The 69,573-nt window shown below is 36.9% G+C and overlaps 8 protein-coding genes across 18 annotated transcripts in view; 4 read left to right on the forward strand and 4 right to left on the reverse strand.

Annotated features, from left to right (window-relative positions):
- The first annotated feature begins 2,712 nt into the window (after window positions 1-2,712).
- On the forward strand, window positions 2,713-10,030 carry porcnl (porcupine O-acyltransferase like). Its single transcript, XM_059503747.1, has 13 exons — window positions 2,713-2,968; window positions 4,164-4,337; window positions 4,576-4,768; window positions 4,895-4,938; window positions 5,050-5,231; window positions 5,775-5,905; window positions 6,019-6,144; window positions 6,231-6,331; window positions 6,429-6,505; window positions 8,758-8,821; window positions 9,048-9,133; window positions 9,276-9,386; window positions 9,525-10,030. The coding sequence occupies exons 2-13, from the start codon at window positions 4,202-4,204 to the stop codon at window positions 9,621-9,623; spliced, it is 1,350 nt and encodes a 449-aa protein (XP_059359730.1). The 5' UTR covers window positions 2,713-2,968; window positions 4,164-4,201; the 3' UTR covers window positions 9,624-10,030.
- A 528-nt stretch (window positions 10,031-10,558) lies between these two features.
- On the forward strand, window positions 10,559-27,857 carry csde1 (cold shock domain containing E1, RNA-binding). Of its 6 annotated transcripts, none has more exons than XM_059503748.1 (22): window positions 10,559-10,765; window positions 12,731-13,493; window positions 17,775-17,948; window positions 18,630-18,828; window positions 19,244-19,410; window positions 21,281-21,367; window positions 21,570-21,667; window positions 21,762-21,843; window positions 22,169-22,297; window positions 22,684-22,809; window positions 22,919-23,134; window positions 23,225-23,365; window positions 23,619-23,786; window positions 24,603-24,617; window positions 25,319-25,426; window positions 25,535-25,710; window positions 25,797-25,909; window positions 25,985-26,104; window positions 26,246-26,424; window positions 26,504-26,667; window positions 26,790-26,922; window positions 27,099-27,857. In XM_059503748.1, the coding sequence occupies exons 3-22, from the start codon at window positions 17,805-17,807 to the stop codon at window positions 27,144-27,146; spliced, it is 2,613 nt and encodes an 870-aa protein (XP_059359731.1). In that variant the 5' UTR covers window positions 10,559-10,765; window positions 12,731-13,493; window positions 17,775-17,804; the 3' UTR covers window positions 27,147-27,857. The 6 variants fall into 6 exon arrangements, with proteins under 6 accessions (XP_059359731.1, XP_059359734.1, XP_059359732.1 ...); XM_059503751.1 differs by having other exon boundaries at window positions 10,560-10,765; window positions 19,244-19,353; XM_059503749.1 differs by lacking the exon at window positions 24,603-24,617 and having other exon boundaries at window positions 10,560-10,765.
- A 714-nt stretch (window positions 27,858-28,571) lies between these two features.
- Window positions 28,572-31,089, reverse strand: rassf11 (Ras association domain family member 11). Its single transcript, XM_059503754.1, has 3 exons — window positions 30,994-31,089; window positions 30,574-30,677; window positions 28,572-30,014 (listed from the first exon to the last, which is right to left on the reverse strand). The coding sequence occupies exons 2-3, from the start codon at window positions 30,674-30,676 to the stop codon at window positions 28,696-28,698; spliced, it is 1,422 nt and encodes a 473-aa protein (XP_059359737.1). The 5' UTR covers window position 30,677; window positions 30,994-31,089; the 3' UTR covers window positions 28,572-28,695.
- A 2,358-nt stretch (window positions 31,090-33,447) lies between these two features.
- apex2 (APEX nuclease (apurinic/apyrimidinic endonuclease) 2) lies at window positions 33,448-37,921 on the forward strand. 2 transcript variants are annotated; one of them, XM_059503755.1, is made up of 6 exons: window positions 33,448-33,661; window positions 33,768-33,851; window positions 34,020-34,200; window positions 34,277-34,420; window positions 34,496-34,565; window positions 36,725-37,921. In XM_059503755.1, exons 1-6 carry the CDS (start codon window positions 33,547-33,549, stop codon window positions 37,811-37,813), a joined length of 1,683 nt encoding a protein of 560 aa, XP_059359738.1. In that variant the 5' UTR covers window positions 33,448-33,546; the 3' UTR covers window positions 37,814-37,921. The 2 variants fall into 2 exon arrangements, with proteins under 2 accessions (XP_059359738.1, XP_059359739.1); XM_059503756.1 differs by having other exon boundaries at window positions 33,652-33,661; window positions 33,768-33,882.
- Window positions 37,922-38,876: 955 nt separating this feature from the next.
- On the forward strand, window positions 38,877-43,585 carry lrif1 (ligand dependent nuclear receptor interacting factor 1). Its single transcript, XM_059503757.1, has 4 exons — window positions 38,877-39,030; window positions 39,760-41,434; window positions 41,536-41,766; window positions 42,418-43,585. The coding sequence occupies exons 1-4, from the start codon at window positions 39,020-39,022 to the stop codon at window positions 43,261-43,263; spliced, it is 2,763 nt and encodes a 920-aa protein (XP_059359740.1). The 5' UTR covers window positions 38,877-39,019; the 3' UTR covers window positions 43,264-43,585.
- Window positions 43,586-45,172: 1,587 nt separating this feature from the next.
- On the reverse strand, window positions 45,173-51,065 carry LOC132097814 (tumor necrosis factor receptor superfamily member 14-like). Of its 2 annotated transcripts, none has more exons than XM_059503760.1 (7): window positions 50,954-51,065; window positions 50,668-50,753; window positions 49,740-49,865; window positions 49,488-49,643; window positions 49,307-49,391; window positions 49,069-49,232; window positions 45,173-45,559 (listed from the first exon to the last, which is right to left on the reverse strand). In XM_059503760.1, the coding sequence occupies exons 2-6, from the start codon at window positions 50,684-50,686 to the stop codon at window positions 49,088-49,090; spliced, it is 531 nt and encodes a 176-aa protein (XP_059359743.1). In that variant the 5' UTR covers window positions 50,687-50,753; window positions 50,954-51,065; the 3' UTR covers window positions 45,173-45,559; window positions 49,069-49,087. The 2 variants fall into 2 exon arrangements, with proteins under 2 accessions (XP_059359743.1, XP_059359741.1); XM_059503758.1 differs by having other exon boundaries at window positions 50,664-50,753; window positions 50,954-51,059.
- A 6,855-nt stretch (window positions 51,066-57,920) lies between these two features.
- Window positions 57,921-59,833, reverse strand: LOC132097192 (tumor necrosis factor receptor superfamily member 14-like). Of its 3 annotated transcripts, none has more exons than XM_059502822.1 (6): window positions 59,575-59,833; window positions 59,349-59,438; window positions 58,808-58,933; window positions 58,506-58,661; window positions 58,301-58,385; window positions 57,928-58,212 (listed from the first exon to the last, which is right to left on the reverse strand). In XM_059502822.1, exons 1-6 carry the CDS (start codon window positions 59,618-59,620, stop codon window positions 57,951-57,953), a joined length of 765 nt encoding a protein of 254 aa, XP_059358805.1. In that variant the 5' UTR covers window positions 59,621-59,833; the 3' UTR covers window positions 57,928-57,950. The 3 variants fall into 3 exon arrangements, with proteins under 3 accessions (XP_059358806.1, XP_059358805.1, XP_059358807.1); XM_059502824.1 differs by having other exon boundaries at window positions 58,101-58,212; window positions 58,297-58,385; XM_059502823.1 differs by lacking the exon at window positions 59,349-59,438 and having other exon boundaries at window positions 57,921-58,212.
- A 9,125-nt stretch (window positions 59,834-68,958) lies between these two features.
- Window positions 68,959-69,573, reverse strand: part of LOC132097815 (tumor necrosis factor receptor superfamily member 14-like) — a 4,404-nt gene continuing 3,789 nt past the window's right edge. For both annotated transcript variants that reach the window (XM_059503762.1, XM_059503761.1), the window contains exon 8: window positions 68,959-69,206. In XM_059503762.1, coding sequence (XP_059359745.1) covers window positions 69,146-69,206 — 61 coding nt within the window. In that variant the 3' untranslated portion in view covers window positions 68,959-69,145. The remainder of the gene's footprint in view (window positions 69,207-69,573) is intronic.

Consider the following 69,573-nt stretch of genomic DNA (forward strand, 5'->3'; position numbering starts at 1 on the left):
ATTCAAACAGCTAATAAAATCATCACAATAATCCACAAGTTATCCACAGGATTCCAGTCCATCAATTAACATCTTGTGAAGTGAAAAGTTGCATGTTTGTAATAAATTCAACAAGATATTTTTAAAGGGTTTGTTTACCCAAAAATAAAAATTCTGTCATTAATTACTCACTGTCATTTTAGAGAGTAGCTCAGAGCGTAACCATTTACCATTGTTTACATTCAACATACACTTACACACACACTTACTCTCCAAAATGGCAGAAAATGGTAATGTGGGGAGAAGAATGTTATTATTGTTTATTTTGCGCACGAAAAAAATATTCTCATAGCTTCCTAAAATTACAGTTGAATCCCTGATGTCATATGGACTATTTTACCAATGTCCTTGCTATGTTTCCGTGTGTTGATCGTGGTAATATCCTTACTGTCTATGGGAAAGTCAGAGAGCGCTCAGATTCCATCAAAAATATCTTAATTTGTGTTCCGAAGATGAACAAAGATCGTACAGGTTTGGAACGACATGAGGGTGAGTAATGACAGAATTTTTATTTTGGGGTGGACTATCCCTTTAAATTCTAACTTTTACCTCTGGTTAAAATACCATTATTATTAATGGTATTCTGATGCCATTTTATCATAATATTGCTTCATCTAGTGAAAAAATAGTCTCAACTGTATCCGAAGAGAAATATGCACAGATCAGTATCTTATAAGTAAAAAAAAAAAAAAAACATACTGTGTTGTTTTATAAAGTCCAGAACTAAAAAAAAGTAACAAATACAAGTGGAAATGTAAGTGGGAACATGTTTCCACATTAAAATAATAAGACGTCTAGTTAATAAGGTTTTAAAGGCCAAAGCCTTTTGCAGTGAGAAGTGGGACATCCAGCGCACAGCAGCTGTAACTACACTTTCTCGGCTGGAGGGCATAGCTGGTGTCTAATTGCTTCATCATTTTGTGCAATGAGAAATGTATCTTCGCTTGATTTGACTGCTCTTTCTGATTGTTTGTTTATTGAAAGAATAATACATAGATTATGGGGCGTTGCTCATTTCTCATCAGCCTTTATGGAGAGATGTTATTTTCTGAGGAGAGTGAAATGCACCTTATACCGTCTTCTTCTCATTGTTCCAGTGCATTCTACCGTGATCACCATCTGAATTCCCTTGGTTTGTTCACATATGACTTAATCAACTAGCCTATTATTTGATCCCTACGTCACTTGCACCCATCTTATTTTCATCCAGATCAAATTGTCATGAATCTTTGCATTTTATGACGTTGCTTTCAACTGACAGTGCAGTCACATGACATTTACAAAAAGGTTTCCAGCAGGGAATGAGAGACAGCGGTCTCGTATATAGGAACTAAATTTAGACTGAGCTTGTCCAGTGTCATAAATTACCATGGAAACAAGTGTCTCACAGTGAGAGACACAGTACAACCCGAAATCAAGCGTAGCAGGAGACACACCGCCCCAAAACAACATCCAGACCATGAAAATGCTTTTAATTGTGTGAGGGTAATTAATTTATCAAAGCTAGTGCTCGATGAAAAGATTCAAAAGAATTACATGGTGCGTGACTCAACAAGCATATTATTCTATTTAGTGCCTGCAGTGTATATATATATATATATATTTTTTTTTTTTTCATTTTATAATGTGTTTATGTGTGTATCTATGTGGCCTTTTTACTTTCATTGTGCGAATGAATAATTTTCAGATCGACTTTTAGAAAATAACCCACCAAAATCTATTTTTAGTGATACTAATAATAAATGTAGCCAATAAATAAATATGGTAATACATAGGCTACGTGCTCTTTTTTGTATACCACGTGAGCCAGTTGTTGCTATGGTTACATCCTCAGGAACGCGAACTGCGAACGCGATTTCTGTTTGCAAGTACCTATTTATTGCTTACGTGAAATACCAGTTCAGACTGATGTAACTTTGAAACAAACGGAACTGAAAATGTATAAAGGCCTACTTATGTGTGAACAGTATGTGTACCCCAACCTCCACCTTTATGTTTTGAATACCTTTAGATGGGGGTATGTTTTTGGAGGTCAACTTTATATATATTGAACACAGTGACCTTTTGTGACTGCAACAGTAAAATATAATGTAATAATATAATAAGCAGTCTCATGCATGTTACTTTAGGCTATACGGTATTATTATATTGACATGACTGTGATTACCACAAAAAAATAAAATAAAGGAATACAAAAATTCTATAATACAAACTAAAACAACTAAAACTTATTTAAATCGTTGTAGTACAAATATATGTTGATATTGGAATGTAAGTTTATGGGATAGAATTTAAAAATTGAAAAGCATTCTTTTTGATGTACTAGGTGTTTGGAACCACTGCTAACGTAAAAGGGGACTCCAAACCTCAGGCCTGTATTGCGAGATAGCCCCAGCCTCCCCGATTTATGATACATAAACTGACTTTCTCCAATAGGCAAAACAATAAACAATCCAATTCCAGATAATAAATTAAATCTGACTCATTTCATCATGCCGAGGAAAACAGGGTGGAAAAAGATAAAAGAAGATGCGCAATTGGAATCAAGACCTGCAAATGACTTTTGAATGGGTTTGATCATAAATGAAAAAGGATAACATACAAGGGACTGTCTGCATTGGATTCGTATTGAATGCATAATCAGTGCATTCCCATCATAAATCACAGGCACTCCAGCACCTCCAGCGGCTCTGCGGAGGAAGTGAACACAGCACGCTGGAGTCAAGTTTGGTTGAACTCCGGGTTCATTTACACAACAGCGGTTGCGTTTCTCCATTGACGAGTCTTACAGATGTTTATGCTTGTGCTAAGGGAATGGAAAGGACACCTGGATGAGCAGGTCAGGACGACACATTTCACTGGAAAAAGTCTGATCCTACTTCCGGGTGTGCGGTTGTAGCGCAGGATCCTTGTGTGCTCCTGGAGATCGGTAAGAATCGCGTGAAGTGAAGCAGTGAGCTCTTTCTTCGTAATCTAGCAATCTAGTTGAGTTGGAACAGCTCTTGGAACTCGTTCTCAAATTCGTGAATCTTGAAGTTGAATATTTGTTATTTTGCACGCCACGATGCAATAGCTACATAGCCAGAAACAGCAACAAAACACCATTTAGATGATAAACGATAAAACTTGTTGAAACGAGCTGCCCTTAAATCAGGTGTTATGTAGTAGAGGTAAAGCTCGTCTCGTGCTCATATCATGGAGCAGCATTTTATACCCTCTGTTTGGGAATGAAGGGCCAGTTATATGACCCGGTTTTCATGCAGTACTCAGGAGAATATCATTCCAGAATGCTCTGTCCCAGCAATAACATGTAGCATATAGACTGAACACCAAGGTTTTGTAAGAAGATTTCCCCCCTGCCTGCCTAGTCGGGCCAGTAGTTCAATATTTACTTTCACTGACAATAGTTTCTTTTCTTTTTTTATGTGCCAAAATTGCTTTTTTTTTTTATTTAATTTTTTTTTTTTACCTACCTCAGAAGCTAAATAATAAAAACACTACAAATAATAAAAAATAATTCTATAAATTTTAACATTATTTTTATAATAATAGTAAATATATACAATATTCAATAAGTAAATTAATGAATCACATAAGTAATATTAATGATTATATGACATATGTATTCATAAACACAATTGTGCTGGAAAATCAAAGTATTAAGTGACTGGTTTGACATTTTTAACCAATGCAAACCAATGCCAGCATTTTTAGTGATCCCACCACAAAAGTCGATAAATCTAATTTTTGCAAAGCTTTTATCTGCCAGAATTTAAGATTTTTTAAATTAAGTATTTTATGCAAACAGAGGCTGCATATATTATTTGATCAAACAACACTAATATATATTTTAAAATAACACCATTTTAATAATTTATTATCAAAAAAATGTCTAAATCTTAAATCTACTCATTTACAACAAAAATCTTATGTATTCTTCGCAAGGCATATATATATATTTTTTTAACAAATATGAGATTTTGTGATTAGGCAGCACTGGCAGATTAGCTTCAGTGACATTTCCATTGACTGGCCAGAAATAGTCTCACAGATTATTGTTGAGTCCTGTGATAAACCTATCCAATAATCATGCAATAAAATAATGCTTTGTTATTCCTCTCTAGATCCTGTCTGTTTGTAGCAGCAATCCAGTGAGATTCGGATGGATTCCTTCGGGCATGTGGAGTTCCTGCAGGCTCTAGCAGAGGGCTGTGTGCTGCCCACTGCCCAGCAGGGTTTAGAGCAGGTCTGGCTGCTTCTGCTCATCTGCCTGCTGTGTCGGGTCATCTGTAGACTAGGTGAGTCTATCATGCACAACACAAACCCCCAAACACCTGTTTAACTGACACAGTCTTCCCACAAAGGATGGGAACATAGCCCAGATGGTTCTTTTATGGCTAACATCAATGCTTTTTGTCATGTGTACTGTAGCGAAAATCTTCACACTTGCTCTTGATATATCCAACTCATGTTGGTGAATGGGTCCATCTGTTGAGTCCTGATGTGGCAGGCTAATGCTGTCTCTCTTTCTGACAGGGGTCTCATGTCATGTTAAGCACCTGAGCTCGCTGGTGTGCGGGCTGTACGTGTTGTACGTGTTCTTTGAGCTGCACATGATGTGGGTGATTATCCTGTGCCTCCTTTGCTACCTCATCCTGCTTCTCAGCATAAACTCCAGCAGCCGAGGAGTCTTCCTTTCTGTTGTCATCCTCATTTACATGCTGATGGGGTCTGTCATCCACTTCTAAGGCCATCCACTAAGGCCTAATGAACATAGAAAACTGGTTCAAATTGGAAAAACTCATTAGGATGCACAATCACAAGCGGTCACATATTTTGTTCATTTTTATTGCAGGGAGCTACATATGATAGATGCAGAGACCTGGCATAAGATGAGAGGTGTGTTTTTAATTATTTTGTCTTTGAAATAAAGTATGTCACATAATGTTCATCAAATGACACTCATCGTTGAGTCACATGTCCCATACGGACTGTTTCGGTTGTGTCCAGGCTCTCAGATGGTGGTGGCCATGAAGGCCATCTCTCTGGCTTTTGACCTCGATCGAGGCGATGTGTCCTCTTTTCCCTCCCCCCTGGAGTTCATGGGATACCTCTGCTTTGCGGGAACTGTTATCTTTGGGCCATGGATCAGTTTTGCCCACTACACAGATGCAATTAATGGACGCAAAATGGTAAAATACGAGTTTTATTGTCTTAACTTTTGCATTTATTATAAATTATTCTTTTTTTAATGTTTTTTTTTCCACTTCTGTGCTCTTTTTGAATATATTATGTAAACATTTTATTCATATGTACAATTTTTTTATATGCACTGGCATGTTTTTGGTCAGTACTTTTTTTTTACATTAATGCTTTAATTCAGCAAGAATTCATTAAATAATTTAAAGATGACAGTAAATATATTTAGATAACAAAAATATATTTGAAATGTTTGGGGTGCTATATAATTTAAATTGTAGTTAGTTACCCTCTGTGTCAAAAAAACACATCGCGCTTTTTTCAATCCTTACTGTTTCAAAGCAGTCTTTAGAAAGTGTCTTTATAAGCATGTGCAGATACTGACATTAAAATAAATTGAATTTATGTTTCATGCTAAATGTTAAATGGGAAAAATAATTGATTTCTTTTAAGAGAAGATAATCTTGATTTGTTCTGAGCATGTTTCCATCAGCAGAGAGCTTGCTATACAGTAACTATTCTACTATCTCCTGCAGAGCATTGGCTGGTATGGAAAGATTGCTCTGTGCTTTCTGAGGAGTCAGATGTGCCTGGTTATTTCCAACTGTATTGCTCCTTATCTCTTTCCATACTTCATTCCCATCTACGGTGACGGACTTCCACGTAGGTGAGCTGCTCTTCCTCCATTGGGATTACATATCCAGAAGAAATGAAATGACTAGCTTGAATGTATATTTCATTTTGTGTTTAATATTGTTTTTATTGGCCTTTTGTCCTCAGGTGGCTTCACGCTTATGAAAATGCGGTGTCCTTCCACTTCAGCAATTATTTTGTCAGCTACTTGAGTGAAACAACCACTGTGATGGCTGGAGCTGGATTCTCTGAACACAAAGACCACATCAAATGGTACATACTCATGCCTTTTCTCTTTTGTTGTTAAATAACAGCATTGTTGAGACCTACTGTGATGAGGTTTTTTTTTTCATTCAAAGGGATATTACAGTAGCTAAACCAATGAATGTGGAATTGCCGAGGTCTATGGTGGAAGTTGTTACCTCTTGGAACCTGCCCATGTCTAAGTGGCTTAACGCATGTATGTATGTATATTGATTAACGGTTTGTGATATATTATTGATGCATATATATGTTCTGCATTCATATAAATGTTCCCTGTACATTTTAACATACAGACGTCTTTAAAAGTGCACTCAAACTTGGCACTTTTCCCGCCATCCTGGTGACCTACACTGCCAGTGCGTTGTTACATGTAAGTATAATTGCCAGCTCTGTGGTTATTAACATTTTAGGAAGGTTTGTTGGCACAGAATCAGGTTCCATCTGTTTAAACAGATTTGAGTTTGTGTAAGGGTAAAAACACCTGATCCAGAAAACAGTTTGCCTGTAACATGACAGCTCGGATAAAGATGGTTTCTTATCTCAGAACACCATGACCCAGATTTAAACGGCTGTCTACAGCTGGTGTAGCTAGATAATTCAATCACAGCTGCCTACCTGGGCAGCTTATGCCTTGTCACTTTAGTAAGCTGTTGTAGCTGTGCTTGTTAGGTTCTAACTGTAAGTGTGTAGCTTAGATAAAATCATTCATGCTGTATTACCAGTTTGACCTTTTTATTTATTTATATATTTTTTTTAGGCATAGAAGTATATCAGAATTAGTGTCTGGAAGTATTTTTATGTATCCATGTGTCAACATGTCCATGTTAGGGTGAGCTGTGGTTGTTTAGTCAGTCAAAAACATACGGTGAATGGGAATCTGTTTGGGTTCACTCACATGTCTGGAGAGGGTGGGTTTAGGAGAAAGGATGTGTGGTTGTATGAATGGGTGCTATTTTGCATTTGCTATTTTTTCCAATTAGTGCGTAAATATATAGTACACCGCAGAATGGTAATCTACCACTGAACCAAGACACACATCAGTGACAGATGCCGAATTCAAGGTATTGTAGTTGAGTAGAGACCTCTGCTGGTTAATGTAGGACATTGAGTCTAAATTCATACAACCTAGTATTTTTTTATGTAAATGTTTTTTTAAGAGATCTTATGTACACCAAGGCTGCATTTATTTGATCAAAAATACAGTAAAACTAATATTGTGAAATTACTGTTTTATATTTTAATATATATATATATATATATATACAGTACAGACCAAAAGTTTGGAAACATTACTATTTTTAATGTTTTTGAAAGAAGTTTTTTTCTGCTCATCAAGCCTGCATTTATTTGATCAAAAATACAGAAAAGAAATGTAATATTGTGATATATTATTACAATTTAAAATAATTGTTTTTAAATTTATTATACTTTAAATTATCATTTATTTCTGTTGTGCAAAGCTGAATTTTTAGGATCATTATCACACGATCCTTTAGAAATCATTCTAATATGATGATTCATTATCAAAGTTGGAAACAGTTCTAATGCTTAATATTTTTTCAGAACATGTGATACTTTTTTAGGATACTTTGATGAATAAAAAGTAAAAAAAAAAAAGAAAAAAGAAGCTATGTTTTTAAAATAGAAATATTTTGTTATAACAATATACACTACTGGTCAGTAATTTGGGGTCAGTAATTTTTTTTTCTTTCTTTTTTTAAATAAAATCAATACTTTTATTCAGCAAGGATGTGTTAAATTGATAAAACGTGATAGTAAAGAAAATATATTATTAGAATATGTATTATTAGAATTTGTTTTTTAAATAAATGCAGTTCTTTTAACCTTTTATTCATCAAATATATTAGACAGCAGAACTGTTCCCGACACTCATAATAAATCAGAATATAAGAATGATTTCTAAATGATCATGTGATAGACTTCATGTGACACTGAAGGCTGGAGTAATGATACTGAAAATTCTGCTTTGCATCACAGGAATAAATTATTTTTTTTTAAGTATATTCAACTAGAAAACTATTATTTTAGGTTGTAATAATATTTCACAATATTACTGTTTTTTTTCTGTATTTTTGATCAAATAAAAGCAGGCTTGATGAGCAGAAGAAACCTCTTTCAAAAACATTAAAAATAGTAATGTTTCCAAACATTTGGTCTGTACTGTGTATATATATATATATATATATATATATATATATATATATATATATGTATATATATATGTGTGTGTATATGTATGTGTGTGTATATGTATGTATGTTGAAAATGTAATTAATTTTTGTGATGGCAAAGTATCAGTGTCGCATTATTATTCTAATATGCTTATTTGGTGCTCAAGAAACATTTCTTTTTATTATCAGTGTTGAAAACAACTACGATATGTTTTTCAGGATTCTTTAATGAATAGAAAGTTTAAAAGAACAACATTTATTTGAAATGGAAATTTGTGTATTATTATAAATGTGTTTACAGTCACTTTTCAGCGATTTAATGATTCCTCGCTGAATAAAAGTTTTGATTTACTGACTACTACTTACTGACCTTAAAGCCTTGAATGGTAGTATATTTGCTTTTATTAATTAATGATGCATTGTTTGGCAGGGTCTCAGCTTTCATCTGGGAGCCGTGCTGTTGTCTTTGGGATTCATCACTTATGTTGAACATGGTAAACAGTCATTTAGTTTATACATGCATGCTTGCCATCAATAAAAATAAAACTGATTTAATAGAATTTGGATTCATTGGATTAAAAAAAAGGGAAAATATATTATTTAATACTAATGCATACGGTCATCATGGCACACATTTCAGTAGGTAGTAAATTCTAACATCTATAATAGATGTCACATCACTAGCCTTGCCACAAATACTGTCTTTGTTTCCTCTTGCAGTTCTGAGAAAGCGGTTGGCAGCTATTTTCAGTGCTTGTATACTGTCAAAGCGTTGCCCAAAAGACTGCCATCACCAAAATAAGAAGGTGATCTGTCTAGCACTGAAGAATCAGCTATATTCATGATAAAAAATGTTTTGGTTTGTGCAGTATAAGATCTGTAATTCACAGATTTTCACTGAAATTAGTTATATTTTTATATTGAGATGTCTTTTTCCCCCTCTTGTAGACGCTGTGGGTGCATGGTGTTAACGTGTTCTTCAGTGCATTGTCAATATTCCATCTGACATATCTGGGATCTCTGTTTGACTCTGAAATGGACAACATGCATGCTGAGGAAGTGAGCGTTTTCATATGAATATGCAATTTAAACATATATACAGTTTTATTGTAATATAAATAGTCAGCTACTTCTAAAAATATATTCAATTCAATTAGTTAGAATTGCTTTATCACACAGTATTTTGTTTCCACACAGGGTTACATGGCCAGTCACACCATTCAAATGTGGTCAGAGCTAAACTGGGCAAGCCATTGGGTGATGTTTGGCTGTTTCGTGTTTTATTGGCTCATTTAAGGAGAATACTATAGTACTGAGCAATCAAAAGGACCATTCACTGAACATGAAAGATGGTGGATTCTTACCATAGACTGCATTTTTCAACAGTCAGTGTTACATCCAAACCTCTGTCCCTCAGCTGGAAAAGACTGTCATGGAAAGTGCCTTATGGTTCATGTTGTTACAAGAATCATATTCTCATAATATGATCATACTTATTCTTTTTATTTTTTATTAGGATTAGGAACAATTTTGGATTAAACAAAAGAAAAAATATCAATGTGCAGAGTACATTGTGTTATTTGCATCTCTCTTTTTTGTTCTTTCTGTACAGCTTGATATACAGTAGAAAGATAGTCTCTTTCAATGTGACCATGTTATTGTCACTTTTATAAAACCTGTTTTGAACCTGTAAACATGTTTCATGTTTTTGTCAAAAGCTGTTGATTAGGTTTGACAATAATATTTATTATTTTCAAATAAAGTTGCCACCAAGACTATATTTCATGAATTATAGGTAAGCGCATTACTCAAGGGGCACAGATTATACTTTGTAACTTTGTTCTCTATTTTGATATTAGATGGGCACTTTTATCAAAAGACATTTATTACTTATGGTGGTCAGTCATGTGGTAATCCCAAATACCATATTTTGATAAATGTACAGGTATTGTGGATAACCATGGTTTTACCGGGTCTCATAAGTATAAAAAGTACCATGTAGGCCTACTAACAAGGTACATGTAAGAAAAATAGTATAAGTGCAGCATCTGAAATACAGAGGACAGTTACAGCAATGGTTGCCAACCACGTTCCTGGAGGCCCCCCCAACACTGCATGTTTTCTGTCACCTTAATCAAACACACCTGATTCAGATCATCAGCTCAGTAGTAGATACTCCAAGACCTGAATTGGGCGTGTCAGACAAAGGAGAGATGCAAAATGTGCAGTGTCGGGGGGCCTCCAGGAACGAGGTTGGGAACCACTGCTTTATAGAGTAATGTAAATGAGTTTCTTAACTGATACCTCTGACCCAGTGGCGTGTCCCCCAATGTTCACACGATACTGTTACAATATCGCGAGAGTTCGCATCGCTCCTCACTACGTAATGTGCCGTGCTGCTTATGGCGGCGCTGGTGACCGTGCTGAAAGCTGTTGGGGTGAGTTTTTCTTTTATATTTATTAAATCTTGTGATTCCACATAACTCTTACACGGCTATATGAAGGTTTAAGCCTCCGAAGTTTACGTTTATACTACTCTCCCTGTGTCTTCCTGCTTGTTTTTGAACAGTTAACGTTAACGGTTTATAGGGTGGGGGCAGTGTTTCCTCTGCGTGTGCTCTAGCGGTTTAGCATGTTAGCCAGCCCTTAAAGCACTGTTACCGGCGTAGAGTCTTTTTACACAATAAACAACTTACTTATTAGTCTGACACATCCTTCATGGAAGATCTTTTGTAAAGGTCACTTAAGAAATGAAGCTCCTGGTCGAGGCTCCAACGCGGTAGCGGCGGCCCAACGTGACGCGACGGCCGCCGCTGTGTGCCTTTGTTGTCGGGCTGAGTGATTTATTTAAAGCCCTGCTAGATCAACGTCTATCCCTGTTTTCTCAGGACAGGAAAATAATTTACTTGCTTTCCAAACTAGTTCTTACTAAAACCAGTTTTCCTATGTTCATAATAACCTGGAACTATCACGGAATTTGGAAGTTGTGGTAATTTTGCACGCCTGGAAAAGTACGTTATTTAAAAAAAATCAAAAGTAATTTTATAGTGAATATAATTTTCAACTTAAACACCGCTACAGAATTTTTTTCTCTCACAAAAGAAATAGCTTTTTGTAAAAGCAATTTTGGTATATATAAAAAAAGTTTCCTACGAAAGCCATTTCCACGGTTTTCCAGTTGAAATTGAACAACTGGTGAACATACTTTGGTCAAAACGGTAACGTTAGTTTTCTCTAATTTGGATTTGAAACGCCTTGTCTATTTTTTATTTTTTTTTTATCTTTCCGGTAACGTTACGTTTTCTAATATGCTCGAGAGTAGCATGTGTCTGGGTTGTCTTGTCTGAAAGGGCATTGCTCGTGATTTTGTCTCTGGATGAGCTCCAGATGGATCCACTGCCAGCTGTTGCTCAAGCGCTAACATTAATTTCGTCACTTAGTTTCATGTCCTTATTTTGTCATTTATGTATGCTGTAGAAATTTACAGTTAAGCTTTTTAACAAATCGTTACTAATGAACGAAGAACAGTGGTCTTAATATACTTTGCGTTTGTGATTTGTATATTTGAGCACCACGCGCTGTAGGCGGGAGCAGATTACTTTATTTTATTTTTCCACAGATTTTCTTGTTCCGTTATGGTATATTTAAATACCATTTTCAATTGGGTAGTTTAGCCAAAGATTAAAATTCCATTCCACTTTCATGGCAGTTTGTATTTCATTTTTTGTGAATTAATTCATTTACGGTGAGCATTAAGACCTTTATTCTGTAAAAAAAAAAACTTTGGTATTCGGTTGGTAATTCCAAACCTAGATTTACTACCTTTCATAAAACATACTATTGTCATAAATGTAATTCACGTGGAACAAATGCAATGAAATTGGCTGGTTAGTAAGAGAATGTCTCCATCCGTTTTAAGTCGGTTCTTGGTCCATCAGAGCAAGTAAGGAACTGGCCTATATATCAAGCTTTTTTCCCCCCTCCCATCTCATGCTTAATAGCCTGAAGGGAACTGAATGATTGGCATTGCAGTTGTTGACTGCTTGAATTGAATATTCCATAAATACTCCGCCAACTGCTGGTTCACACTGAGACTTGTTGATCCTCTTGTGGGTATTCAGTCAGCTGCTCATCTGTACACGAGGCTGCTGAGGACACTTTATTTTTAGGCCTGTGTATCAACAGGAGATTAACATGGAGTTTTAACCCACAATAAATGAAAGTGGTTAATGGGATTAACTCGTATATTGGTGGGTGAGTGTGTTGGGGGTGGGGGGGGGGGGTGTAATTAGTGTAATAAACTGGACCTGAAATAGTTAAATATACTCTTTTGATGAAGTAAATGCATTTAATGTGTAACTTATCTGTGTGATCTAATATCCTTTTCCCCCCCCTCCCAACAGTATGAAGTGAAACCGAATTGATTTTTGTACCATCTGAAACCTACTTCAAGTTCAGATCATCGATCAGTCAGAAGAAACTCCAAGGAAAAAGAAAACCTAACGAACATCCCCAAAACGACCCAGCGGTACAACAACTCTGAAGACCAAGACGAAGAACTGCACTGCTACAGACAAGAAAAACTAAAGCAACACGACTCAACCAAATGAGCAAACCAAAGATTTAAGAAACAGAACCAGGCCGCAACGAGCGTAGCAACCAACCATCAACGTTAACAGCGAAGGCGAGACCTGATCTGAGACAAGAAGTTTGTGCCTACTCAACAGCTTTGAAAAAGCACAAGTCCCAACGCTGCACCAAGCCCTCCTCATCCTCCCCGCACCTTGTCCTCCTCCGGGGTGCGGAGAGGGCTGCTGTCTGCTAGTCTTTTCAGTTTTGACCTTTTCTTTCTGTCAGTTGCAGACTGAATCCCTCCCTGATCTTTTTCCCCCTCCGTTCCCCCGGTCTTTCTCTTGTATTTTTGTTCACTATTTTTCAAAAGCAGTGTTTGTACACCTGCACTTGCCTTTTTATTTGAACATTTTAATTTTTAGTATTTTTGCTTTTTTGTCCTTTATTTTGCAACTTTTTGTAATTAGAACGTGTGCCAGAGAGGCAAACCTTACAAGTGTGTGTGCGTGTGCACTTGTGTGAGCCAAGTCTGAAGCATCAATTAAGTGATTGATTGGTCCAAATCATTAAAGCCTTCCAAGACAACAGTACAAGGTAAGCCATGCCAGACACTGTCCCCACTTTTTTTTTTTTCTTAATTTAACGAATAATCCTGATTTGTCTGGCGTGTTGTTCATTTATAATATGCAGTGTGACAAAACAGGCCGGTTGTCCATGCTGTTTATTGCGCAGTTTCTTAATTTAAAGCTAAAAAGTCTGAATTTGGTGTTGCTCTGTTCCAAAAACTAGTGAGCCACCTTCTAAAAGAGCATCCTAACTGAAATGGAATGAGTTTAGCCTTAGCATCTTGTGATGTTAGATAGCAGTGCTAATATGTAAAATATATAAATAAAACTGAAATATTAGAGAAAATTTAACCAAAAAAGTTAAATTATGTATTGTAACTGCCATTTCTCTCTCTTGGACTAATATTTAAATTTTTCTCTTGTCTGTTACATGTGATTCATTATAATACTGCATTTGTAGTCCGCTCGGAAGGTTTTGGAGCAAAGATCATTCATATTATCATGCTCAGTATAACTGAGTTAAAGTTAAGAACAAATTGAATTAAAGGGATGGGTCACCCAAAACTTAGAATTATTCACCCTCATATCGCTCCAAACCGATAAGACTTGTCATCTTTAATGCACAGAACATGCAATAAACTAGAGAAATCCTTTTTTTTTTTTTTTTTTTTTTTATATCATCAGTGGATGGACAAAAGGATGTAAGAATAAATATTTGTTTTCCTAAAATTATTAAAAGTCCTATGGATTTGGAATGACAAGTGAGTAAAATACAATTTGGTGTGAACTATCCCTTTAAATTTTTAAATTCTGGTAAATGTACTGTAGTTTTTTTTCCTCCCTCATATTTTCTTGTTTGTTGTATTCAAAATGTGAACATAGATATCTAGCACCGCTTTAATTCACTCATCGTTTCCTGAAGTACAGAACTTTAATTTGATGTAGCAGAATGAAAATTTAACTTGATCCATCTTGTGACCTCATGACAGGGAATTGTACTGAGAGAAAGGGAAAGGGGTCATAGTGACATAAGCCTGCTGAGTAGAATTTAGTAGTCCTTGATTTTTTTTTTTTTTTTTTTTTTTGTGCAGATGAGGCACACTTGCATGTTGTCTATAGTAGGGATGGGTATCATTTACATTTTATCTATACCGATACTGTTATTGATACTATTTGGTGCAAAAAAATAAGTTGTTAAATTTTTTTTTATAATTTTTATAAGTTTTTATTACTGATGAACTTTAGCAACTGCATTAATGTTATTCAGTCAAGAGCAGGGGGTTATTTTTCTCTCTTGTTTTTTTTTTTTTATTAACATTTAAAGGAATAGTTCACACAAAAAGTTGTCATTTACTCCCTCAAGATGATTTAAACATGAATGAGTTTCTTCTGTTGAACATAAGTTATTTTGAAGATTGTGGGGAAACTAAACAGTAGCTGGTCCCCAGTGACTTCATTTTTTATTTTTTCCCCCCTACTATCAAAGTCAGTAGGGACCAGCAACTGTTTGCTTAGACACTTTCTTCAGAATATATAATTTGGTGTTCAGCACAATAATACATACAAATGAATGCATGTTTGGAACAACATGACTGAGTAAATAATGACAATTTAAATTTTTGGGTGAACTATCCCTTTAATGACAAGCTGCAGTATGTTTAGTAACGTCCCTTTAAGAGATGCACGCATCATTTCTCTCTTGCTTATTAACTTTCACTTTATACATTATTAAATTATTTTATATGTAAACCTTGTGTTGTTGACAGTATTAGCACAATCAGACGATATTTAATAGAACTAAATAATCGGGTGCTGGCTGAATGACATTTTAGTGTATGGACACTTTGGATGGACGCACTCTGAATAAGCACATATTAGAACAGCACACGAATACAACGTTTCACCGACAAGACCTTAAAGCACATGCAAATGTATTTTTGTGATTGCAAAAAGGTGCAGTGTCTCATAAGTGTAACTCTACCACTGAGTTGGAGCTAGAGCCGCGAGACATAATACAGCGCATTGCTTGAGTTATATGTTATGTTTTGTTAGTAATTGTTTAATTATATTACTTGTTGCCTCCTTCGTTCACTATTACACTACTGCATATATTGCATCTGACACTGGTGTCATTAGTTTTCTAACGAGAGCCCAGAAAGTATTTTGAAAGTCTCACTCTTGCCACGATTACTGACTGCATGCACACATACAGCACATGTACATGGATACACATGTACATCGAGTCACATATTTCAGTGAAAGGAAATTACAAGCAGCAGCTTCTAATTCATCGATAACATTGAAGTTTCCAGAGATAAAACAATGCAAGTATCAATAACAATATCCTTTGTCATGAAGCTTATCAGTACTCCGGTATTGACCCAATTACGTACCTGTCCAAAAAAATACCGGTTCTTGGTACCCATCCCTAGCCTGTAGGGTCCTGACCCCAACACACCCCACAGCCCTCGACTGACCTTACTGTGCTGCTTTTTTCACTGGCTGTTCTTGTTGCCTCTCCCTCAGTTTTTCACCACCCCTTCCCTCCTTTCTTCACCTTTGCAGAAATCCTGAGGTGTTTTGTTGGGTGTGTAACCAAAAGGAGAGGGGAGAGGGAAGGGAGGAGCTGCAACACAACGGCTGACTTAAAAATAAAATCTTTACTCGGAACACTGCTTTATCCGATCAATCCCAAGTGTAGTAGATTTGGCCACTGTGTACGGGAGAATTATGGGTAGTCCCTGGAAAGGTTTTGTCGAGTTTACCTTGCCGGCGTCACCACCTGCAGCGTTCGTTAGTGCTGACCTGAACAGCACCTCACCTGTCGGGCTCAGCCTGTCACCCTACGACCGATCTGTAAGTTCCCTGCCATCTGTTCTCCACCCCACTGTCCCCCACTCTCCTGAACTCCACTCGTTCATTAAACACCCACTGTCGCCCCTCTCTGCGCTGTTCCTTTACTCAATCATCATAATCACCAGGCTTAGAGGCTGGCCTCGATCACTTGCCATAGAGACGCGCAGCAACGAGAAGCAAGAGCAGTGATACTCCTCTATAATAGTTAAGCGTAGATTTGTTTCAGTCAGCTGCTGTTGAACCATGTGTGATTGGCTGTAAATGGATATTAGACTTTGTTGTTGTTGTCTGGTGCTGAGTGAATCGAAGCATTTATGGGTGTGTAAAGGCCTAGTGGTCGAGGCTGGTCAGAGTCTGTGTCATCTAACCATTTGATGTTACCAAATAGTCTAGCAGTGCTATTCCCAGCCGCTTCATCAAACTAACCCATTCTGATTTCCCTTGAGCATGCCTCCTAGCAAGGGTGGGGAATTAGAGTAAAAGGAATAGTTCACCAAAAAAAAAACCTGTGGAACAAAGATCCTTTTTTTTTTTTTTGGGTTCAGGCATTGTCGTCTTGTTTTTCTCAAAGTAAATGTTAGGTTTGGAATGACCATTAGAATGAGTAAACCAAGACAGTACTTAAATTTTTGAGTGAACTATGCTTAAAGGCCTGTTCACTCTGTGTTGTAATAAAATTATTTGATTCTCAGATGATTGTTTGCAAATGAAGTATTCCAGTCATTCACATGCTTTAATTCAAAATACAAAACAATTATTCCAACCCATCATTTAAATGTAAGATTCAACTTGAATGGAGCAGTGAAAGTTTAATGATCTGATGCACTGAAATTGGAATGTACCATAGTGTAAAGATAATATTGGTGAACTGTAGAAAAAGTACAGCTGTTGTATGGATATGATCATCTGTTGGTTGAGTATATTGACTCTCCCATGTGTCGGTTACTTGAATCGTTCTTTGGATGCTTTATTCAAAAATGCAAGCATGCTTGCCATATCACTACATTTAGACTTACTTTGCCAGACTTGTTTGTTGCTTCTATGGCTGCAAGTGTTCCTGTAAATTAGCTGCCAGTTCTGGACTTTTGACCCAAAGGCAGACATCTGATTGGTTTAGGGTTTTCATCCTTTCTATTGTTAAGATTTCTTTCTGCAAGCTCTTCTTTTGGTTTTCAAATGACGAATTCCCAGCTTCTTGCTAGCAATAACTAGAACATTATTTAAACTTTTTTTTTTTTCTTTTTTTAAATATACAACCATATGTAGATCTATCATCATAGTGATGTAATGACCTCTTGGACATGTTTCATTTGTTGCAGTCAGGGTTTTTTTTTTACAGAATTTAACTTCTCAGGGTTGTTTTTGATGCCATCTCTTGGTTCTTTCTGTTTGGTGATCTTTTTATTTAGGTAGTGTTTTTATTTTAAATATCCACTCCCCTTATTGCCTTCAGTGTCCTTCCACCCCTTACCTTCACCTGAAGATGGAGGCCTCTGATACCCCTGTTGCTGCCCCTACCCCTTCCACCTCAAGCCAACCAATCCCCCGCTCCGCTTCAGTCTCATGCCATGTTTCTCGTGCATCAGGGGGCAAAAAGCAAAAGCGGACCCCCTTATATCAGCGATCCGTAAGTGGGCATGATGGGACAGTCTGTGACTGCTTGATGTCCTCACTAACAAAGAATACCTGACCCTGTAACCGCATGCTTTAAGTTTAGGAGTTGTAAAGCTTTTGGCTTTGCAGGGTTTTTTGAGTCAATAAAATGTTTTAGATTATCTAACTTTTGAACACATGCTTGCCAACTTTTCACGTACTGTTCACTTAATTTATGGGTGACGTTCTACACAAAGACCTAGTTCTAACCTTTGATTGTGGTGACAATTGTTTACATGTATACTCTAATATATAACTAAGTCAGTGTGAAGTGGATTAAAAGCATGAACTTTAATTTTACTTTCTAGGTTTAATATGAAACTGATGGTACGTGCATTTGTATGTTCTTGGGTATTGTGCAGATTTATCCTGGTCATTTGGATCTACTTGATCAGGCATCCAGTTTAAGCAGACCAAAGGGAGAGGAGAAACTTAAACATGTCACTGCAAATTACTGGGACAATTTTCCCTGCTTTAAATTGTTCTTTTTTTGTAGTTGCAGATACTTGCAGCATTTAAAATCCAATTTCATCCCATTTTACCATTTCCACACTTGTGTTCTGATCTGTTGTGAAGCAGTCGGATGTGTGGAGAATGCTAGAGGTTGAAAACGGAGTAAGTGCACTTTTAACTCCTATGTCTTATTTTCCCATAGATGAGTTTTGACCCCAGTCTGCTGCATAATAATGGCCATGGTGGCTTTGCCAATGGAACAAGCATGGGAATTCGTGAGACGGGAGTAGTTGAAAAGCTGCTAGCATCATATGGCTTCATACAATGCTCTGAGAGACAGGCCCGCCTCTTCTTCCACTGCTCTCAGTACAACGGCAACCTGCAGGAGCTAAAGATTGGAGGTATGAGCCAAATGGGGTGGGGGAAATAGCAGGAACTAGGCCTGAATGGTGTAAATAAAATTACATATTTAGCCTTTTTGATAACCTTTTTGGTCAAGCTTTATTAACAACAAATCCTCAGTAGCCATTGTTTGCTACTGAATGCTAAGACTCTTATCTCTATTTTAACCAGCTCATACTTTTTTTTTTATATATAGTTTTGCTTCTTTAGGGCTGCTTATAGCTGAGATACAAAAATTATTAAAATTACAGAGTACAAATAGCCAATAGAAACATTACAATAATGGCCAGACCTAATAGGAACCTTGATGTTGGAAAAAAAAATACATGCAGTAAATATTAAGTGTGTTGCTATTAACATGTATCTTAATGCAGGAACTGACTTCCATGTTTTGTCTATTCCGCCATTTTTCAGATGATGTGGAGTTTGAGGTGTCGTCTGATAGACGCACTGGCAAACCAGTTGCGGTGAAGCTGGTAAAAATCAAGGCAGAAATGTTGCCAGAAGAGCGAATTTCTGGGCAGGTGGGGCCTGACTTGCACGCCTCTCCTTTAACTGTGCTGCATGGTTTTATTCATCCAGTTAAGGAACACATTTTACTTTCATGTTTTATTGTCCTTGTCCCATTAATGTCCATCATTGTTGGAGTTTCAAGCTCATATTTAATCCATATTTACCTGGAAAATGCATAAATCACTGGTTTCTGTTATCAAGAGTTACAAAGCAATCCTATTAAATGACCTGATGTTAATGCTTTTTTTTTAATGTGGATTCACAATGAGCTTGATTGTCTTTGTTTTGTGGTCTTGTTGGGGGAACTTTTCATCTTCATTTAAAGGGGTCATATGACGTTGCTAAAGAGAACTTTGTGTATTTGGTATAATGCAATGTTTATGCAGTTTAAAGTTAAAAAAACAAAACATTTTCCACTTACTTGTACATTATTGTCGTAAGCGAGGTGTACTATGATTGGCCAGCTATCCAGTGCATTGTGATTGGCTGAATACCTCAAGCATATGACGGAAATGTTTGCGCCTGTGACTGTGACAATGTCTCCCGGCACGGCAAGACAAAACCCATTACAAACAAAACCTGTACTTTACGCATTGCGTTTCATATTGAGCCACATAAACTTAAAACGGTGTCTGCATTTGTGATCGGAGAAACGACAAACAACCAGCGCTATTTTGCTGAAAACTCTCGTTTGAATCCTCAGTGGGAAATTCTTTAAATATAAAAACATGTACTTCCAGACCAAGTGAGAAGTGCCAGACTTTACTTGCAAAGTTTGAACTGCCCCACTTTATAGAACAACCTTTGAGGACAGACCCATTGTAGGCTACTCTGCAGGTTCAGGAAACAGTTCTCCATATAATGTCACACTGTTGACTAGCATTTGGAATGGCCGGTGGACATGAGTTCGGCACTGAAAGCTGATCGGATGTTACATGGAGCAAAGTTGATGCATTTCATCAGCGTCCAGCACAGATCAGCTCTAGACTTGATGAAATGGATGTGGTCCCCTTTTGGAAGGCCAAACAAAGTAGTTTCACTTTCATAACGAAACGCATAGCATCTCCACAACATGGTGGTGGCAGCGGCTACAACAATACTACATTGATAATAAAATTTAAGTAAAATTTATTTGTATAGCACATTTCACAGATAAAAATCACAAAGTGCTTCACAACAATAGGTAGAATACACAACACTTATAAATACATTACAGCACATAATCAAAATAAACAGAAGTACACATAAGGCCACCCTACAGTCTAGTTAAAAAAGCCTCTTTAAAAAGAAGAGTTTTCAACTGGGTTTTAAAATTTTCCACCCAATCCAAGCAGCGTATGGAAGGAGGCAAAGCGCTCCACAACCGAGGTGCCACAACTTGAAACGAATGGTCCCCTCTAGTTTTAAAATGTAAGGGGGGTAACTTGGATTTGAGACTTTAGTCTTTGCAACTTTACAGATCTTCTTTATGCACCAAGAGCTTGTAACGAAAAATGTAAATGCTTCATATGACCCCTTTAATATACAGTTATGAGAGAAACAAATCTTGATTTGTTCTCAATATGAAGTCTGTCTTTCATGTACTTAAATATTCATTTTTTGAGTGGTTTCTTGAACTCAGATGTACAAGTCAAATATGATTGTTTCTTTTTTTTATTATCATTATTATTGGTCAGCAACCAGTGGGTAGCACACAAAGCATATTACAAATCAGAATAACCACAATAATCTAAACAAACGTAATAAAACCATCTATAATAAAAAAAATTATGAACATTTCTTTTAATTATTTTTCTTATCTGTCTTTAGTTCAGAACATGTTGCTCATCTGTGTTCAAGGACATTCTCTTTAGCATTTAAACATGGTTAGTTGATCTTGTCTCTCACCAATGCAGCATCTAACCCCATCTTGTCTATTTGCACATCCCCTTTTTTCAGGTAGTGTCAGCTATCCCTTCTCACTTGGACGGGAAGTCCGCACCTGGCCAAGTGCCCACAGGCAGTGTGTGTTATGAGAGGAATGGAGTGAGTGTCTCTTGTTTTTATTTGCAGTCTATAAACTTTAGACATTTGCTCGTCTTGTTTACCTTTTTGAGACTATTTTGGGATGGATACAGCTTAGCAAATTAAAATAAAGCTGAATGAATAACAGTTCATAAACTTGTCTTTATGCTGATGATGCCAATTGTTGTTTCTGAATGTGTTTGTGGTTTGAATCTTCTCACAGGAAGTGTTTTATTTGACCTACACCCCTGAGGATATTGAAGGCAATGTCAATTTAGATACTGGAGATAAAGTCAGTTTTTATATGGAGACCAACAAGCAGTAAGATTTAATATCTGATTGAAATGGGTATAATTTCAAAAGAGGAACTATGTTTTTGTTTTTTGGATGTTGAAATGGTTTATCTTTGTTTCAGTACTGGTGCTGTTAGTGCTCACAACATTGTATTGGTAAAGAAGAAACAGTCAAGATGTCAGGGAGTTGTTTGTGCTACCAAGGTAAGGATCTTATTCAAAGATGACTTTGTAGTAGCTGCTGGTATTTTTTTTTTTTTTCTTTTTTTTTTTTCTTTGTAGACACTATACTAAGGAATAGGGATCTCCTGCCCTCTGGTTTGGAGAGGAATAGCAAAAGACTTCTCATATCTCAACATTCTGCTAGAATAGTCAATAAGTTTTTGTGTTTTTAGCTACAGATCACATTCATAATGTTTGTTTTTCAAATTTTTGAATTTAAGAAGAGTGGCAATTTTTTTTTTTTCCCCAAATATATTTTCAAATATATTATTTTGCCTTTTTCAAATCTATAATTGTGTTCTTGCAGGAGGCCTTTGGATTCATTGAACGAGGGGATGTTGTGAAAGAGATCTTCTTCCACTACAGTGAGTTTAAAGGAGATCTGGAGGCTCTACAAGCTGGAGATGATGTGGAATTCACCATTAAAGAAAGAAATGTGAGCAATAGATAATGTCTTTTAAAAAACTATACATTTGTATTTATGTTCTATTGGTCAGTAACTAATACTCACTGATAGATATGATAGTATACTATAGATAGATACTATATAGATAGTGTTCCTGTAGCTCAACTGGTAGAGCATTGCGTTAAAAAGCAAGCAAGCGCAAGGTTGGGGGTTCGATTCCCCTGGAACACATGATAGGTAAAAATTGATAGCCTGAATGCACTGTAAGTCGCTTTGGATAAAAGCGTCTGCTAAATGCATAAATTTAATTTTAATTTAATATGAAAGATTTCACTATCAAACAGTGAAATTACTATTCATGAAATGCATTGTATTTTCAAACTGCTTTTTAAGTTGTTTCTGTCTGTATGTCATAGGGCAAGGAAGTGGCCACAGATGTGAGACTGTTGCCTCAGGGCACTGTTATATTTGAGGACATCAGTATTGAGACTTTCGAGGGCACTGTCACCAAGGTTATTCCCAAGGTCCCCACCAAGAATCAGGTTTGTAAATCAGCTCTTGTCATTAGACTTCCCAGACTCTGTCAGTTAAATTACAATATAGATTCTGCTTGCATGTTAAATCGAATAAGAATCCATCTGTCCCTCTCAGAACGACCCGCTGCCGGGGCGAATCAGTGCCAGAATTAATTTCACTGACAAAGAGCTGCTATTCGGGGAGAAGGACACCAAGTCCAAAGTGACGCTGCTGGAGGGTGACCATGTCCAATTCAATATATCCACCGACCGTCGAGACAAACTGGAGAGAGCGACAAACATCGACATCCTCCCTGGCACTTTCCATTTCACAAAGGAGAGTCGTGAAATGGTGAGACTGTAGAGCTATGTCCTTGTGGTTACTAGCAAGGCTGTTTTACTCTTTACTAATGTTGGCTTTGTCTCTTGTCTTCATGTGTAGGGTGTGATAGCTGCCATGCGTGATGGTTTTGGATTCATCAAATGTGTGGACCGTGATGCCCGAATGTTCTTCCATTTCAGCGAAGTTCTGGAAGAGAGCCAATTGCACATTTCTGATGAAGTGGAATTCACTGTTGTCCCTGTGAGTTCCCAGATATCACCAGACCTGAACCACTTTTGTGTTCCTGTTTTTTTTTTTTGTTTTTTGTTTTTTTTGTGATGAACTGTTTCAGACTGTTCATCATCCGTTAGTCATCCAGTTCATTGGATATAAGAATCAGCTGTTGAAAAACCCACATTGGTCCACTGCTTAAACTGTACGCAAAGCAGAAGCATATGTACATCGTAATTATGGTCTTACATGGAATAGCTTTAAAACATATTTCCTCTCTCAGGACATGTTGTCAGCCCAAAGGAACCATGCCGTGAGGATCAAAAAGCTGCCCAAGGGCACAGTGTCGTTCCACACTCAATCTGAGCTGCGTTTTGTGGGTGTGGTGGAGAAAGAAGCTGTGCCTGCTACCACCACCAAGAGCTCCAGCCCCAGCAAGGGCAAAGAGAAGGTGGACTACATCTTGACTTCCTGAATCTACACTACATTTCAAATGTTTGGGGCTGGCGAGGTGGTTTTGAAAAGTTTATGCTCCCCAAAGCTGCATTTATTTGATCCAAAACTCAGTAAACGTAATCTTGTTAAAGGTCAATAGAACAGCTTTTATTTGAAATATAATTAATTTTATTGCCATTTTAATTAAATTAGTGTCTTTGCTGAATAAAGAAAATCATAATGACCCCAGACTTTTGAAAGGTGGTGTATATGCTGTTATTATGCATTTATTTTTAAGAGTCCTTGAAGTACACATCTGTGGAGACTTTGTTGTACTATCAGTCATTATTATAAAGAGGGACTTTAAAAATGGAGTTTAGTATTTTTTGTTTTTTTTATTCTGGTTTCAAAATGTTTATATCCCGCATCTGTTTGTCTCCCTCTTAATTGACGCAAGCACAAAATACAGTAGCAGGCTTTGAGGTGCTATAAAATGCTACTATCTTTTGTCTGACCTTCTTTTTTTGTTGTTCCTTTTTATTTATTTCTTTATTTGAACCATGCTCGTCTTCATTAGAAAAAAGACAAGGTAGGCTGCTGTTTTCTGCATGCTGCCTTTCCTTCACAGTGTAGACCGGTAGAACTTCTGACAACATTAACTTATTGGAAGCAAATTGTTAAAGTACCCAGGATGAGATTTTACTTACTGTAATTGAGTAGTATAGTAGTAATTTTAATTTTCTATTTGATTCACCTCCTATTCAAACATTTTATGACTGTTTAAATTAAGTCATGGATGTGTCTAATCCTCCTTATTTCTCTTTGTTTTAAGGGTAAAGTTGAAAAGGTCAGTTTGATCTGTATGTTCATGACTGTTTGTTTGGTTATGAGGTCTGTTGGCATGAGCTGAGAATGATTTAACCACATTAAATCATACAGACATGTTAACCTCATAACCATACCAACTCAGCCAAGCTGTGCCACTCGGTGTGTGCATTCTTGTATGAGGGGTATAACAGTTCAGTTTCTGTCACTCACACGGTTAATTATTTTTTTTAAATGGGAACCACACATTTTAACCATGGCACAAATGTGTACTAAACAGTGGGTGACAAACTGTATGAGAGCAGTTTTACCCCTTGTGTTAGTGTGTGCATGATGGCTAAATATTGTGAAGCATTAGATGTTTGAGTTTCTTTATTTACTCATTGTGTGAATACACATTTCCCCCTTGCTTTGCGTCTTTTTGGATGTTTATTCTGTAAGGCAAAACTAAGTTTAAAAAAAAAATCTATGGCTGCTGAGATCCAGAGACACAGTCTGATGTGATAAAACTGGCCTTCAGCTCTGACACCAATTAAAAAAAACTAGGGCTAATTTCTGTACTTAATCTTGAAGGTGCACCGTTTTTTTTTTTTTTTTTTGTCAAGAAGGTTTTTGAGTGTTCATCTCATGAGTCTATACGAGTATGAGTGCATCTCAGTTCTGTATTTGTTAAATGTTGTTGGTTCTTATGTGAATGTATGTATGTGTTTGTGTCGTCACCAGGAAGCAGAGGAAGGCTTGATTGCGTATGAAGAAAGTGGAGTGAAGAACACGCTTCCCTACTATATTAAGGACCTAGAGGGAGGTGCTTACCCTCAGGTTGGAGACAAGGTACTTGCTACTTGCTCATGCTGAATATTTCCTTGAACTAAAGGTTTTTTTTTTTTTCTTCTTCAACTTTATTATTTGTTGTAAAGTAAACCCTCATGTCTCCACTAGGTGGAGTTCTCCATCAGTGAGGTGAAACGCACCGGACAGCAAAGCGCAGTGTCCCTCAAGATCCTAAATCGTGCTGTAGGCACCAAGAGGCTTCAGGGATACATAGCAACACTGAAGGATAACTTTGGCTTCATAGAAACCTCCAATCATGACCAGGAGATATTTTTCCACTACAGGTAATTAAAGTTTCTCCTTGATGACTTTGCCTCAGTTTGTTTTTTTCTTGTAGTGTGATTTGTTGTTTAATCTGAATTGTGTGCAGTGAGGTGTGTGGGGATGTGGATAATATGGACCTGGGAGATACAGTGGAGTACACACTATCCAAGGGCAAAGGAAACAAAATCAGTGCTGAAAAGGTCACCAAAGTTGCAGCTGGTATGTTGAGACTTTTTTTTTTTATTGGTTTGGCATTGATGTTTCACGCAAATAACACAACTCTGTGTCTGTCAGTGAATGATCTAGGGGAAGATGTGAGTAATACAGTGTTCCTGGGGAAAGTGGTTCGGCCTATACGCAGTGTGGACCCTTCTCAGACTGATTATCAAGGCCTTATTGAGCTCACAGAGGAAGGTGAGTGTCACAAGCTCTTGTTACTTTTGTGTGTGTGTGATACTTTTAAAATCCATCTAGAGCATTTCATTAGAAAGTTAGAAACTGTGAACTCCCCTCATTTTAAGTCAACTACTGTTATCTGCTCAAACATTTCACTAGAAGCCAGCAAGGATCAGAGTTATCCTTTCGGCATCGTTGGTATGGCCAATAAAGGTGACTGTCTGCAGAAGGGTGAGATGGTGAAGTTTCAGTTGTGTACAGTGGCCCAGACAGGACAAAAGATGGCCTGCAATATTGTGCCTCAGCGTAGAGCCCTGGTGGAGTGCGTCAAAGATCAGGTAAACTTACTGATACAAGAAAGTTATTACCTTAAGACACTGGCTAAAAGTATCTAATTTACGTCTCTATACCCCCCAGTTTGGTTTCATCACATACGAAGTTGGAGAGAGCAAGAAGCTGTTTTTCCATGTGAAGGAGGTTCAGGATGGTCTGGAGCTCCAGGCCGGTGATGAAGTGGAGTTTTCAGTTATCCTGAACCAACGCACAGGCAAATGCAGTGCCTGCAATGTTCGCAGAGTCAGGTGAGACTGTTGGGTGTGAATCAGATTCGCGTGCAATATTAGGATATTATTGAGCTGTTAAATATTGTATGTATATTGGCTCTTTCATTAATCTAACCAGATTTGTTTTTTTAATTACACAGTGAGGGTCCAAAACCAGTAGCAACACCTCGACCTGACAGACTGGTCAATCGCTTGAAGAGCATCACTCTTGATGACACCAACGCCCCTCGTCTCGTTATTATCAGACAGCCTCGTGGCCCAGACAATTCAAAGGTAAAATAAAGTGCATTTTACCATTTCTTGATTGAGTCTAAATCAAAAACTAATTTTTTGCTAATTTTTAGAACATTGGTAAACGCATTATTGCTTCCAATACTGCAGATCAGTATGCTTTAAGATATGAAACTTGCCTAAAACAATTGAGACATTGAACTGTTTCGTTCCTACAGGGCTTCAATGTAGAGAGGAAACCCCGCCAACCTGGTGTTACTGACTGAGTACTGTTCACCCTTCTCCTCCTCACTATGGAAGAAACATCTTGAAGAAAAGCAATCAGACAGGACAGAGGAGGGGATTTGTGTGTCTGTTTAGTTCACTCTCATTTTCTCTCTCACCCATAAACACAATTCACAGAGTAACAAACACATCGAGACTTGAAAATTAGCACACACAATTCCCTTACTTTGTCACAGGATCCCTTCCAAAAAAAAATCCTCATCTCATTGTCTTCATTGTATGTGTGACGTTTTTGTGTGGTTGTAATTTGAGCAAAGCCCCTCGTGTTGTTGGAGCGTGTGTTTGGTATGCATCACATGTAAACTTGTAAGGTTATGCAGAGGACATGAGGGGGATTAAGGGGTTTGTAGTTCTCACATCTTTAGATTGAGATGTGGACACTGTTTGACCCGTTTTTCGTTTTGGCTGAAATTGAAATGCCAGGAATTCTGCACCTGCTGCTGTGTGAGTTATTGTTTTAGAGTAGCTTTGCCTGTCAGTATTTTGACCTCCTTTATATATTCTTTATTCTTCCTGTATCACTTGAATTCTTCCCATGTTGAGTTTCTCACCCAGATGAAATCGAGATCTTGCTGGACTCTTTCTGCTGAGAAATAAAATGACTAAGGTTCTTTTCACTCATGTTTTCCATACCAATTCCATAGGTTTTAATATGGATCTGAAAACTTAATAAACTTTCTCTCTGCTCAGAACCAGTTTGCGTATGGTTTTTGATGTGTAAATTACTATTTTAGATTTTCAAATCACATTGGCTTGTTCTTTTAAAAGAGCCTTTATTTTAATTCCTGTTTTGATTTCATAAGCTCAATCTGTTTATGGGCAAGTGCAGAATTCCTAATGGCATATTGTAGCCTGCGGTCCTTCTGATATAGCTCTTTTTTTCTTGCACATGTACTTTTCTTTTCCCCCTTGCATTCTACTTAATGTCTGCTAATGAATAAATTAAAAAGGTGCCTAAAAACAAAACATCAAAAAAAAAAAAAAAAATTCTCTCCTCAAACAGCCACCAAAATTTAAGAGCAATTGTTAGGGTGCCCCCCCCCCCACACACATGAAGAGAATACAGGTGTGCACACCCCCCCCCCCTTACCCGTGGGTTGAAATATACTATGTAATGTGTGCTTTTACTTGGGTGGACTTTTTGAAAAATTGAATAAAACCAATTTATGCAGGACATGAGAAATGGGGGAAGTGTAATAAGCAAAATTTCAAAACGTGCAAAGAAATTTGATTACATGGATCGAGGCTATTTGCAGTGATTCTTCTGACAAATGGAGCTACAATTGTCATGAATATTCTCTGGAACACCCTGGGTTTGTGTTGAACCTTAAGGTTCTATATACTTTTGTTAATGGTCTTGAATGAAACAATTGAAATAATAAACATTTTATGAGAATCAAAGGTGTATTATGTTTATTTTTTTATAAGCAACACACTGTACAGAACCTTTAAACATTGTGCCTTTGCGCTCTTTTAAATGAGGTATCCATGAATCCTAACCAAAACAGGAGTTAAGATGTTTCAGAGTGCTTAAACTCTGGTGCTTCCCAACTGTATGGTGATTTCAGAGCGGTGAACTCTCTCATGTTTTGTCACTGATGTTGGATTCTGGATCTGAGACCATCGCGTCCACCATTCCCTCAGTTCGTCTGGTCCACTTAGTGGAGGATTTGATATTTGGTTTGCTGAAACAAGCACATATGGGAATTTGGACTCCAGAGTTGTCACCACCCTTTGTGTTCCAGCATCTCCACATGATCCGTCTGTGGAGATCTGTATTTCTTTGACGCTTGTTTGGGCAGGTTTATTCCTATCTGCTTGGATATTTTCTCCAGTGACGTCTTCATGACCTGTTTGCTGCTGAAAGTTTCTCAAGTCCATCACTTGCCGTTTCTGTTTGTACTCTTCCAGCTTAGCTTTGCAATCAGCAGCTTCCTCTTTTATCTGAAGGAACTGCTTCTGAAGGTCTCTCTCAAAGACTTCCTCTGCCTTGAGCTCATTGAGCCAGAACTTGAGCTGCTCCTCTTCTTCCAACTGGAGCTCGAAAAGCTCCCTGCTAGCTTGCTGCTGCTCTAGCTCAAGGATCAACTGGTCTGTTGACTCAATTTTGTGCTTTAGTTCTTGCAGACTGGCCTGTTGTTGGACAACTAGTCTTCTTAACTCTACAATTTCCTCACTCTCGGTCTCTAGATGGATTGTTTGGACCACTGGATTTAAGGTTTTTAGGTCCTCCTCAGTGTCTTTCTGTTCCTCTTCCTCTCGTCTCTCACATGCAGCAGTCTCATCAGTGCATCTCCCACGGTTCCCAAGGCAATTGATCAAAGGCTGATGTTGTGCAACTCTATTTTTGTCTTTTTTGTCTCTTGGCTCCGGTGTCCCAGAGGTCAGGGAACTTTTGGTTGTGTTATCTGAGTGCCCATTTCCTTTTTTGTGCTCCTTGTCTTTCCCCTTATCTCGTCCTGATTGCTGCTTCCCGCCTCTGCCCAAGTTTTCCAGCCAACCCCATGCTTCCTCCATTAGCGTTAGAGACTTCCGCTTGGGTCTCTTCGGTTCCTCGGGTGGTGGCTCGGAGTGGAGGCAGAGGCATGACAGTGGTGGGAGGCTCTGGCGGTGTAGGGCGATTGCCCCGCTGCCTCTTTGCGCTCTCCCTGTCCCTTCCGCTCGCCTCATTTGGGCTTTGGACTGGTTTGTTTCTTCCTCAAGGGATTGACCGATATGCTTCAAAGTGAGCTGCACCTCCTTAGCTTGCTCACCATATTTTTCCAAGGACTCCAAGAGACGTTCTTTCGGAGTCACATTACGTTCAAATTCTTTGAATTTTTCTCTCAGAGTGTATCGGCCAGTGCGACCTAAGAGAGAACAATATTAAAAGTTATATTTTTGGAACAAACACAGATGCTTTTATCCAAAACAACTTACAGTTGATGAATCAATTCATCTTGAGGAGGAAATATAACACAAGTAGAGCTAGCAATACAAACTTTCAAACATTGTCCAGAATAGTATAATCTAGAATAAGCTACTTCTTTAATATTGATTTGGCTGTTTTTGGAGAGTCAGAACATTAATTTTTAATCTAAACATTAACTGTAACCATTTTACCCTTCTTTCATTCCAAAATTGTCCTCTGTGGAACTGTTTTTGTCCATATAATGGAAGCACTGTTGTCCAAAACAACATGGACTTTAATGGTTTGGACTAAAATATCTTCTGATATGTTCCATAGAATAAATAAAAGTTGTACAGGTTTGGGACAATTTTTTTTTTTTTGGGTGAACTGTCCCTTTAAGAGCATTTGACCTTATGAATATTCAGTATTTTCAGCAAATTCTTGCAGACAAATTGTATGATTTATTCATGTTCATGTTTTTGACAGTTGTTTCATGAAATAATAAGACATTAACTTACCAAGTGCCCGTGCCAAAGCGATAACCACCTCCTGACATGTTGTTTTGTCAGTGACTCCACAAACTATGCGCTGGACTCCTTCGACATACACCTTTACTTCCATTCTAAAAGAAAAATAAGTCAGATGTGCGTTTCTTCTGTCTAGATCTTTCTGTAAGCCTAAAATGTCACATTCTCGAAAAAATGTCAATCCAATAAAATGACTTGTTCACTCCATAATAAATATTCACTCCCAAGTTGTATTCACTCAGTAACAAACTACTGATCACTGGTTTATGTAGAAAAAACGAATATAACCATTAAGCAAGCCAATGTTGTAATATAGCATTTTGAATATAAACAGAATAAATAAATTATATACAATCATACGAGGTTGTATAGATGGTTGAATTCATAAAATGTGATTCTGATGTACTGTACCTGTCTCGATGTTCAGAAAATTGATGCGTAGTAAAATCCTGGCACTTAGATAAGAGGCAGTTCGGTATATGTTGTCCTGGTGTACATGGAAAAGTCTTCTTGTCATCCTTGACTTAGCTGAACAAGTACAAACCCTTCCCTTCAGTAAACATTCAGATCAAGACGGATAACAGTCTTCGGTTGTAGATGTTGGTATGTGTGTTTGTCTGCAGTCCCTAGACATTTTTTTTTTTGGGATGCTAATTATTTAGAATTTGAGTAAACATGTTAACATTTGACTCATACTGGGGCAAAAACAGGTCTTCGGTTACTAAACATACTGTATATTTTCTTGCAATCTATTCTATATCTTAAAAAAACTTATTTCCTTGCCGTCAAATGTTTAAGAAAACATGAGCACAGGCAGTTAAATAATTAATATACTATATGAGCTACTATTTATTTAAAATAACTAAAGGCACCATGAACTGACCAATGATTTATATATATATATACAACCCGAATTCCGGAAAAGTTGGGACGTTTTTTACATTTTAATAAAATGAAACTAAAAGACTTTCAAATCACATGAGCCAATATTTTATTCACAATAGAACATAGATAACATAGCAAATGTTTAAACTGAGAAAGTTTACAATTTTATGCACAAAATGAGCTCATTTCAATTTTGATTTCTGCTACAGGTCTCAAAATAGTTGGGACGGGGCATGTTTACCATGGTGTAGCATCTCCTTTTCTTTTCAAAACAGTTTGAAGACGTCTGGGCATTGAGGCTATGAGTTGCTGGAGTTTTGCTGTTGGAATTTGGTCCCATTCTTGCCTTATATAGATTTCCAGCTGCTGAAGAGTTCGTGCTCGTCTTTGACGTATTTTTCGTTTAATGATGCGCCAAATGTTCTCTATAGGTGAAAGATCTGGACTGCAGGCAGGCCAGGTTAGCACCCGGACTCTTCTACGACGAAGCCATGCTGTTGTTATAGCTGCAGTATGTGGTTTTGCATTGTCCTGCTGAAATAAACAAGGCCTTCCCTGAAATAGACGTTGTTTGGAGGGAAGCATATGTTGCTCTAAAACCTTTATATACCTTTCAGCATTCACAGAGCCTTCCAAAACATGCAAGCTGCCCATACCGTATGCACTTATGCACCCCATACCATCAGAGATGCTGGCTTTTGAACTGAACGCTGATAACATGCTGGAAGGTCTCCCTCCTCTTTAGCCCGGAGGACACGGCGTCCGTGATTTCCAACAAGAATGTCAAATTTGAAACTTTGAAATAGTCCATTTTAAATGAGCCTTGGCCCACAGGACATGACGGCGCTTCTGGACCATGTTCACATATGGCTTCCTTTTTGCATGATAGAGCTTTAGTTGGCATCTGCTGATGGCACGGCGGATTGTGTTTACCAACAGTGGTTTCTGAAAGTATTCCTGGGCCCATTTAGTAATGTCATTGACACAATCATACCGATGAGTGATGCAGTGTCGTCTGAGAGCCCGAAGACCACGGGCATCCAATAAAGGTCTCCGGCCTTGTCCCTTACGCACAGAGATTTCTCCAGTTTCTCTGAATCTTTTGATGATGTTATGCACTGTAGATGATGAGATTTGCAAAGCCTTTGCAATTTGACGTTGAGGAACATTGTTTTTAAAGTTTTCCACAATTTTTTTACGCAGTCTTTCACAGATTGGAGAGCCTCTGCCCATCTTTACTTCTGAGAGACTCTGCTTCTCTAAGACAAAGCTTTTATAGCTTATCATGTTACAGACCTGATATCAATTAACTTAATTAATCACTAGATGTTCTCCCAGCTGAATCTTTTCAAAACTGCTTGCTTTTTTAGCCATTTGTTGCCCCCGTGCCAACTTTTTTGAGACCTGTAGCAGGCATTAAATTTTAAATGAGCTAATTAAGTGGATAAAAGTGTAAAATTTCTCAGTTTAAACATTTGCTACGTTATCTATGTTCTATTGTGATTAAAATATTGGCTCATGTGATTTGAAATTCCTTTAGTTTTCATTTTATTAAAATTTAAAAAATGTCCCAACTTTTCCGGAATTCGGGTTGTATATATATATAGAAAAAATTATGCAACTAAATGTAATCCATTTTAAAGGTATTTTAATTTATCCAAAATTTCAGAAACATGAGAGATTAGAAAAAATGGGAATGAGTTATAACTCTAATAAAAATGTGTGTATTTTAAAATTTCTACAGGAATGTATTATGGTTCTCAAATGTACTTGTGGCTTCTGTATATTTGTTTCTTTTAAAAGTGGTTCTGTACAACAACAACAACAACAACAACAACAAAAAAACACCTTAATCTTTCAAATGTATTATACAAGATACTAAAATGCATAGTAAAAACTACATACTGGTTGCAGGGCCATAGTCTATTAACATTTAGACCAATAGTATTTTGTATAAATGCAGGTGTGAAGACTTTTATTTTGAAAACCGTTGAGACGGACAAAAAGAAAGGTCAGAAACGTTACTTCACACATGCATTCAGCTTGAATTTTCCGACATTGTGTGAAGTGTGTACAACCATGAAGATTGTAACATGGAATATAAACGGCATACGAACGTTTAAAAATGGCATCAAGAAAATTTTGGATTCATTCGATGCCGATATAATCTGCGTCCAAGAGACTAAAGTTACCCGTAAGTTACGTGTTTTAAAGAAACGCGGGACTTTGAATCGGTAGATAAAACACATGTGCCCTTTTTTTTTTACAATTTAATAACTCATCAGCATACTTTTTTTCAGGTGACCTGTTGGATGAGAAGACAGCAATTGTTGATGGCTACAATTCATACTTTAGTTTTAGCCGAGCACGAAGTGGATACTCGGGTAAAGCAGCCTACAGAACCATTTAACGACCGTGAAGTGACTTTAAATATAAACTGGAATGTTCTTAACACCGGATTCATGTCCATATTTTTACAATTTAAAAAAATAAATAAACGTAGCCTTTCATTCACTGTCCGCAATGAGCAACCTGATTTTCTCCATGACCAGGTGTAGCGACCTACTGTAAGGATACCGCCACTCCGTTCCTGGCTGAGGAAGGATTGACAGGTCTGCTGGCCAATCAGGGAGAGGCTCTTGGTTGCTATGGTGACCAGGTTGAGTTGTCTAGTGAGGAGCTTCTGGCGCTGGACAATGAAGGAAGGGCTGTCATCACTCAGCATCACTTCATGTACGTTTTGGACATTTACTGGTAAGCCTAACATGTTGTGAACGTTGTTTTCACATATTTGTTTTATTATTCTCAGTGGCAAAGATGGACCACAGAAGCTGACCGTTATCAATGTTTATTGTCCCCGAGCTGATCCAGACAAACCTGAGAGAAAACAATACAAGCTCCAGTTTTACCAGCTCCTCCAATGCAGAGCTGAAGCCATCTTGAGCTCAGGGAGGTGAGAGAGAGATCTTACAAATAAGAGCTAAGATGTTTATTTGTTTGATTAACCCATTCCTCTGTCTCTCTTCAGTCACGTGATTGTATTGGGAGATGTTAACACTTCTCATCGACCCATAGACCACTGTGACCCAGATGATGTGGTAAGTCCTTTAACGTGTTCTTCCATCATTATTTCAAGATTTATGTTAACTCCAGTTGGCCTGACTGCAGGTGACAATTTATAAAAGTAGAAGCCGTAAAAGCAAACATGCACAGTATAATGGAACACAGTCACAAACAATTAGAATATTTTTGCTGATTAATAAAGTGCAACAGTGCCCAATTTCTTAGTAATGCTAGTTGTGAACATATTTTTCCCATTCTTTTTTTTACTCTTTAATCTTTCAGTCTTAAAATCCTTAAGAGTTATAAGCCATAAACTGAACTAATTAGCTATGAGATAAATCAAGAGGTTACAAATTTTAATTTGAAGCAAAAAAGTTGACCTAAATGGAAATTCCCTTCAAGCCCTTACAGTCTCAGTACACTTGAAGTAATACCAAGTGTTAGCCAGATCTCTAAAAATCCAGTATGCTCCATCTCAACTGGATTTTAATCTGTTACTAACCTGACACAGAAATGCGGTCACAAAGATACAACAAAATCTACTGAAGTTAATAATTTTAGACTAAATGGAATCGATTCAAATGTAGCAATTTATTATTGGTCAGATAAAATGTATTATGCCAATTACAAAGTCAACTTAAAGATAATCAATACAAGACACCAGACTATGAAAAATAAATCTATGAGTAAAAGATGCATAGCTGACTTTAGAAAATACATAGTATGGACACACTCTGCACTATGGGCTCTTCAGGCTACAGAATTGCCTGATCCACTTGCAACATTTCCAGCATTTCCAAGACAAACATCCTCCAAATGGAGACGAGAACTAACAATTAGATGTGGTAAATGTGGTTTGATAGCTTAAACAAAAGCATACACCATTGATTAGCAACCTCATAATACATATTAGTAGGTGTGGTTGTAACAGTTTATAAGGCATCATTAAAATTCAGTTCCATATGGAGAAAATCAGTGGGATTTATAGCTTCACTATAGGGTCATTCAGTGTCAACTCAACCAGATGTCCCTGGCTCAAAGTTTTGATTTTGCTAATATTTTTTCTAAAGAAAAACAGACATATGTACTGATGAAAGCCAAAATATTAAATGTCATGGATGAATATTTACGGAGTAATCCACTATTTTGTAGAAGGAGTCAAAATGACAGTTTAATTACAAGGGGGTAAAACTGACTTAAGAAAGATGGCAGCATAATAATGTTATTTGTACACAGAGCTTAGTAGGTTTGTTAGAAAAAATCTGTTGACTTTAGCAATTGCAGAAGGATAGAAGGAAACAAGACACAATCTTATTTTCAACATTACTTATTCTTTAGACATTCTGATTTAAATACAGTATTAGCTGTATACAAAGTTATCAACACCTGGTTTTCAACACCTAAAAATAGGTAAAATATTCAACAATTTGAAAATAGCGCCTCACTGAGATCCCCATATATATATATATATATATATATATATATATATATGTGTGTGTGTGTGTGACTGAACAATATAGAGCCTTAAAAATGAAGATGCAAAAGGAAAGTTTAAGACACAATATTTAAGGGCATTAGGCTCTTTAATACTTGAGTTACAGGCATGCAAATTTAGGAGTAGAAACTTGAAAAGTGTCGTTTTTTCAGTTCAGTCTCCATTGGCACAAAATGCAACAAAGATTTCCAAATTCAGCTAATTTTACTAGCAAATCTATGAATCTCTGTGTTATAATAACATTATGATGCTGCCATCTTTATGAATCTATATTTACCCTCCTGTAATTTGCCATTTTGACCCGCCTCTACAAAATAGTGGATTACACCGTAAATATTCATCCATTATATATAATATTTTGGCTTTCATCATTATAAATGTTTGTCTTTCTTCAGAAAAAAATATTAGCAAATCAAAAATTTGAGCCGGGGAGGTTTTGATTTGTTTGATTTGACACTGAACGACCTTTTTATATAATTATATGTGGAACAGTATTTCCAACGGACCAATAAGATTTCATTATGGGTGGAGTCACCCAATGTTAAACACTAGAAATAGAAACAAGGTAACCAAGTAAATGTCTTGTTGCAACTGGATAGGAAAAAAACTAAATTTTACACAGAAGAGGTATAATTATTGTTTTATCGCACAAGTTACATACTAGCACATATCTGCTCTTATTACTGTTCTGTCATTTAGGATAACTTTGAAGATAATCCAGGGAGGAAGTGGCTGGATCATTTTCTGTTTGGAAAGACGGAAAATGGAAATACTGAAGATGACCTTACAGACGTCTCCCAGATTTCTGCCTCTGGTGGCAAGTTTGTCGACTCCTTCCGCCATTTCCACCCAAAGCGCTCCAATGCCTTCACGTGCTGGTCCACGCTTACGGGGGCCAGGCAGACCAACTATGGTACACGGATTGACTACATCTTCGCTGACCACTGTCTGGTGAAATCTGTCTTTATGGGCGTAGACATTATGCCGGATGTGGAGGGATCCGATCATTGTCCCGTATGGGCGCAGCTCAGCTGTACCCTCTGGTCTAGTCCCAAGTGCCCACCATTGTGCACACGTCACATGCCAGAGTTCATTGGCAGACAGCAGAAACTCTCACGCTTCTTTGTCAAAGTTTCAGAGAAAGAGAGGTTTTCTAAAGTCTCTGACGAGAGTCTACCTGGATCACAGGATTCTGGGGAAATTCGGGAAAACCTGAATCCTGTAGGACAGGAAAACTGTGTTGCAAAGAAGAGACCTTCATGTAGAGAAAAAGATGCAAATGCATCCAAAGCCAAAAGAAGCAATCAGATGAAAACTGAAGGCAATGCTAAAGGAAGTCTTTTAGCTTTCTTTAAGCCTAAACAAACACCATCAATTTCTTCTATGGTAAACTTGAGCCCGAAACAGACAAAATCCTCTGAGGATAGCCCATGTAGTGAGAGTGAGGTCAGAAGCTGCCCTAGCGATGTGCAAACTGAGACCAGTCTTTCTTTGGTAACAGAGATGGAGACTGAAAATAAGGATGAAGTGGAAGCAGAATCGACATCCATAGTCAAGTCAAAGGACTGTAAAAAGGGGCCATGCACTGTTTTTTGGAAATCGGTTTTGCATGGGCCTCCTCAACCACCACTGTGTAAATCACACAATGAGCCCTGTGTCTTACGAACTGTGAAAAAAGCAGGACCTAATTTAGGCCGGCAGTTTTTTGTATGCGCTCGTCCTCAAGGCCATGCCTCCAATCCTCAGGCCAGGTGTAATTTTTTTGCCTGGGTAGATAAAGGGAAGTAAGATCACACTGTAATCTGTATGTATACTGTACATTTCATGTTTTGATTGTATATTTTGGTTTTATATGTAACACAATTTTAAAGGATAAATAAATAATGTTCTTATGAATTTGGTTTAGTATCATACATTTCTAGCTTCAAAATTGTTTGTTTTTCAGACATTCATCTTTAAAGGTTTAAAATTACCCACATTTTTGGTTTTTGACCATTAAAGTTAATTTACCAGATGACCTGAGGGCCTTGAAAATAGGAATATCAAAAGAATGGTTTAAGAACCAATATATAAACAGATATTAAGATAACTTTAATCCTTCTTGTTCCACAATTACTCAGACTTTGGGGGTGAATAAAAACCCAATTTTGAACGCTCACCATTGGTATGTAATACAATAAAGCTTATTAAAGTCAGCAGATTTTGCTAATATAAATACCAATCTCTGTAAAAAAAAAAAAAAAAAAAAAAAAAAAAATTAAAACTCTTCAGTAAACAAATCAAAAATTTTAGCCAGGGAATTTTCTAAAATTTGGTTTTGACACTGAATGACACTATACAGAGTTTAAAATTAGTCAGCCGAGCAGGAAATCTTAATATGAAGGTTTTGTTGTTATGGTAAGTACTATGTGTGGAATAACGGCAATTAATTAAAATAATACTTTAAATTTTAAGTGTAAAACTTTTGAGAAATAATATCGTGTCTTACAATATCTTGCATTAGTCATTTATTCATATATTTATATTTTTTGCTTTTGCCTTTGTTCTTTTTTTCCCAAAATGTATTTTGTGTTCTTTATTGTTTTGTCTTTCTCCTATTTGCTCTTTTCACGTATGCTTGTTATCTCTTTAGTTCTATCAGTTTTACCTTTTCTTTAAATTTTTATTTTCCGTTTCATTACTTACTTCATTTATTCATTCATTATTCAGCCCTTTTGCTCTGCCTCGTTTAGTTCTTTCCCTTTTTCTCATTAAATTTTTCTCCTTTCTCTCTGTTGCCTTGTGCATTCGTTTTTTCTCCTTGAGCTTTCCTTCTTTTTTTCTTCCTTTTACGGTTCAGAGGGCCCAGGTTGTCTTTTATTTTGATAAACGTATTTCCGGTTTGAGTATTACATCCTGTGAAGGGAGATGCATTCAAGTGAATAAAATTTAACGATGCGCTGAACAAAATATAGACAAAAGGTATTTCTTGAGGTGTAATGCCTACAGACATTCATGATGGAGAGGTAAGTTTATCAACTCTGCGTCTTCGCGTTAACAACCGTGTGTGTTCGTGTTCGATCGTGCAAGCTTGTCCAAAATGGCGAATGTTTTGGTGACTTCTTGTCGCGAGCGTTTGTTACCTCCGAAAACGCGCAAAACTGAACACATTGGAAAAAGAAATCAATAAAAACTCGATAGTCCTTCTACAAAGATGCACGTAATTGATGTGATAAATATCCAGAAGATGTTTAATGTCTACAGTTTTACAGCTGACGAAGTACTTCGTGTTTCTTCCATTTAATCTTCATCTTTTTTTATAATCATTAATTGAATTCATGTACAATTCATATGACATTGGTCAACATATTATTCTACAGGTAAACATTTTTTAAATAATGTGAACCATAAGCGTAAATTATTATTCACAAATTTGAGATCTGTAAGATTTTTAAAAATGTTTTTGGAATAAGTCTATTATGATCTACAATCCTGTATTTATTTGATAATAATAATAATAATACAGTAGAAACAGTAATACTGTATTCATCCCATTTAAAAATAACTTTCATATTTTAATGTAATTCATTCCCAGCAGTTACTCCAGTCTTCAGTGTTGCATGATTATTCAGAATCATTTTAATATGATAATCTGGTGCTCAAGAAACATTTCTTATCATTATCAAAGTTGAAATTGAATTTTTAGGTAACTGTTTAACTGTGTGTGTGTAAAAAAAATTGTCTTCATCTTTTAGTGGAACAGGAGTCTATTACCAAGCAATGCCTGCAGTGGGACCCGATGGGAAAAACGTCATGAAGTTAATTCCTGTCCAGAAAGTAAATGGACAGTTTTATCAAACACAATTTAGTACTGAAAGAGACAGTGTTGATGTACAACTGAAAGCCTATGCAAAACCAGTTAATCCATCTGCTGCTGCTTCAAATCAAACACAGATCCAGCTTCCCTCTCTTCAGCCCTTAGCAGATGGACGGTATGTCCTAAAATCCCTTCCGCAGGTCAGAACTGTGTCTAACGCTGTCAAAACTCAACATGGTGGAACTACTGACCCCATAATTCACATTCCAAAGCCTGTGCATGCACCTCTTTTAACACAATCGCTTTCCCAGTATTCAGTCCAGTTACCTCCTCAGCCCAATAAACAGGGCATGGTGGCAGTCCAAGCGCTGCCTGTTACCGTTAAATCACCTGTTCTCCCAAACGGTCATTTCCTGCAGATCCCTCCAAATGCGAAAGTTAGGACTCTGCCAGCCACTGCACTCCCACAATCCATCAAATGCAGGATAATGAACTCTGTGAGTAGTAACACCGCTAACCTCCAAAAGGGTCCACCAACGGTTGTGCTTGTTTCCCCTGTGAACTCTGTTAAGCTAAATTCTGACCAGCAAGTCGTTTCAGTTACAAAGCCAAGTCAAATACAGAAGACCTTGTTACAAAATCCCCCTACAAACTTGCAAACACCTGTTTGCATTCCTAAAACAAATGAAGTGAACACTCCTTTAAAATGGGTCGTCCAAGAGGGAACAGGTGCATGCGCTCCTTGCCTTGTACCTGTAATGACACCGAATCTCAGCACTGACATCATAAAAGCAGTCAAGCATGTCAACTCAGTTGGGACGGCAAATGAAATTGTGCCAAGCAAACCCACACCACCTCAGACCAGCCAAGAAAAGATCACCCCAGGCAAAGACCATGCCCTGGTCATGTGCAATGGGAAAGTCTACTTTGTGGCCAAGAAAAATTCAGAGATCGCCAAGGATGTGATGATCAGCGAAGGTGGGAAAAGAGGGGTTGTCAGCACCTCTCCTGCCCTGCCTGCCAGCTCCGCTCTGGGGACAAACTCTTCTAAGCAAGACCCAAAAAGAAATGTAAGTGAAATTATTGATCTCTGTGATGATGATGAGGAAACGTCCACGTGTCTGGGAGGTGCCCCGGGAAACTTGCCTACCCCGAGTCAAACTGAGGTGGATGAGAGCGATGAAGACTCTAATGTAATATTTGTGTCATACATTCCACCCAAGTCAGAGACTCGTGCTGGTAAGAAAGTGGAGAAAGCTGCCTCTCGGAACAAATCGGAGGAAGTTCAACACACACAGACAAACACAAAACCTGTCTCACAGAACGAAGGGGAAAAACCGGCACATGCAGAAATTGAAAAAGATGGTGGTCCAAATAATCCTTCGGCCAAAATGAGTGATAAAATGGATGAGCAGATCGAGGGAAATGAAAGCGCTGAAAGCAACTTGAGCTGTCTTTCTGAAAATGGGAACATGGAGGCAGATAAAGACTTGGAGAGGGTCCAAAGTCCACCTGAGACGAGATGTCAAGATGATGCAGCTTTCGCTGAAACTGCCAGTGTTTTGGAAGCACCCCAGAATGTCTGTGTTCAAGCCACTTATGATACTGAAAAAGTAATATAACAAATTTAAACATCGTATTTTTTAGTAATAAGTTAGAAATAACATCTTTCAATAGGCTGACATTTAATGCAGTCTTCTCTCTTCTGTCGCAGGCCTATGAAAATCCAGCCTCTGATCAGAGGAGTCAACCCAAGACTGACAGTGAGCTAAGAAAAGAATTTGGCATCACCTCTGATGTACAAATTTGCTTGCAAAGACCAAAGCCGACTGTGAAGCCAGATCGTCTGACAGAGAAACTTATCATAAACAAACGTACATTAGATGGCCTTCGTAAAGTGATCCAGGAGTCAAAGTTGCAGTCAAAAATACAGCAAATGATGCAGGCAAGTTACATTATTAATGTATCCAAATTATGTTGTAATGTACCGTGCATGTACATATTTACTATGTCAGTGTTTATCAGATGCTATTTTAATATATTTCCAAATCACTGTTGTTATGTTTAACTTAAACTATTAAAAAAATTTTTTTTTTATTGAAATAAAGCTGTATTGAATGCAAATATAAATATTAGTTCAAAATAATAAAAAATAGAAATGCTTCCTTAGCAACTAAATGAAGTAATTATAAGTAAAATTAAATAAAATTATTGAACCTAAATTAAAAATAAAGCTCGACAGACACAACTACAAAAAAGTGATTTAAAAATAAAATGTTTGAAATGTAAACTAAAATAAAAATAAAATAAAAAAAATATAATATAAAATATAATATAAAATATAAATAGTACTAAAATAGTTCAAATATATATTGTAAATATTTAATGAACTAAATAGCTTTAGTTTTTTTTTGTATGCTAACATGCTTCTCTCTTTCCTAGCTGAAAATGATAACTTAATTGTTGGGACAAGCTATTTAAAAAAAATAATAATAAAATAAAAATTCTCACGTCAACCATTTTTTTCAGGAGTAGGAGTTACGACTGTAGGAGTAACAGCACTGATTCATTTCATGACACTTTGTTCAATTGCTAGGTTCCCTATACAAAAATGGAGGAGGATGAAGGCCTGGCAGTCAAAAGAAAAAAGCTGGAGCAGGATGGGAGTCAAGATAATCCAAACATTTCACCTGCTTCTAAATGTTCAGTTGTTCCCACTGAAAGCAGTCTAGCTCATCAAGATGAGGTTTGTTCACCAACAGAAGCTACAGTTGATAAAGTTCTTATGCAATCTGAAATGCCAGCAGATTGTACTGGCAACACGTGCTGTTTTAGTCCTTTAACTGAACAAAATGCAAAAGAGACTTCTAGTCATACCCTATCACATTCCTCTCAGAGGAAGACCTCACCACGCTCTAAAAAAGTTAAGGTGTGCACGGCCTGTCCTTGTGGGACTGTTTTGGGGGCTGCAGAAGCCACTTCATCCCTCCATTCACAAGACCGAGCGAATCCATGTACTGCTGATGACTCACACAAAGGGACAAGAGAAAAATGCCCAAGTATAACCCCAGAAGAGAGTCGCCAACTTCAGAATTGCCAACTAAAAAATCAAGATCCTGTTAAGAAAGCAGGGAAAAACCCATCAAAAAATCCACTTGAAAACAAAACTCTATTAGAAGGCTGTACTAGTGAAACATCACATGACATCTCACCTGATAGTTCAGTGAATATTACATCAGGTGCGGCATCAGACAACCCCAGCATCTCATTCTCCAATAAACAGCATGGTCCCAAAACAGACACATTTCCAACACAGTCACTGTACACATTGGAGACGCTGGATGCTGAGGAGATAAAACGGCGTGAGAGAATCGAACGTTTGAAGGATCTCCTGAAGGAGAAGGAGGCTGCGCTGGAGCGGATGCAGAGTATGAACATTTAGTCATGTTTGTACGCTGCATGATAGACTGAATATGACTGGGAAAACCACCAATACATTTCCAAGAAAAATGTACACAGTTCGTACACAATGTTTATTTACTAACTGTTTTACCTTTTTAATGTTAATAATTAATAATGTCATATTTTTTTATTCAGTCTTTGGCTTCCTAAGCATTTTGTGGTGTTTGTCTTATTTATAGTTGTTTTTAGTACGTTTAAGCAGATGCCATTTTATCATTTTTTATACCTTTGTATGATTTATGTGCCTTTATCAGGACTTTGTTTTCTGTAGTTCAATTTGTGGTGTAACAGCCTTATTTCATTTTTTTTTTTTTTTAATTTTAGTTAATTCAATGTACTTTTGGGAACCTTGTTTGCATTTTGAGGTACATTTTGAACTCAAGAACACTGTAAATAATGTTAACATACTGGTTGAATTACTCCATTTTTATAGTCATATATGCCTATTAAACTTAATGAAATGTTGCTTGTTATCTTGCTAAACTACAATTTTATGAGTTTTCATGGTTCAGATTTCTTAGAATTGTTTTGTTCAGAATTTTTCTTAACTTCTTGTTCAGTTGTCATGCTGTTTCACACTGCTTGAGTGTTGCCAGATTCTTAAAGGTGCAGATGATTTGAAAATGTATGTCAGACACTGGATTTGCCATTTACCCTTTATTTGTAGTTATAACAGCACATTTTGTGATGAAACAAAGGTCCTGTTGTGTTATAAGTAATGGTATTTTTTAATTAAAATCAACTTAACGGTGGTGGCTGCCCTAGCACAAATAAACTATGAAGGAAAATGTTCAGGTGCCAGTCAGGTTTACTAATTTAAATTAAACCAGGATGGCAAAATAAATCACCACCTGTTACAGCATTAAATCACATAGGCAGTCAAAAATAATACTTTACAAAAGGGAAGATGTATACCACAATTACTATGGCATGAGAAAACAATAAATAAATACTTGTTTGAACAATAAGAAAACGAAAAAAAAAAAAAAATAGGTAGATGGGGAAAGAAAAATTCAAAGAAAGTTTCGGTTTGAGGTTTACGTAGGAATTGCGTCACGCAAGTTTGCAGTCATAACGGAACCTGGAGAGTGTAGTGGGATTTCAGACACCAGGACAGGTGGACGAGCAGCCGATATTGTCTTCAGATCAAGTTTAAGTGCAGACGATCTGGCAGTACCACGTTTAAAAGTGATTTGGAAATTCACAACGCACCAGGCACCACTCGCATAAAAAGCAAACGTTTGAACAAGCAGCCGTCTTTCTACTTCGCAAGGTTCTCCAAACAATCACTTCCACTCTACTGCACACTTTTACAGATTACGCAATGACTCTCAGGTATGACTCACTTCCTTATATCATTTTCCTTCCGCTGATAACTTAAATGCTCCAGCCCAGACACGCAAAGTGAAAGAAAAAAAAAGTAAACTGAAAGGATGTTGTGGGCCACGTTTTCACTGTCACACTATCACCAAAAAGTTACTGAAACACCTGTTGATGAACAAGGAATTCAGAATCTGTTTCCAATCTTGTCAGTCTTAGTACAATGAAATGAAATGTTTTCTGTTTCACAATTTATTTAACATCCGTTCATTTTGCATTTCAAGTGGCCAGATTGGGGGAACTGATTTGGTGGTCAGGCAAACAAATACAATAGAAGGTGGTTTTATTTAGAGTGATGACGTTTGAGGTTTTTCTAAAGGCACACTTGTTATTTATGTTTATGAAGCATCATGCAAAAGCAATAGTTACTAAAAGTAATGCCACTGTATAACTGGTAGTCGCAGCCAGCAATGTTAAATGAGTATGTCCAATAACAAATGGATAAAAATGTCATAAAATAAAATACACTCTTTATAACTTATTCATAGAAATAATGATTGCATATGGTCTTAAAGAAATTAAGCTTTATTTCCAAGTGTTTATACTGTCTCTCCAAACAAGATGCATTGTAAACAATTATTTTAATGCAATATAGTGTGCAATATAGTAAAAGCTTGCATTGTAATAGTTATTGAACACTCATATCAGTTTTTGCTAATGATCTGATATATATGCTCTTTAATATTTTCTTGACTAATATAACATGCATAATAACATATTGTGTCAGGGTGTGCAATAGACACTCGTCAGCAATACTGTGCTGGTTATTACAGACAACAGCCAAAGTAATGATTAAGTTCAGCTGTCAGTCAGTGGGATCCTCTTTTGGTGGAGAACAGCAATATGACAACTTCAACACCTCCAGTGGTTTCAGCGCTGGCTAGCTGTTTAGAATCCTGTGAATAATCCAGTCATTCATATAGATTAGTGGTATAGACCTCTCATCAGAATTCTTTCATATAGATCAATCCAGAAAATAACTCAAAGAAATCTAAAATTGAAATGAATTAATGGCATGGTAGTCTCAACAAACTATTGCATGTATATCAGCATTTCAGAATGTGGCTACACAAAATGATGCTACCTTTTAAAGGGGTCATATGATGCGATTTCAAAAGCTCTTGGTGCATGAAGAAGATCTGTAAAGTTGCGAAGACTAAAGTTCTCAAATCCAAAGCGATATTTGTACCTCTTTCTCAAAATATCTCTTTATCAAAGTTAAGACTCTGCCACGCCCCCCTAAAACAGCTCATTCAAACACGCCCCCACATGTCCACATCACTATTTGGAAACATTTGCGTAATGCTGCCAAAATGTTCACACAAAGGAAGAAGCTGTGGTTTCAATAACAGCAACACCCCCTCAGTGTTGAATCAGTCATGTCAGGGAGATGCTGTGTGTTTCTAGGTGAAAGCAAAAGCACTATATTTGGACGTCGGAAAGTAGATGCATTTAGGAATCTTTAAGATTACTTACAACAGAACAGCGACACATTTTATAGACGACCGTTTCGTGAACATATGAGAGGAGGTTATTCTGACAGTTCAAAACAAAGCAGTTTGTCATATCCGGTTCGCGAACGAATCATTCGATGTAACCGGATCTTTTTGAACCAGTTCACCAAATCGAACTGCTTTGTTTTGAACTGTCTTACAACAGACATGGAAGAGAAGACAATTCTGCATAAAGTCGTCGTTTTTGATATTTTTGGACCTCTGATGTCACATGGACTACTTTGATGATGTTTTTTTTTACCTTTCTGGACATGGACAGTTTACCCTACATACATTTTCAATGGAGGGACTGAGAGCTCTCGGACTAAATCTAAAATATCCTAAACTGTGTTCCGAAGATAAATGGAGGTCTTACTGGTTTGGAACAACATGAGGGTGAGTTATTAATGACATAATTTTCATTTTTGGGCTAACTAACCCTTTAAAGGTGCCATGTGCAAAAATTGAGCTAAAAATATTTTAAAAATTACCTACACGCATCAAAAGTATGAGAAGAAATAAGGGCGATGATGTCATCAAAAAAATGTAAAGTTATAGTGCTGCAGAGATATCAACCTTAATTAGCAGTAGCATTACTAGCCCCGGCCCGACAGGTGTCGTAATACCAGTTTCGGCCATGGGAGGCGGTATGCGGGCAACATAACCACCAGCCAACCTGCAATACACGAATAACTCGCACAGCTTGTGGGCGTAATATAACCTGATGTCAATCAAGCGGAAGGATGGTTGAAGCCCTTGGCAAGAGACCACCACCCGCTACAGGGAAACAACCGCGCTCGGAAACACAAATCAAATCCGATAAGAAAAGGAGCCGAACCAGAGTAAACATCGGCACTGCTTTCAATCGCTGGAGACAACTGAAGGACCTGAAAGAAATGAGGTTCGACACCGAACTTGCAACATTTCTTTTGGATTGGTAGGTAAGATGCTGTTAGTATTTCGCTAGAAGTTTGTTTTATATGTTTGTGGTTTTTTTTCGGGAAATTATAACATAGAAATGTATCGAAGGCTGTTCTATAAATGTGCTAATGTTAGCGATGGCTAACCGTAGCTGCGTTTGATAATTAGCTAGCTATAACTTACCCATATTTTTATATCATAAGTAACCTGCTCTGTCTAGTCTGTTGGTCTCCGTGTCCTCTTTGCTTCGTGGTTTTTCTGTACGTGAGAAAATTGATGTGTGGCGTGAAAGCGTGTGAAAAGAGTCAATTGCGTGTGTCTCACGGTGAATGCTTGAGAGTTGGCAGCTCTGGTTACGCTAGCTTGGTCAACATTAGCTGTCTGATGTTGACCAATGATGTTGACAGAATGCTGTCTGTCAAATTAATTTAATTCCAATATTGTGTATATACAACTCAATGTAATATGAACAAAACGAATATGAACATATTCACTGGTAAAGGTGAAGGGGAGTAGCTTGAAGATGTCATGTTTCAAAATCACTTGACATCACCCAACGTTCCTCTGGAGGCAAAACGTCCTCTTATAGCAGCGGTTCTCAATTCCAGTCCTCGCGCCTCACTGCTCTGCATATTTTGCACGTTTCTCTTTGTTAACACACCTGATTCAGATAATCAGCTCGTTAGAAATGAACTCCGTGCATGAACTGTTTTTCAAATGTGCATTGCTCCCTACTCTCTGAGCAGGGGAAATCTGTTGAAGTTTACCTCACATCGAAACATTCATTCACTGATTTGTGCTGTGCAGCGTCTTTAAACATGGACAACTGTCACATCATATACCTCTGTAAATCAATACAATTTAAATTCACGTCTTGCACACTTTAATGCACTTTGATTGGAACATATAGCTACGTTCACTTCGAACTGGAATCATGGCTGAATATCCTGTGATGACCACTTCGCAGGGCACTTATGTTCGAATAGAACAAATGTCTGAAGCTCTAAGAGAAACGTTCAAAATGTGCAGAGCAGTGGGGCGCGAGGTCTGCAATTGAGAACCGCTGTCTTATAGGCTTCGGCTATGCTCTAGTGTTGTTGTGAAGGTAGGGGCGGAGCATAGAGACTATGCTGTTTCTCGTTTGTTACTCTAGAGTAGACCAATTCACTTTATTGAGGCATACTGCCCCCATCTGGTATGGAATGTGGAGTATGGCTTGATTTTTTTGCCAGATATGACAGATGGCACCTTTAACCGTCCGTGGCTTGTGTACTGCAAACACATACGAGCTTCATCACTGTGTCTGTCACGTGACACTCTTCCCCTTTTGGGCTTGAACGGATGGCAAAACTAAGGACATTATTAACTGTCATCACATTTATTTTGAAAGATGAAGCTTGTGATTATGGAAAGGGTGGTTACATTTCCGACAAGTGCTTGCGGTGTTCAGCCAATCACAATGCACTGGGTCAGTTGGCCAATCAGAGCAGCCTGTGCTTGTCAGAAGGAGGGACTTTGTAGAAAAGGAGCGTTTGAGAAAGGCGGGGCATAAAGGACCTACAATAATGTACAGTATTTGAAAAATAATGTGTTTTTTGAACATTAAAACGTCAACATTATGTTACAACAAATACAAAATAATGATATTTAAAAAAGCATCATATGACCCCTTTAAGTGCCATGCACTAAGGCTCCTGGAAAAAAAAACTTTTTTTTTTTGCTACACATCAGAGAAAAACAAAAACAAAAAACCCCACTGAATTTAAAATGTACTTTGTTTACAATGTAAAATTTTTTTATTGAGAGGTCTTTTTCAAATCAGGTCAATTAAATTAACCACACAGGGTTATAAGGTCACACCTTTTTTTTTTTTAGAAGTTCATCGATATATTTTAAATGACAAAAGGCTTCTGCTACAAAAAAGAAAAAGAAAAGAAAAAGGTTTGGACTCGGCCACAAATTAAGTAAAAAAAAATTACGTGTCTACTTACCTTTATTGGCTTTCTGAACTTAAGAGAAAAAAATTCTGTAGAAATCTGCTAAGGTAGTTGAAATGAAATCTACAAGACCATTTCTTTCCTTTGACTTCTGCTCACATGTGACATCTTTCACAGGACTGCCACATTCTTTCAGAATCTCATTTCTGGCTGCACAGCTTAAAATTATGAAAATACTGAATGAATAACAGAAATTAAAATCAGACATAGTACAAATTAACACTTCACTTACTCTCTCCATTTGGTGCAGTTCAGCCCTGATGGAGAATAAAACCCATGAGCACAGTCCACACATTCTGTATCTGATGCCTTCGTCCCTGCAAGCAGAAACATAGACCAAAAATATCAGGGTTACACCTCAAAATGTTTGAAGACTCAAATATGTTACAGGCGGCTAAATTGAGAAACACTACCTGGTGTTTTTGTTTCTTGTCCTGGTCTGCAAACTCTGTGTTTTTGAGCTCGACGGCACTGTGAATCAGAGTAATCAATGCAGTAATATCCATCAAGCACATCACACAGAGTGTCTTGTATTGTAGTGCATTTACTCTGGATGTAAAGGCCTTGACCTAAAAAAGCACATTTAGCAACACGTTAACATAGGCAATCAGGCAATTTTACAAATTCTGTAGCTAAAAGAAAGACGCAAAAAAATATAAACATACTTTCAGCACAGTTTTTGCATGTGAAGCACCGATGAAGACCATTGGGTTGACTCATGAATGTTCCTGGAGGGCAGGGTGTGCATGTGGTACTCATATCACCAGTACAGTCACTGTGTACTACTGATCCTACAAACAAATATTAACACACAGCTCTAAGGTGACCAAGCAATTCAAGGATCTTCTGGAAAAATTCAAACATTATGGGTCCGTGATGATGTTGATGTTCATAGATATTCATGTGATTTCATAAGTTCTCCATAGATGTACAGTTGAGGGTGGGGTGGGAGTTATACATGAATGCTTCTGGAGTGCAGGGATTGCCTGTAGCGGCAAAAACAACAAAGCAGCCTGTTGACCACTAACCACACAAACAACACACTGACAGTGACCATACAAAACTAAAATGATATGCTGTACTTTGTGAATTCTTAGAACTATTTGGAAAGGTGACAAATAAAATGAATTAATCAATAGTCTCCTAACAAATATAAGGCATTTTGAATAGTTTGTTCTAAATAAACAGACACCTAAACAGATGCATTTACACTGTTGCTATGAGCAAGATGGTAAACTGCAAATGATTTTCATATAGTGCTGTACAGAGCCTTGTATTGTAATATTTATTATTAAAATACAATTTTGATAATAATTACAGGTATATGTATTATTCAATAACCTGAATAATTACATACTTAAAAAAAATACATTTTGTCTTCTTGTAGTGAATGACATGCTGACGCAGCAGATACATCCTGCGATTTTTATCAATCTTCTGCTTGAAAATAGCAGATGTGGCCCCAATTTCATAATTTCTGTTAACTATACTTTTGGGATATGGTGGAGATGGGAGAAAAGGTGAAAAACTTTCTTTTCTTTATCAACTCTTATCATAGTTACATTTATGAAGTTCATGAGTAAGCCTACCTACGTTGCACATTGGACAACATTCTCCCCAAGCAGTTCTGTATTCACTTGGACCACAAGTACTTCCGATTGAGAGAAAAGGATAAAAAACTGTAAAGACACAAAATAAACAGCACTGAACCTGTAAACTCTTAATAGGTCAAACGTTTTCCCGCTCACTGTTTATTTAATGACGGTCACAGAGCACTATCACAAGATTAGTTACTGCTACAATCGCCATTTCTTCGATAGTTGAAACTTTCCTTTATAATCAGATGATTGTCTATCACGACACCATATTAGTAACTTACCTACTGCGTAAAAATAAAGCGTCGCCCTCATGTTCGCTGCTTGTTGGGTGTTGCGAAATTCTGTTTCTTCTTCTTGTTGGCGATTGGTAAACAAACTTTTGGTGCATTACCGCCACCACCAGAAAGAAGAAAAAAATAAAACAATAATATATATACACCGGTGTGTGTGTGTGTATATATATATATATATATATATATATATATAAACAAACTGTACAATGTAGTATAACTTCACAACTCTTTCATTACAGAATTTTCACAAAAAATGCTACAGTTCACAAAAAAAAAATCACCAAGAAACGTTGCATTACCAGTTTATTTATTCTTTTTTATTGCCTATTTTTTTTTTGTTTCTATTGTATTGTTTGCAAAAGTGTTTACCTCAGTACGCTACATCTGAATTTTTTTTTGCAGCATTTTCATTAAGACTTCTAATTCATTCTTTTTTTAAAGTATTAAACATTTTATAATATGCATATTATTCAATGGTAGTGATTGACCCAGTTTTAGCTAAACATAGCATCACATGACATTTAATGTATATAATTCATCTTTAAACCTTTAAAGTTTATAAACTATACACAATAATATACACAAAATTTTTTATACACAAAACCTTAAACTATACACAAAATTTTTTTGTGCAATACACAAAAAGCACAATACATTGTTAAAAAAAATCCAAGACATAAAACCATTTTAAAGAAACAATAACATAATCTTTAAATAGGGTGACATTCAATGCATTCTTCTCTCCACTGACTCAAATCACATTAACAAACGTATGTTTTAGTCTGACCAGCCAATCTGACATTGGAGGTGTGTTATTTACACAGTGAAGTAAGCAGGCAAAATGTTGTTCTTAATGTTCAAACAAGGTTAAGCATACTGCTGTTAGAAACAATATTGTACAATACAAAGTGCAATATATATTAAAACTTTGGGGCACTTGAGGCTGCTATTTGTGTGTGTCCTTTTTCATTAAAAAGACAATAATCAAAACACACAGGTTTTGAATTGGAAGTTGTAGATTAATATCTACATATGTGTAAAATGCAATTCACATAAAAGGAAATTACAGACACAAATGTTTACGACACTTACTTTTGCACTTTACTTCAGATCCACTGCACAATATCAAGTCGGCACTCACAACCTCTCAGATCATTTTTTTTGCATATGTATCAATTATTTGTTTTAAAAATATATATATTTTTTTTATTAGTTATCTCCACAAAATGCATGTTAGAGAAATGTACAAATGGTTAACATTAGTTATCTCCACAAAATGCATGTTAGAGAAATGTACAAATGGTTAACATTGTGTCACAGCAGTCAGAAAAGCAGTTCTGAGATTTTTTTTTTTAGCTAATTTAGTAGGTATACTTGGCTTTAAATATGTACACAGTTTGGATTAAATTATAGTCAAATTTTTAATTAGCATGTTTTGTGTTTTGCTTTGGTACCGAAATTGGTACCAAGAACCATGGATTTTCACTGGTAAAGGTAAAGAATACTGAAAGTTTGGTACAGTGACACTAGGTCAAGTAATTCAAACATACTAAGGAAGATTAATATAATGTAAAAATATCAAAAGGTCAAAGTACAGATTAAAAATTAGGAAATTTAATACTTTTTCATTTTTATTTCAGGAGTACCCTTACCAGATGTTTTGTTAGGATTCATTGGTGGATTCTGCCTTTGGAAAAGTTTAGGCTGGGAGTGTGTTGTCATAACATCAGAAAAAACCTGAAACATCATTCACCATCTAGATCATTGGTATCAAACTCAATTCCTGGAGGGCCACAGCTCTACAGTTTTTCCTCCAACCCTAATCAAAACACACCTGATCCAGCTAATCAAGGTCTTCAGGATTAATAGAAACTTCCAAGCAGGTGTGATTTGGAGCTGTTTGGAGCTAAACTCTGCAGAGCTGTGGCTCTCCAGGAATGTAGTTTGAGACCACTGATCTAGATGCCCCTTCACCGCCACATCTGCCACTTGTTGGTCACAGCCTTGAAACATCTGTCTGCTAGATTGTCCATAGCGAACATAATTTTTTATATACACACAGCAATGTTGTACAGGAAATGTTTAACACTATCAGAGTTACTTATATATTTTATATTTATAGATTTACATTACGTAAAGTCATTTACATGTTTACATTACCATAGTGCACATATCAAAGAAATGCATATTTACATGTATACATTATTGCAGTCCAAATAAAGATGGAAGAGATGTGTTTTAAGCCGATTCTTGAAGATGGCTAAGGACTCAGCTGTCCGGATAGTGTTGGGGAGGTCATTCCACCAGGAGGGAACATTTAATTTAAACATCCGTAAAAGTGACTTTGTGCTTCTTTGGGATGGCACAATCAAGCAACGTTCACTTGCAGAACGCAAGCTTCTAGAGGGCACATAAGTCTGAAGTAACAAATTTAGGTAAATGGGTGCAGAGCCAGTGGTAGTTTTGTAGGCAAACATCAATGCCTTGAATTTTATACGAGCAGCTATTGGAAGCCAGTGCAAATTGATAAACAGAGGTGTGACATGTATTCTTTTTGGCTCATTAAAAATTAATCTTGCTGCCGCGTTCTGAATTAATTGTAAAGGTTTGATAGAATTGGCTGGAAGACCTGCCAAGAGGGCATTACAATAGTCCAGCCTGGACAGCAGCATGTTCCGAATGCAGCATGTTCCGAAAGAAAGGGCTTGATCTTCTTGATGTTGAATAAAGCAAACCTGCAGGATCGGACAGTTTTAGCAATGTGGTCTGAGAAAGTCAGCTGATCATCAATCATAACTCCAAGGCTTCTAGCTGTTTTTGAAGGAGTTATGGTTGATGTGCCTAACTTGATGGTGAAATTGTAATGAAATGATGGGTTTGCTGGAATCACAAGCAGTTCTGTCTTGGCAAGGTTGAGTTGAAGGTGATGGTCCATCATCCAGGAAGAAATGTCTGTTAGACAAGCTGAGATGCGAATAGCTACCGTCGGATCATCAGGATGGAATAAGAGGTTAGAGTTGACTGTCATCAGCATAGCAGTGGTATGAAAAGCCATGTTTCTGAATGACAGAACCCAATGATGCCATGTAGACAGAGAAGAGAAGTGGTCCAAGAACTGAGCCCTGAGGCACCCTAGTAGTTAGATGTTGTCACTTGGACACCTCACCACTCCAAGATACTTTGAAGGGCCTATCTGATAGGTAAGACTCAAACCATTGAAGTGTGGTTCCTGAGATGCCTTTTGCCAGTAGGGTTGATAGGAGGATCTGGTGGTTAACCGTGTCAAAAGCAGCGGACAGATCAAGCAGGATAAGTACTGAAGATTTGGATTCTGCTCTTGCCAGTCTTAGAGCTTCAACAACTGAGAGCAAGGCAGTCTCAGTTGAATGTCCACTTCTAAAGCCAGATTGGTTGCTGTCAAGGAGGTTGTTGTGTGTGAGAAATGTAGAGACTTGGTTGAACACAGCTCGTTCAAGTGTTTTTGCAATGAAAGGAAGAAGGGAAACTGGTCTGTAGTTCTCTAAAAGAGATGGATTGAGGTTGGGTTTTTTAAGTAGTGGAGTTATACGTGCCTGTCTAAATGATGAGGGAAAAACACCAGTGTGGAGGAATGTGTTGATGATGTGAGTGAGTGCAGGTACAACTGCAGGAGAAAAGGCTTGAAGGAGATGAGATGGAATAGGATCAAGCGGGCAAGTTGTAGGGTGATTAGAAAGGATGAGTTCTGAGACGTCTGCCTCAGAGAGTGAAGAGAAGGATGTAAATGAGTGTAAGTTTGCTGGTGATATGAGCTTGACTGATTGGGGTGTGGAAAATTGTGCACGGTGTTTAATTTTATTAATGAAAAACGTTGCAAAGTCGTCAGCTATTAGAGATGAAGCAGGAGGGGGAGGAGGAGGACAAAGAAGTGAGAAAAATGTTTTATAAAGCATGCGAGAGTTAGACGAATTGTTAATTTTGTTATGGTAGTATGTCATTTTAGCAGTGGAGACATTAGCAGAGAAAGAAGATAAGAGTGACTGATACGTATTAAGGTCAGTAGTATTTCTGGATTTGCCACACCCTTTCAGCAGCTCTAAGCTTAGAACGGTGTTCGCGTAAAACATCAGATAAGTAAGGGGCAGAAGGGGTGTTACGGGCTGGCCTGGAAGATAAGGGGCAAACAGTGTCTAAACAAGATGTAAGAGTGGAGCAGAAAGTATCAGTAGCACTGTTAGCATCCAAAGATGCAAACAGTTTAGGGGAAGGAAGTGAAGATGAAACTATTGGCGCTTTTCCATTACCAGTACCAGCTCGACTCGCCTCAGCTCGCTTTTCGCTCCGTTTTCCATTGCAGATAGTACCTCCACAATAGTACCTGGTTGTCATAGCGACGCTGCAGGAAACTGCCGTGACGTAATCTTCTACGCGACACACACCCGCTACCCACACACACAGGACAATGGAGGAAGTCGAGTGCATGTTGTTTTTGATCCTCGGGATATATTGGATATATCACGCAATCTCTGGCCAAACTTTTTAAAAATGGCGGGGTTATTCTGGATACTATTGCTGGCGCGTGTAATGATGACGCAGTGAATAGTGACAATTCTCTCTGACCAATCAGCAGTCTGCTGTGTTTTCAAGTCACATTATAGTATCGCCTCAGCTCGCTTGGAACCTCGCCGGAGGTGGTACGAAAAAAAGTACCTGGAAGCCGGTACAGGTACAACTCTTACACAGTGGAAAACCAAACAGAGCCGAGTCGAGGCGAGCCGAGCTGGTACTGTGTAGTGGAAAAGCGCCATATTGCAGATAGCCGGGAGGGTGAAAGTGTGCGTAGGTTACGTGGAAAGATCACATGTGGAGGGGTAAGTGAAGTGTCAGGGACCATGTTGAGGTTAAGAGTGAGGAGGAAGTGATCCGACGTGTGCCGTGGAGTAACCAGAACATGATCAGTAGAGCAGTGTCGTGTATAAATAAGGTCCAGTTGGTTGCCTGATTTGTGAGTAGCAGTAGTTGACACTCGGTTGAGATCAAAAGAGGCAAGCAGAGTGTGGAAATCAGCATACAGAGGTTTATCTAGATAGATGTTGAAATCTCCAAGCATAACTAGGGGAGTACTATCCTCAGAAAAGGTTGAGAGCAACACATCTAATTCATCCAAAAAGTAGTTCATCTGAAAATACGGTAATTAGAATACAAATGCATAGAAATTTCAACTGAACATTTTAACTGGACTGGTGGTGGTACTTTGTCATTCAGTGTTTCTGTACAAAAAATAAATAAAAATAATAAAAGTAATCAGGTTGTGCGTTCGCTCGAACTGATTTACTGAAATCAAAACATGGACAATAATAGGTGAGCACCAGCCAATGAGATTGTCGTTTGCGCATTAGCTCCGCCCACTACCAGAAAACCCGACAGTTCTTAAAAGCTGAAAACAATTCATAGGCTCCGTTATTATGACAGGAAATTCCAACTAAGTATATCGTTTACATGTAGCGCATCAATTCTGCATGCAAGAGTCTCTCGCTCTCTGCTCACACCAAAGCGACGACAAGTGGCTTTACAGTAGAGTTTACGGTACGTCAAACTGTGCATCCATTCAGATGAACTAAGAAACATGGCAGATCACTTGATGGAGAGAAAAACTCTGAAGCTCTCAGTCAGAGAGTGTTTGGCGAGTGAACATATATCTGTGCTAAACTTACACTTTGTCTGCAACTCACACACTGGCGAGTAAAATCTGAGAATTTATTAGCCATTGGCAATATTAGACATCATTTGGTCGCCCAGAGTGAAGATTTAGTCGCATATGCGAGTGATTTACTCGCAATGTCACCTTTATTTATATAGCGCTTTAAACAAAAAAGATTGTGTCAGAGCTAAACAACATTAATTAGGAAAACAAAATGTAGATGGTTGGTTCAGAAGATGAATGAAGGTCTTATGGGTTTGGAATGATATGAGTAATTAATGACAGAGTTTTCATTTTTGATTGAACTATCCCTTAAAGCCATATTTCTGTAAAATATAGCAAACAAATGTCTCTAGACTCTGTAAATACCTTATAGCCGATTGAAACTCTGATAGTTGCATGGAGAGAGACTGTGTTTTGGCAGAGAACACTGTTAGTAGAGGCAGTTGGTTACTTCTGGCCTGGACTTTCTGCTGCACCCCAGCACACTGACCTCTCCTCTATCTCTTTAATGTTCCCCATCCTACACTCTCGTCAATTTCAGTGAAAATTAATCCCCATATTGTCTCAGCTGTCAAAACTGTAGTGATCCAGTGTGCTCTCTGTTGTTAAGATCTGTGTTGTGGATGTTATCAACAATAAGCAACAAACCATCCAGCAGCAGCAACATTAAAATGTCTGCTCCTGTTCACATTGATTGCTGGTTGTCGATGAACGCCATCCCAGGGGAATCCAAGTCCAACATCCTACACAGTTCTTTTCCATCACAGTGCGCTGTAATAGCAGGAAAAGTAATAGACAGTTTCATGTATCATCTGTTGGATCCTCATTGTTTTCCTCCCTGTAAACAAACAATAAACAATTGATTTTTAGCACACTGCCAAACACATTTAGGGAAAAAATACTAAAGGAAGTTGGTTGTTCTTACGGTGGTTGGCCTGATGTTTTAGGTGTTTCCTCAATGGGAGACTGAAAAATAAAACAACAAAATCAGAAAAATCCTAAATGTTCTTGTATGTACATCAAAACAGACAAAAATGTAGAAAACTGAACAAAAGCATATTAGTTCTAACAAACAGATTACAATTACACCAGTTTGCCACACAAAAAATAAAAACGGAGCATAATATGACAATGTGGCCCGAGACTCATAATGAATCATAAATAAATTAATAAATGGCATCATATAAACAAGGCAGAGTTTGAAACTTACCTTATATATTTTATCACCTGCAAAACATTACAAAAGAAATTACATTTATAGTTTAATGTAAAACAAACATAGGAACTGTAGTGCAATAAGCATTAAAACACAGCAATATAAAATAAAGTTTTTTTGCCTTTCAATAAAATTGCTAAAAGTAAAAAACAATTCTGTATCCACTCACCATTACTGACTGTCTGAACTTCTGAGTGTATCCTTCTGTATAATGCTGCTATAACAACTGCACATATGACAGGGGGACATAAAGCTACAAGAAGATATCTTTTCCTGTTCTTCTGTACACATGTGACATCTTTTACAGGACTCCCGTCTTCAGCTTTAATATCATCTCTGGCTGCACAGCTTAGAAAAAAATGGAAATACTGAATAAACAATAAAAATTCCAACAAGACATAGCAAAAAACAAAAACAAAAAAAAACATTTACCTACTTTGTCCATTTGGTGCAGTTCAGCCCAGATGGAGAATAAAACCCAGGAGCACAGTCCACACATTCTGTATCTGATGTCTTTGTTCCTTCAAGCAGACACAGAGAGTAAGCATTTTCTGAAAGAACCTTAAACTGTAGTGAGATTCATAGACTTCAAATTATGTGAGGAAAAATATACATTGGCTTTGAGCATTCAGAAACACTACCTGGTGTTTTTGTTTCTTGTCCTGGTTTACAAACACTGTGTTTTTCAGCATGAAGGCACTGTGAATCGGAGTAATCAATGCAGTAATATCCATGGAGTACATCACAGATGGTGTTTTCTATTGTAGTGCATTTACTCTGGATGTAAAGTCCTTGACCTAAGAGCACATATAGCAACACATTTACATAGACAATAATGTTAAATTATAAATTTTGGAGATTTATATATATATATATATATATATATATATATATATATATATATATATATATATATATATATATATAATATATATAAACATACTTTCAGCACAGTGTTTGCATGGGAAGCATTTATCAAGCCCATTGGGTTGACTCATGAATGTTCCTGGAGTGCAGGGTATACATGTGGTACTGGAATCACCAGTGCAGTGACGGTAAACTACTGTCCCTGCAAAAAACAAATTTATTAACACACAAGACTAAGGTTACAAAGCAATTCAAGATTCTCCTGGACTAAAAGTTTGAGTCCATCTCCATGGACCAATAGAAGGCTATACCATAGTGCCCTTCCTCGTCACAGACGTCAAGTAATGACGTTTACCTGCAGTGCACGCTACTGAAGAGGAGACGAAGTGGTAAAAGGTAACGTTATCTGGAAAGATGCAGATCTGCACCCAAAGATAATTACACACAAATGGTATCTATGAATTTTGAATTATTTTGGTTATGACTGCACCTTGTATATAAAGAGTTTAGTATATATGACATTTTGTAGGTGATTTTATGGTATTTTGTGTATTGCACACAATACGCAGAATTGTTTCTCATTGTTTGTGCTTTAAGTTACTGGTTAGTTAACCTACCCAAATTACACATTGGACAACATTCTCCATCAGCAGATTTATATTCACTTTGACCGCATGTATTTCCATATGTAAGAAATGAACAAATACCTGTGAAGATAAAAATAAGTTACTCAACGTTGTACCACATACCTATTTTGGGCATTTGTAATGTTTTGTAATTAATTCAAATATGACCAGGGGATCGTTTCGATCAGAACATAATCGTGTACTGACCATCACCTACCAAATACGGACAAAACACTCGCTTTCATGTTGAGTCTTTCCACCATTTTGTTGCTTGTTTCTTATGACGACGTTATGATTTCGTTGGCTGGTAGACTGAAGGCGCTTCTTCAATATCCCGAAAACATTAATGTATGTAGTCATGGCATCAAATACCGTATTTGTCCATTTGACGTATTCAATCAATCCAATACGTCATATATTCAAAAAATTGGACGTAAAGTGAAAAAAAGTGAGTGCACAGGCCAGGGTGTGGTTCTTCTTCTTCTTCTTCTTCTTCTTCTTCTTCTTCTTCTTTAACGTTTAATGGCGGTTAGAAAACCAGCTTTGGTGCATATTCCGCCACCTACTGGGATGGAGTGTGAGGCATTGATATCAGACGTAAACAGGAGAGAAAAAAAAATACAAAGTGAAGAATTTTTTTTTTATTACTACCACCTACCCTACCTTTCCATATTTTCTTATATAAATTAGTTGCTTTCAAAAAACAAAACAAGAACTTCATATCCTTTGAAAGAACTATTAAGTATATTGGGCAAAGTTAAAGAATTTATGCCAACAGAAATTAAATCGTTTTTTAATTTAATTATTTCCCTTTCATATGCCATACAATTGATTATTACATGCTCTACAGTTTCTGGAAATCCACATTTATTGCACTGACCAGAACCATGTGTCCCTATCATTTGAAGTGATTTGTTGAGGGCAGAATGACCAATTCTTAGACGAGAAATGACTGTATCTTCCTTTTTGTCGCCATAACTAATTCTAACTAAACCAACTTGTTTTTGTATTTTATACAGATGTCGACCTTTATTTCCTTTATCCCACCTCTCCTGCCACATATTTTTATTAGCGGTTTTAATTAAACTTTTCATTTCAGATTTACCCAAAGGTATTTCTAAATCAATAACATTGTGTTTAAGGGCCTGTTTGGCTATCTTGTCCACATCCTCGTTACCCTCCACACCAACATGAGCTGGCACCCATAAAAATACTGCTGAAAGTCTTAATTGACACAGTAGATTTTGTAAAACTTCTATTAATAAATCTTGTCTTGAATCTGATTTCCCACTTATTAAACTAGTAAGAACTGAAAATGAATCCGAGAAAATTACTACTGCAGATGGTTTAACTTCTTCAACCCATTGTAATGCTATCAAAATAGCCACCATCTCTGCAGTATATACAGATATATTATTAGTGATTCTTTTTGCAGCTTTATACTTAGAAAGAGGGATATACATAGCTGCAGCTGTTCTTAGTTACTGGGTCTTTGGAACCATCGGTGTATATTTGTAAAAAACAGAAATATTCACTCTCAAGATGCTGCTGTACCGCTTTAGGAACTTGATTTTGTGTATCCTTTATATTTTAAATATCTGGAGATCCACAGAAGGCATTGAGGAAAAACTGGAGTGGAGATACTGGCAATGCTAGGACTAATATTACCATAATTAATACCTATTTGCTGAGTTTTCTTTTCTATTATCCATCCAAAGTTTTTAACCTGTGATTGTTCATATTCCCAGCAGTTTCCCAAAACATATTTAACTGGATGGTTTAAAAAATGACCTTTAATATTCGACAAGTAGACCAGTTTTAGCTGTAGCTCACGTAAATCCAAGGGCATCTCTCCCATTTCTATCTGCAGTGATGCTAGAGGAGATGTTCTAACAGCTCCACAGCAAACCCTTAGTGCTTGACTTTGAATTGTATCAATTTTTTTTGCAAAGTATTTGATGCTGATCCATAAATTATCCTTCCATAATCAATCGATGATCTAATTAATGCACAATATACTCTCTTTAGTGAGTGTCTTGTGGCACCCCAGTCCAGTCCTGCCAAACATCTCAACACATTAACTCCTTTCTTACATTTATCGATTACCTTTTGAATATGTGCTCCAAATATTAGCTTTGAGTCCATCCATACTCCCAAATATCTAATAATAGACACTTGCTCTAAAGTTTGCTCATATAACTTTAATTTAACTTCAGGGGATTTCCTCTTTTTTGAGAAACAAATTACTTGAGTTTTTGCTACTGAAAGACGAAATCCCCACATAAATTTCTTCCTCTTACCCATAAGGCTCCATCATCTGCTTATAATGACCTTCCTATTTCTGATCCTATTTCCTCAAATATACCATTTATCATAATATTAAAAAGTACAGGACTGCAAACGCTGCCTTGAGGAGTTCCGTTATCAATTACATAGGTATCAGAGTATTCTTTATACCCTTACATGTATTTTCCGTTCTTTTAAGAAATCCATAATCCAAATAAAAAACTTCCCATCAATGCCCATTTGACCTAATTTAATTAAAAGCCCTTCCTTCCATACCATGCCATAAGCTTTCTCGGTATCGAAAAATATTACTAGGACCATTTCTTTTCTTACTTGAGCTTTCCTGATTTAATTTTCTAAGCAAATTACTGCATCTATGGTGCTATGTCCTTTCCTGAACCCACTCTGATATGCATTTAATAACTTTCTAGTTTCCAAAAGATATGATAAACGTGATATAACCATTCTTTTCATTATTTTACACAGGTTAGAGATGTTAACGCTATTGGTCTATAATTAGCTGGAACCGTATTATCTTTCCCAGGTTTTGCTATTGACACCACTTTACCTAATTTCCATGAGCTAGGAAGTCTCCCTTGCCTCCATATTTCATTATAAAGTCTTAAAATAACATTTAATCCATTATCTGAAAGATGTTTAATCATTTCATAACATATTTCATCTTTTCCCGGTGACGTATGTTTAACTCCTTCCAAGGCCTGCTTGAGCTCATATAACGTAAAAACAGCATCCATAGTACCCTCTGTTAATTATTTTTTATCTAACATTTTTTGATTATCTCTTACCATTTTTTCTCTTAATTCCCTCATATTATCTGAAATATTGCTATTGCTATGCACCTTTACAAATGCTTCTGCCAACACCTCAGCCTTTTCTTTATTACGAATGATTTGATTATTTTCACTTATCAAAACTGGAATTCTATTAGATTTTTGTATTCCCCCCATTTTCCTTTTTATTCCCCATATCTCGCTAATGTTTATATTTTTACCTATTTTGTCACAGTATTCTTTCCAGTACTTTCTTTTAGCTGCACATATAACTTTCCTTACTATACTTTTATACAATATAAAAACATCAAATGAATATGATTTCCTTACTTTCTTTAAAAATCTATTCCTTATTTTAATTACCTCACTACACTCAACGGTCCACCAAGGTACATTTTTCTTCTTTAATCTACCTATACTTTTTCCTATTACTTCCTCTGCAACTTTACAAAGACTTTCACAGATTTTATTGTTATATTGCTCTACATCACAACTTAAGTTAATTAAATTTTGTTCACTTTTTTCTTGAAATATGTCCCAATCAGCTGATTTAAATCTCCATCTAGAAATCATTCCAATATCCATTTTAGATATTTTTAGATATTTCTAGTAGCACTTCATTTATACATAACAAATTATTTGTTTCCAAAAATTCCTCCACTTCCTTTCCATTATTATCGGTTTGTATACTACCCCATAATGTATTGTGTGCGTTAAAATCTCCACACCACACCAGATTAGACTTATGTCATCCCACTATTTTAGTCAAAGCTTCATTTATTTAATCTTTTACATGGATTGTAAAAATGAATTATTCTATTTTTTGTGTTCCTGCCCAAACATCTACTACTACTGACTCGCATTCTTCCTCCACATCAACTTTCTTATAAGTTCCATCATATTTTATTAACGTTATCACTCCACCTCTTCTTCTTCTTCTTCTTCTTCTTCTTTCTAGAGTTGCGTTCCATTCGACAGGGTCCCTACGCAGTGTTCACTGCTCCCTACTCCCTGAGCACGGTATATCATCTGAAGTAAGTGACGAGTCGTTCGCGAATGAGCCGACTCTAAGAGCTGACTCTTGTAGGTGAACGATGGGAGCTGGCTCGCATACCTGAAGAGCCGACTCTATTTTAAAAAAATATAGCCTATAGAAATTAAATCATTATGTAATAATGAAATAATTCATGCATTTTATTTTATTTTTATTACTGACTAATTCAAAGAACAACGACGGTCTGATCAGCCTCACATTCTGTTCCTGTCAATCATACACGAGGTGTCAACCAATTATACGGCATGAGGGAGGGGCCAAGCCATCACACACACACCACACACACGGTGTCAAACTCAGAGGAGAGGAGAGGAAAAACACAACAGCTTTTGAAAACAAAACAAAAGCAGGAAAATGAGTCGGAAGCACAGCCGCATTTGGAATCATTTTAATGATCATCAGTCCCTCGAAAGTAAGGCAGCTTGCATTTCTGAATGCAAATCTCTCATAAAATAAAAATATGATCAGCATTGTGTGTGTGTGTGTGTGTGTGTGTGTGTGTGTGTGTTCATGCTAGTTATACAAAACATAACTAGTGAGATAGTTCATACTGGTTATATAACATGCCAAAAAAGAAGGACCAGTTTAATCCTTTTAGTTATTTATTTTTCTTTAATATGGGTTATATTATGTTGTTCAGATTTAGATTGTATTTGTTTAGTAATGTTGTTGTTTCTATACATTCAAAAGTTGTAATTTAAATGAAAATGTTTAATAGTATTCTTTTTTCATAACAAATCAATGCATTTTTAAAGAAATTGTGAGTCTGATTTCATTTAATAATTTAATTAGAATTGTTTTCACACCTATCATAGTCAAAACATTATTGTTTTTAAAGAGCCGTTTGTGAGCCAAAAGAGTCGGCTCTTTTCAGTGCGCAGAGTCAAACGAGCCGGCTCACGAAAAAGAGCCGAAATGCCCATCACTAGTTGAAGTGGACTTCAATGACAATAACCGCTCATTTGGAACGCCCTGCAAACGTCATCAAAAAAAGTCACCGATGGGGTCGCGCAGATTATGATATAACATAAATATATAGGACTACATTCATATTTTAATTTTTATTTACAATCACATTTAAAATATGTACACTATACAATAAAAAAAACATTGAGTACTATATAATGAAAAACGTATGTTTATTATACACTTTAATTAACCTCTGCTGTAACAGTCATGAAAATCTGAAAATAAACTTTTATTTGGTTAACTGTGTATAGCCTAAATGTGTTTTTAATAAATGGTCATATAATTGCATAGCGGTCTCTTCTTCCCGCGCACATCCGTATAGTAAACACTGAGGTAAATAAAGTAAAATAAAGAAAAATGTCAGAGCCTCGTCTGCTTCTAGTCGCTTTTACATTATCATACTTTTTTACAATCCGTTATTAATATGAACAACGACAGCGAAGACGGCCGTTCTGACTGGTGATGACGTGCTGCGCGCAATGACAGTTGGGGGATAATCGCTCTCCACTTCCTGTGAAGTGATGTATCGATGTTCCCTTATTCCCAGGCGGGAACGAAGTCGACCGGAAGTTGAAGTCGGCCGTGTGTCGCCATCTTGTAGCAGAACTTGCGTTAGCATCCCATTGACTCCCATTCATTTTGGCGTCACTTTGACAGCGAATAATTTTACATCTGAGGCGTTTAAAGACTCAATTTTTCCATTATTTATTTCTAAAGATACACGACAATGTATAAAGGGCTCCATTACCTTCTATGTTACATTATGGCCCCGTAGAAACAGTTTTTTAAAAAAATAGGCTAACGATTGCGCCATAACCACTCGACTCTCTGTCGCACAGTAGAGAAATTACCATACAGACAGGAGGAGAAGCTCGCAGGCAATCGGGGAGACGTCAAGAGAGAAGCCCATAGATACAAGCCCTGTTATTCCCTGTGCCGTGCGCAGTGCCCTTCGAACTGAACATGTTCGCTCCCTTCGGATTGGAATCTTAAAATGGCGGAATACCCTGTGAAGTCCATTTCGCAGTGCACTTACGGTCGAACGGAACGCACCTATGATGTGTAACGGCTGTACTGGAGTGTGACCGGAGAAAAAACTTCTTCTTCTTCTTTCGGGTTTAATGGCGGTTGGCAACTAATCTCAAAGGTGCATTACCGCAACCTACTAGACTGGAGTGTGGGTATTAGAATGACATCAAAGGATAGGTGAAGAAAAATTAAATAAGTAAATAAATAGAAATAAAAACTTATATAAAACCTTTACAAAAGACAATTCCTTCCTATTAAATTCTTTCACTTAACCCAGTGTTTTACAAAAACAAAATTAATAAATTGTGCATACTCCCAGATGATTTCCCTAATAAATGCTCAAGTGTCATGCTTTGTTCATCCATCTGTGCCTTTAATTCTGCCTGATCTTCTTCATAATTTTTGCATTCTAACAGTATATGCTCCACTGTCTCTGGCACATTACACTCAGTGCATAATCCAGTGGGATGTTTTCCTATTGTGCAATGTTGTATTTAAACCAGTGTGACCCATTCTAAGACGTGAGACTAACATCTCCTCGGAGAGAAACTAAAATGGAGACTTCTTTTTCTTCTTCTTCTTCTTTTACTGTTTATTGGCGGTGGGCAAGCCAACTTTTTGTGAATTACCGACACCAACTGAACTGGAGTGTGGAGTGACAATGAGAAGCCTTAATGTATATATTAAAAATAAATAAAAAATACACTTACTTAAATACAATTAATCCTTATACTCTTATGAAGATTCCTGTGTCTATAAGATAATTTATTATCATTCTTCTGAATTTTCTATTACCTAATATTAGTTATAATGTCATATTATTTGCACCTTCTGATTGTAACTTTGTTTCCAGCATCTGTCTCTCTTTACTATATGCTCTACACTGTAATAAAATATGCTCCACTGTTTCATTTCATCACAAAATCTACATAATCCAGAAGGATGTTTCCTGATTTTATATAAATTTCCATTTAACGATGAATGTCCTAATCTTAATCTTGCTATTATTACTTCTTCTCTTCTTTTTAAATCACTTTCTTTTTGGATTTTATACAGATGTCTACCTGTCTTCTCCGTATCCCATTTATGTTGCCAAGATTTAATTACAGCTTGCTTAATAATTGTCTTTGCTTCTGCTTTGCTGATTTTTAAATCAATTTCTACAACATTTTTATTCACCTATCTCTTAGCATGTTTATCTTTCATTTCATTTCCATCTATTCCAACATGTGCTGGAATCCATAAAAATGAAACAACTTTGTCATGAGCATGAAGTCTATATAGCAGTTGCATGATTTCTATTGTAATATCTTGTTAATTGATTGTCCCGACTAAATACTTCTTAGAGCCGCCAGTGAATCGGAGCATAACACTGCTTTCTTAGTCTGTGCATCTTCTAACCAATGTAAAGCTAAAACAATAGCAGTAGTATATACAGATAAGTAGTCTGGTGTTCTTTTTGCAATAATTACTTCTTGTTGTGGTATGACCATTGCTACTCCTGTCTTATTTGATTCTGGATCTTTTGATCCATCTGTATGAATTTGTACGTTGTCATAGTATTACAGTATACCGTTTAATATACTGATTTATTTAATTGACTGCACCACTTTTAGATTTGTCCACTTCTAGTAGATACATGTCTACTGCAGGCATATTAAATAACCACGGTGGGAGTGGAGCTATAGCCACTGCATCACTATATTTGCTATTTACTAAATCCATTGTTTGTGCCATTTCTCCTGCTATCAAACCAATGCTTTTATACTTGTTCTTCTCACGTTCCGAGCATTCTTCAAAAAATCACCTTAGTTGGATGTTTACTATTGTGTCCTTTTAAAGATACCCAGTAATCCATTTTTAATTGCATTAGTCTTTCTTCTAATGGCATTTCACCCATTTCTAACTGCAAGGCAGCTTTAGGTGATGTTCTAAATGCTCCACAGCATATTCTCAAAGTTGTGTCTGCACTTTGTCAATTTTTCCCAGTACATGCTGGCTTGCTGATCTGTATGCCATACATCTTTTCCAATAGCTTCTCTGCACTCTTCATTCCACCATGGAACTGCTTTCCTTATCCTTATTGTTGTGTATACTTTCTGTTGCTATTGCATGAATAATATTACAAACTTTTGCATTATATTCTTCCACATCATTTTGTACATTATCCATATTAATTCATCTCTGACTGCAAATATAGCTGAATCTTTCCCAGTCTGCATCTTTTAATTTCCATCTAGCTATATTCTCTTGCTCTGTTTTTTTTTAAACTAATTCCTATTCTACATCTTATTGGGTAATGATCACTCCCTATTGTAGATTTCTTTAATACCTTCCATAAATTTATATTAGCTATATTCTTTGATACAAATGTGAGGTCTAGCATGGAATCATGCCCATTCGCAATATTTACTCTTGTACCAGAACCATCATTAAAACACACCAACCCATTTCCATCCAATAACTCTTCAATTATTTTACCATTAGAATTTGTGCTTTCACTAACCCATAGTGTACGGTGGCTATTAAAGTCTCCACACAACACTACTGTATTACCACTTAGCTCTACTATCGCTTCTAATTGTATTTTTTGTAATTTCTCACACAGATTATAAAAAGGTATCACTCCGATACCTCTTCCCTCTGTCCAGGTTTCTATAATAACTGCTTCAATTTCATTAACATTTATAACTCTATAGTTTAAACCGTGTTCAATAAATGTTGCCACTCCTCATCCTAATCCTTCATCTCTATCCTTACAAATTATTTCATAACCTTGTATTTTAAAATCAAGCTGTGGTTTTAACCATGTCTCTTGTATACAAATTACATTCGGCTTTTGCATCATCTTTGCATATAACCATTATGCTTCCATCATACATTGTTTTGGCATACACATTGTTCCCTAATTTACTCTTTAATGCTTCACTTATCTGTAAAGGATTCTTCGATCCTGGCGATTCAAATGTAACAATGACCTTATGTCAATGAATTAAGTATTTAAACATCGCTTGCGCTTTAAAAAGAGGGAGGACACCGAAAGAATCACAGGTTTACCGAAGAAAACCTGCTTCCGACCAGGTTAGGTTCATAAAGTAAGTTACCATGGTAAATGACTCTATACTAATGAGTATAAGTTTCCTCTCTTTCAGAAATGGTCTTGACTTACCCTACTTTCTTTGGTTTGACATACTCAATGTTTCACTTAACCTCCTTTCTGAAACGGGCCCCTGGTGTTCTTGATTCAAACAAACCCACAAACAACATAATACAACGTGTAGATCTTGAGGTGATCCTCATGGCATTCCATGCTTTTTGCAAAAGCTGCAAGACAAAGGAGATCCAATCGCTTCACTATAATGATGATGCAGTGTTTTCCAACTTTCTTTGAGTTCCAACGTATTTTAAGTTCAACCAATGGAAAGTGGATAATTGGTATGATATATAGCTGCTAGGGACAATAAAGACCTGCTTTACAGTGCGAGTATACTTTATTAATCACTTCGAGTGACAGCTCTTCCATTTACCATTCACCACAGAATAGAAGCAGTAATTAGCATGAAGTTCTTTAGATTTGCTAATCAGCTGTTTATAGAGTCTTTAGGCTCTTTGGTAGAACTTTTGGATTCCTTAAGTCCAAGGTTACATTTCTTTCAATATCAGGTCACACATTGCATGTCTCCACTTGAAACAGAACAGGCAGCTGATCGATGTGAAGGGCTGAAATGATAAAATCATAGTTTAGTTAAATGTGCTGCTTTAAACTTACATTTTGCTGGCGTATATTTACCTAAACAACTGATATGACGACTTTAGCTCAGAATAATTACATTACTTTTATGCATTTGGCAGATGTTAAAACATTTATATGAATTTCAAAGCTCTTCATTCCAAGTGGGAATAACAACCAGGGCAAGATGACAAAAATGAACCTTTAAGCAATTTGCATAACCAGTAATATATATATTACTCATCTGCACCTATTATATTAGTATCATGCCTTTACTGAAATATTCCAGCAAAGCATAGTGGTAGCATTCAAGAATGCAAAATCAAGTTATTTTATTGACTTTACTGAATTTATTCA

The sequence above is a fragment of the Carassius carassius genome, chromosome 21 (assembly GCF_963082965.1).
Source record: "Carassius carassius chromosome 21, fCarCar2.1, whole genome shotgun sequence".
Lineage (NCBI taxonomy): Eukaryota > Metazoa > Chordata > Actinopteri > Cypriniformes > Cyprinidae > Carassius > Carassius carassius.

Coding starts and splice junctions, on each gene's coding strand:
- lrif1 (XM_059503757.1), top strand. Junction 41,435..41,535: donor CCACTTATGATACTGAAAAA/GTAATATAACAA, acceptor CTTCTGTCGCAG/GCCTATGAAAATCCAGCCTC. Junction 41,767..42,417: donor AAATACAGCAAATGATGCAG/GCAAGTTACATT, acceptor TTCAATTGCTAG/GTTCCCTATACAAAAATGGA.
- apex2 (XM_059503755.1), top strand. CDS start 33,547: ATGAAGATTGTAACATGGAATATAAACGGCATACGAACGTTTAAAAAT. Junction 33,662..33,767: donor CCAAGAGACTAAAGTTACCC/GTAAGTTACGTG, acceptor ACTTTTTTTCAG/GTGACCTGTTGGATGAGAAG. Junction 34,201..34,276: donor ATCACTCAGCATCACTTCAT/GTACGTTTTGGA, acceptor TATTATTCTCAG/TGGCAAAGATGGACCACAGA.
- rassf11 (XM_059503754.1), bottom strand. CDS start 30,676: ATGGAAGTAAAGGTGTATGTCGAAGGAGTCCAGCGCATAGTTTGTGGA. Junction 30,015..30,573: donor CGCTTTGGCACGGGCACTTG/GTAAGTTAATGT, acceptor GTTCTCTCTTAG/GTCGCACTGGCCGATACACT.
- LOC132097814 (XM_059503758.1), bottom strand. CDS start 50,984: ATGAGGGCGACGCTTTATTTTTACGCAGTAG. Junction 49,866..50,663: donor TTGTCCAATGTGCAACGTAG/GTAGGCTTACTC, acceptor ATTTGTTTGTAG/GATCAGTAGTACACAGTGAC. Junction 49,233..49,306: donor AACTGCACCAAATGGAGAGA/GTAAGTGAAGTG, acceptor CATAATTTTAAG/CTGTGCAGCCAGAAATGAGA.
- LOC132097192 (XM_059502822.1), bottom strand. CDS start 59,620: ATGGTGGAAAGACTCAACATGAAAGCGAGTGTTTTGTCCGTATTTG. Junction 58,662..58,807: donor ATGCAAACACTGTGCTGAAA/GTATGTTTATAT, acceptor ATGTGCTCTTAG/GTCAAGGACTTTACATCCAG. Junction 58,386..58,505: donor ACAAGAAACAAAAACACCAG/GTAGTGTTTCTG, acceptor GTCTGCTTGAAG/GAACAAAGACATCAGATACA.
- csde1 (XM_059503748.1), top strand. CDS start 17,805: ATGGAGGCCTCTGATACCCCTGTTGCTGCCCCTACCCCTTCCACCTCA. Junction 21,368..21,569: donor TGTGTTATGAGAGGAATGGA/GTGAGTGTCTCT, acceptor ATCTTCTCACAG/GAAGTGTTTTATTTGACCTA. Junction 26,668..26,789: donor TGCAATGTTCGCAGAGTCAG/GTGAGACTGTTG, acceptor TTAATTACACAG/TGAGGGTCCAAAACCAGTAG.
- porcnl (XM_059503747.1), top strand. CDS start 4,202: ATGGATTCCTTCGGGCATGTGGAGTTCCTGCAGGCTCTAGCAGAGGGC. Junction 6,506..8,757: donor CTGCCAGTGCGTTGTTACAT/GTAAGTATAATT, acceptor ATTGTTTGGCAG/GGTCTCAGCTTTCATCTGGG. Junction 9,387..9,524: donor ACAACATGCATGCTGAGGAA/GTGAGCGTTTTC, acceptor GTTTCCACACAG/GGTTACATGGCCAGTCACAC.